At 41.5% G+C, this 72,089-nt stretch overlaps 1 non-coding gene across 1 annotated transcript; it reads left to right on the top strand.

The window, feature by feature from the left end:
• Positions 1-32,804: 32,804 nt before the first annotated feature.
• On the top strand, positions 32,805-32,923 carry LOC133386417 (5S ribosomal RNA). The gene has a single exon (XR_009763163.1). It is a non-coding gene; the product is annotated as a 5S ribosomal RNA (ribosomal RNA).
• Positions 32,924-72,089: the final 39,166 nt, after the last annotated feature.

Below are 72,089 nucleotides of genomic sequence, written 5' to 3'. Positions count from 1 at the left end.
TAATATACCCCCCCCATAGGTGGGAAAAATATTTTAAAGATCTTTACGAAGCCAATGGCGCCATCAACATTAACCCCATTTCTCTTAACTTTACCAATCTCCCTCAGTGGCCTCCCGTTTCGAGGAGAGAAATAACCGATTTAATTGCAAGGCTTAAATCATCTAAAGCCCCCGGCCCAGACAATATTCCCCCGGAACTTTTGAAAAACTTCCCTGAGTGGTGGGCACCGATTCTTTGCAGCATTTTTACCAAGATTAATAACACCGGTCATTTCCCCAAGGCTTGGAAAGAAGCAATAGTTGTGCCTATATACAAAAAGGGCGATAGGGAGGACCCGTCCAACTACAGACCGATCAGCTTACTTTCTGTAATAGGCAAGCTATACACATCCTATTTGAAAGCAAAACTCACCAGTTGGATGGAAGGAGAAAGCATTTTAGGCGAAGAGCAGGCTGGATTCAGGAAAGGTAGATCGGTACTAGACCACTGCCTTCTCCTAAACCACCTTGCAGAGAAGTATATGGCTCATAGTGGAAATGGTCTATATGTGGCTTTTGTGGACTTGAAGTCCGCATTTGACTCCATCCCAAGAGGAATTCTTTGGAACAAACTAGCTCGATCTACCATAGACAAAAGGTTATTTTTTTTAATATATAACCTTCATCAAAACACCACATTACGAGTCCGCTGTGGAAGGAAAGGAGGTTTAACGAAACAGATCCTTGTAAATAAGGGGGTAAGGCAAGGATGTACGTTAGCTCCTCTCTTGTTCAATTTATTTTTGAACGACCTTAAGCCCAATTGTATATCCCAAGATCACCACATGCCCAAAATAGCGAATCATGTTTGTCCTCTTCTCCTATATGCGGATGATGCTGCCCTCCTCTCACTTTCGAAGATTGGATTTAAAAGGTTAATTAGAGTCTTTATGGCTTACTGTACTCAGAACCATCTAGTTATAAACTACCAAAAAACCAAAATCCTAGTCTTTTCTAGACGCCAACATTCAGGCACTTGGACAGTCAATGGACAGCACATGACCTTAGTGTCACAATTCAAATATTTAGGTATCATTTTTCATTCATCTTTAAGCTGGGCTCCTCATATAAAAGCTGCTGTTACTCTAGCACGCATTACTGTTAAAAAAATTCTCCGTTTCTTCTACCATAAAGGAGGAAGATACTTACCAGCTATAATCCAGGTATTTCAGACCAAAATCATTCCCCAATTACTATTCGGAACACAACTCTGGATTCAAGCATTTAATTCCACAATAGAATCGTTTCTTTCTTCCTTTTTGCGTCAGATATTGGGTTTACCAAGATGTGCCCTGGCAGCTGCCCTCAGGCTTGAAGCCAGTCTCCCCTCTATTGAATGCCATGCATGGCAGCTTGCCTCAAATTACTGGGCCAGAGTGTCGTATGACCCTCCCCCGGGTTACTTAACTCATATCTGGGGAGACACGCATACCTCCAGCTGGAATAACAACATAAAGAACAAACTCTATATGATAGGTTTATCTCCCGAATATCTTTCAATCCAAACCTTACCCTCGGCCAAACTGGCCATTCGTACGCGGTTTAAGGATATTAACTTCCAGTCAGCCATTACAGAGGCTACAAAATTCTGTTCACCCATATATTTCCAACTGGAATTTGAACCTTTTAAGCATGCTTCTTATCTGGACTTCCTTGAAGTTCCAACTCTTCGCTCAGCGTTCACCAGGGCTAGATTTAATTCCCTACATTCAGCAATACTTTTGGGAAGATACAAGGGGATTCCCTATGACCAATGCTTGTGCCCATGTGGGAAAGATACTATCGAAACATTTGCTCATGTTATTTTAAACTGTCCTATGTATGATTTTATACGTTCTAAGTTTTTAGCGAACATATTGCAAAGTATTGCTCTGATGACCCCTGATAACAAGGTACGTTTTCTTGTCACAGGAAATAACAAAGGAATTACACTGAAAGTTGCTAATTTTATATATGCAGCACAACAAATCCACCTTCAGATCATTTAGGATAAGCATTTTTATATTTTTATTTTATGTATATATGCAAGATAATACTGCCGTTTTACTTTACCCCTTGTATTTTATGCTTCTGACAAGACGGGTCAATGACCGCAAAATAAACTGATTGTTATATGATATCGAGGTATTTAATAAGTATTGAGCCCCTCTGAGGCTGCTTCTGCATCACCACCCCCATGTATGTCAGAAATGCAGGCAACCAATTAGCCCAAGTGTGCTCTATGCGGCGTCGCTTGGGCTTGTCCGGTTCCGCCTCTTTGCCCTTATGCTTATCCCTCCTAACTGGTTCCTTGTATAGAAGTGAGAATAGGTCGACATACTCCCCTTTCCATATTTTTTCATTTGTGGCGGGCAGCAAGTGAAAACCCAGTGGGGCTGATGTCTCTCCGAAAGGTATAGCCCCATCCCTGACTTGAGCCCAGAGGGTCAGCGGCCTCTGCAGGGGGGTTGCAGACCAGGCAGGCTGAGCCCCCACCTCCATCAGTGTCCGAGCAGTGGACTGCCAGACCTGCTCACAGGCCACCCCTAGGGAAGGCTGTTGTTGTGGAGTGCCCTGCCCTACCCCAATGAGGTTCCCAGCTTGCCCGTACTGCTCGGTTTCGACTGGTGGAGAAAAGGGCCAGTAAGGAAACCCCCACGGGGGCCAGCTCCACTGGGGGTGCCCTGCTGGTGTGCTACCCTGGGAGACTCACCCATTATGCTGTCTGCTGAAGGCCCCTGCATGGGCTGCAGTCCCAAGGCTGCTTGCAAAGCAGACGCTGCTCCTGCTTCTGCTCCGGCCGTTCTCGCTTCAGCCCTGCTAGGCCCTGCCTCAAGCGCGTCCAGTCGCGCTAGGATGGAAGTAATAGCCGCACTGTTAACCACACTGACTAGACATTGTGCTTTCTCCCTGGCTGCTTAGGGGATGGTTCCTTTGCTCTCCCAGGAGCGGGTTGGGCCCGAGACTCCCCAGGCTGGCCTGAGCCCCGCTCTAGGGCTTCTAACCTAGCCAGTATAGCTGTCCATGGTGTGCCTTCCCCCTGTCCCCCATCCTCCGCAGCTGGGGGTGGGCATCTACCCTTCACCCTGGGGGCCCTGCCCTTCCCTTTTGGCCCACCTTGCCTTTTCTTGGGTGGCATCCCTAGATTGACCATGTAGCCGGGTCTATCACCTTCAACTAGAGCCCCCCCAGGCCTATGCCCCATTGCAGAAACAAGAGGGGGGGAGTGCCTCCTCCAGAAATGAGAGGTGGTCAGTGTGGGGAATCCCTAAAGGGGGCCCCAGCACCTCCACAGCCCAACCGGGCTATGCCCTCTTCTCACCCTGCACACCCCAGACAGCAACCAATTGGCATTCCAGATGCTGAGGGAACCCACTGACCTGGCTACGCTCGGCGGAAAATAAACATTAATAATAATAAGATGTCCTACTAGGTGCCCCCATAATCTCAGCCCCTGTACGTATTGATCACTGTTCAGGGTCAGGGGGGTGATCTCCACGTGGAGGTCCACAGAAATTAAAATGCTAAAGCCACCACTTGCACGACCTTTGGAGTTGATCTTCCGGGCTGGTATGAAGAATTCTCTGTTAACCATTAAGGGACAGTGAGTTGGCGTGCATCAACCACGTTTCTTGTAAGTACGTTTCTTGTTAGCTTCTGAGATCAGATGAGATCGGGCATGTTCAGGGTAGTATGGCCATTGTTCTGCGTATAGATTAAACAAACAGGGTGATAAAATACACCCCTGTCTCACACCCTTTCTGATGGGGAACTGATCAGTTTCTCCATATTGTGTCCTTACAGTAAGCTCTTGTCCAGAGTATAGGTTGCGCCTCAGGACAATCAGATGCTGGGGCACCCCCATTTCTTTTAAAGCATTCCATGGTTTTTCATGATCTACCCAATCAAAGGCTTTGCTGTAATCTATAAAGCACAGGGTGATTTTCTTCTGAAATTCTTTGGTCCGTTCCATTATCCAACATGCGTTTGCAATATGATCTCTGGTACCTTTTCCTTTTCTAAATTTAGCTTGGACGTCTGGCATTTCTCACTCAATATATGGTATGAACCTTTGTTGTAGAATCTTGAGCATTACTTTACTTGCATGGGATATTAAGGCAATAGTTTGATACTGCATTCCCTGGGATCCCTTTCTTTGGAATTGGGATGTATATTGAATGAATGAATTATTTATTTCAGTACATGACCAGAAAGGGATGTATATTGAACACTTCCAGTCTGTGGGCCATTGTTTAGTTTTCCATTTTTGTTGACAAATTTTTGTCAAACGTTGGACAGATTCAGTCTCATTAACTTATAGCAACTCTACTGGTATGCCATCTTTCCTGGTGATTTGTTTCTTCCAAGTATTTTAAGAGCAGCTTTCACCTCACATTCTAAAATTTCTGGTTCTTCATCATACAGTTCCTCCATGAATTACTCAACATCCCTACTCTTGGTTTAATTTTCCCTTTAATTTCTCTAATCTTTTGGAATAGGGTTCTTGTTCTACTTTTTTGTTGTCCTCTTCTATTTCTATACAATAACTATTGTAATGGATCTCTTTGTCCCTATGTACTAGTCACTGTATTGTTGCATTTAGGGTTCTGACTGTGTTTCTATCTCCTTTTGCTGTTGCTTTCCTTCTTTCTTTAACCATTTTAAGAGTTTCTTCAGTCATCCACTGAGGTCTTTTTCTCTTTTTAACTGGAGGTATTGTCTTTTTGCATTCCTCCATTCTGGATGATGGTTATGTTAATAGGTTTCCTGTTTAATCTCATTGATATAACTCGCTCAGACCTTGTAGCTCCTAATAGCTTTTGCTACATCACTTCTCACTATTAAAGCAACCCTGTTTCTTCTTAAGTTCTCATTTCCTGCATAAAATATTTTGTAGTTACCTGATTGAAAGTGTCCCATTCCAGTCCATTTTAATTCACTCATGTCAAGTATTGTAATGTTGATCTGTTCCATTTCTTGCTTGACAATATCAAACTTTCCCTGGTTCATGCTTCTCACATTCCATGTTCCTATTGTGTATGTCGTACAACTCCAGACTCTCCTTTCGCATCTTTGCACAGCAGCCTCTGGGCTCCTTTCAGCTTTGGCCCAGCTGCATCATTAGTCACAGCGCTACTCATGCTTGTCCTTTGTTCTTCCCCAGTAGCTCAATGAGCACCTTCTGACCTGGGGGTCTCATCTTCCAGCACTATCTTGTGTTGGATTTTGGATACTCTGTTCATAGGGTTTTCGTGGTAAGAGGTATTCAGAGGTGGTTTACCATCGCCTTCCTCTGAGTTTGGATGCATCTTAGTCTAGTGTCTAAGCTTTGACCATTCTGCCTTGGGTGATCCTGCTAGGAGTCTAGCCACTTAGTCTAGACTCCTGACGGCATTGCTCTCAGCTTCTTCTACACTCTCAAACCCCTGTTTTACCATGTAAAACCCCTGTTTTACCCCTGTAATCACCATGTTACGATGTGCATCCTAGATAATCTGTACAACTTGAAATTCACCAAGCTAAATGTACCTAACCAGCTGGATATGGTGGTCTACCTGGAGTTTGACAGACATTTTGTCTTTGCAGTCTGAAACTGTACAAAGGGAGGGTTGCCAAGGATCTGCCAAGCAATAATACATGGGTCACAAATTGTGGGTAACAAGTTGTGGAGAGCTCAGTTTTAGACAAATGTTGTTTTTCAAACAGCTGTAGTTAGCTGGTAGCTTACAAAGGCGCAACCAAGAGTCATATTTGTTGCATTTAGGGTGGCAGTGTCCTCATTCTCTGTGTTTTTTAAGAAACTACAGCCAGAAAGAAAAAGGGAGAAATATAACTTTGGTTCCAGAATTTTACACCTCATCATTCAAAAACTCTTTTTAAGTTCCAGCCTAATTTTATTAATGATGAGTTTGTAGCTATTGGCTCCCTCCAAATCATTATTTAACCCAAAATTCTTTCTTCTCCCCACCAGCATTGGTCAACCCCTCTCCTCAAAGTTTTCATTTGGATTACTATTTCGGTGGCCGCCCCTAGGTTGTGGAACTCCCTCCCGAGTGAGATACGATCAGCTCCCTCCTTGCCGTCTTTCTGGTGACAAGTAAAAACTGTTCTGTTTCAGTGGGCATTTGGGATGGAGAATGACGAGGATTAATTATGTCTTTTAAGCTTGGTGATCATATTATATGATTTTATTATTTTAAATTGTTCGTTGCTTTTAACCTATATTTATAGTTTTAATTTTTCTCATAGTTTAATTCTTTTTAATAATATATTTTGTATGTTTTAATGATGTTGTTTTTAACTGTAAGCCGCTCTGAATCCTATCGGAGAAGGGCGGGGTATAAATAAAGTTTATTATTATTATTATTATTATTATTATTATTATTATTGTTATTACTATTTTAGTTTTTGAACGATTGGTTTGATTTATGTCTTGCACTATCCAATGTATCTTTTATCAGTTTTCTAAATATAAATAGCTCTGTCCTACGCCTCACAGTCTACTACTGTAATACAAAAAAGCACATTTTTATGATCACTTTGTTTCCTACAAATTTGGCTTATTCTTAGTATTTCTTCTTTTTATTATTATTAAATTTATTACCTGCCCTTCACCAGTAGGTCCCAGAGCAGGTTACAACATTTTAAAGTTTAGTATTAACATACATCTCCACTGCCAAAGGGCAGGATAAAGAAGTGCATCTTCGGCATTCACCTAGAACTCTACAATGAAGGTGGCCAGATGCACCTCTGCGGGGAGGGAGTTCCACAATTTAGGCTGCATTCCTATGCATACTTACCTAAGAGTAAGCCCCATTTAATCCAATGGAATTTACTTCTGAGGAGAGATGTATTGGATTGCACTGACAGGGGCTGCCACCAGAGAATGGCCTCTCCTGGACCGCCACAACCACCCTGAACCTCTGAGGGTGGTGGAGCTACCAAGAGCCCCCCCCTTGCTGACCTTAACGCCCAAGAGAGTCTGTAGGGAAGGAAGCAACAGAAAGGAGAAAAGAGATGGGTAGTAGAAGCCAGGCCCAAATGGCAAAAAGAACAAACAGTTTATGGCATGTTTATAAGCTTAAACCCTTTAAAAAAGTGTTACATTGATTAGCTGAGGGGTTTTTTCTTTTGCAGGTCAAAACTAGTAACTTTTTTCATGTCTTACTCATGAGGTTCTCTTATCACCACCACCATCCCCTTCCAATATTCCATATATAAATAGTGATGGGGATTATTTAGATTATGGAGATGAGGGGCTGAACGTACATCAGTAAAATTCCCTGCCGAGATAGCTTTTCACTGTTTTCAGTTAAAAAAAAATATCAAAGGGAAAGTGGCTAATTAACATACCAAAGGAGACAGCCCCCCCAAGCTTTATCGTTGTTGCAATCCAATAATAAACAGCCAAGTACAAAAACAGATTATTTGATAATGACACACAGAATTGAAAGCCTTTGAAATATCAGCTTCTGGAAAAAAGTATTTTTGGAAGGGTAAAAAATATCCTTAATTATACAGAATAATGCCAAAGCATTGGGGAGCAGCTCTTGGTTCCTGGGAGAGCTTGCTTGTAAAACAACTTCACTCCTGAACAGCAGTGCGGATTGCCTTTATCTCAGTTTTTAAAAAGCGAACAACAAAAGACTTCAAATCCCTTCTTGAATAAACATTCAGCTTTTTTATATATGAAAAATTAAACTCAGGGTTCTTTCCTCTCCTTTTTATCTGGGGAAAAAAACCCACATTCTCCTTTCCCAGATCATATTCTGGTTGTAGGTTCTAAAAGAAAGCCTAAAGAATTTTGAAGTTCCAGACAACTATGGGGAAAACTAGGAAACATTTTCTTCTTCTTCTTCTTCTTCTTCTTCTTCTTCTGTAGCTGAGATTGAATGACAGCTTGACAGCACCAAGTGACACAAGTATCTTCTCTGGAATCAAGCGTTTGGTGATATGACAGGAAAACATTAATCTACTGCTTGGTTACCATGTGTCAGTTCCATTAGGAAGTTATTTCATGACCTGTGCACACTCTGTGATTCTGAGCAAGTCCAGAAATGCAGAGAAGGGGATGGTGGATTAAGCGTCCAGCTTCCTGAGGATCTCCACTTTTATTTTTCTAAAGAAAAAAAAACAGAAGGATGATCCATCCACAGTTAAGCACTTATAAGTCCCCTTGATTTCAATGAGGAAGTTAAGTGCATGCTCAACTCTCTTTCATGAAAAACAGCAGGACTTAAGAGTGGATAACTTGGCTGGTGTGCCTCATGTTTCCAGCCTTTAAAGTTACAAAGATAACCATAAGGCCATATCTGGAGTGTTGGAAGTGCTGGGCAGAGCTTGGAAAAGTTACTTTTTTGAACTACAACTCCCAGCAGTCCCAGCCAGCATGGCTACTGGATTGGGCTGATGGGAGTTGTAGTTCAAAAAAGTAACTTTTCCAAGCTCTGGTGCTGGGATGCAACTCAGCTTGTTGGGGTTTGTATAGGGTTAAAGCAGATAGAAGGGGAGACCACCATGCTTCCTAAACTGTCTCCTTTGACCTCTGTGGTGATCACCTTCCTTCAGGTGTGTAAACTCTTAGGGTTGCTGACTTCATTTCTTGACTTCTTCCCTCGTCATCATCCTGCTTTGGGAGAGGAGGCAGCTTTCCTCTCTCTCTCTCTCTCTCTCTCTCTCTGCTGAGATCAAGGGAACAAGCATGACTCCTTGCATCTCCACCTTAGTTAGCTAGAACTAGGAAGTCTTTTCTATCCAAGTATGTATTTCCTATAATAAACTAAGCTTTCTTATTTTCCATAGCAAAAGTCTATGTATGATTGAAACCAAAGGGAAGTCTACTCATTCAGTATACAGCTAGCTGTGTGTGGTAAAGCTGCTAAATTAATCCAGCACAGCGAATATCAAAAGGGGAGGGCAAAATGAGGAATCCATAGGTCAGAAGCCATGGTTTGGGAGGGGGGGTTGCCCTCCCAGGACTAGAATCAGAATACATTGTACAAAATTGCAAATATACACATTTGCTTAATTTATGTAAAATCGATTTTCATATGGAAATCGGGAATGACACTTAGTGTAGAACACACACATCCTGGTCATTACTCACATTGATTCTACAATTAGTACCAATTAATTGGCTTCCTCAATCTCACCCATCCCCAATCTGGTGCTAACCATATGTTGTGGACTACAGTTCCATCAGCAAGCACATACTGGCTGATGGAAGTTGTAGTCTAAAATATACAGAGGGCACCAGGTTGGAGAAAGCTGGTCAATCCTATTAATCACCATATCAAAAACCTTCAGAGCTACATTCATTTTATTTCTTTTCTTTTTTAGAGCAGCATTGAACATTATAAGCAATCACTGCCAACCATCTGCACAGTCTCTTTCACAGATTGCTGGCAATATTTCCCTTTTGGATCCACATCTACTGGCTGCACAACTTTCCCTTATAAGCCCTCCTGACTTTTCCATCAAAGCAACACCATCCAGATGCCTGGCTGTACTTCCCTGTAAGTTCTAAAGCTGCTTTTTTGTTTATTTGTTTTGCCTATCTGAAGCAGAGGTATGAGTAGCTGGCATTAAAATAAGAGGAGGCACCATAACACCTTACTACAGATAAATACGAAGTCCATCTGTTTATAATTGTCCTCAAAAAACTAGCTGAAACTGCCAGGACTTTACAGCACATCTAAAAAAGCTGACAAGCGCAGCATTTTGAAGGTGTCTACATTGTATAACCATCAGATAAAACAACACCCTTTTATCCTAACATGTTATGGTAAAAACTGTTCCCACACTATGCTACTTCAAAATGGAGGTAGGGGCCAAATGTTTCAGTGCTTCCCCATGGAGGGGGGGATCCTTATCTGTTATGCATGTGAACTCAGCCAAAGTCTGCCTCAATGTTCAGACCACATCATGGATGGTATTATGCAGTTGAGTGTTGATCTTAGCAATTGCAATAGAACATAAGGAAGAAGATGGTCTCCTGTTAAGTGTGAAACTGAGCTTGTTTCTAAGAATTAGTGCAAAAAGTAGCATATGAATGGAAAGGCATACATTCAGGGGGAGGGCCACATAGCTTACTGGTACAGCATCTGTTTTGTGTGCAGAAGGTCCCAGGTTCAGTTCCTAGTGCTTCCAGGTAGAACTGGGAGAGACTCCTGCCTAAAACTCTGGGGAGCCACTGCTAGTCAGTGTAGACAGTACTGAGTTAGATGGAGCCATGATCTGACTCAGTGTAAGGCAGCTTCCTATTTCCTATGTAGGAAGTGGGATTTTTCCTGCTCCAGAACTGAATAGAGGAAATGTAAAATCCAGCATTAAATTCTCCTGCCCCTGCCACATTGCCATGAATGGGAGCACAATAACAAAAGATCTGCCTGTCTGCCTCTGTCTTTCATTCTGTCTTTCATGTATTTGTTCTGTCTGACTTTCAGAGTGAAAAACAACAAACCCTTTGGTGGGTCAAATGCATCACACACCTCCCATTCCCCTCACTTCTTACAACAGAAAAAAAGTAGCCAGAAGAGAGATAAACAGCACCTGTAAGTCGTGGGTCCTCTACTCATAAAAAGTGGGTGTGAATGCACCTAAGGACTGGCAAAGCCTCAGATCTACCTTCAAGTCACTTCATTGAGACTCAAGGTCAACAAAGGACAACTATGCACTTTAGTGTGCTTCAGTTTAATTACTTGTGTAACTCTTCAAACCAGTTTAGAAGTAAGAAATTAAGACTGCAATCATGTAGCCCCTGGGAGGGCATCATAGGATAGATTGGATCCCCTTCTCTGGTGTCAGATATAGAGCTCCAGTGCAGGCAAGAGGGATCCTATGTCAGGAATCGCCGCTTCCCCAATTCCACCAGACCCTCTAACACCCTGACCCCACCAATACTGGAGGTCTGTCATTGGTAAGGCAAAAAAAAGTGTGCATGTTTGGGGCATGCCAGGAAAGGACTAGGAAGCAGTCGAGATCCAAAGTCATTCCACCACACTAGGAATGAACTGAGACATCCTCTTTTGCATGTCTGCATCTCTCCCTCCCCTTTCCCTCCCATTGGTTTTTTAAAGTTTTTAAAAATTTAGAGCATGGAAGCTGACATAATGAAATAGCATTCCTGTAGTGGTCAGAGTGCTGGACTAGGACCTGGGAGACCAGAGTTCAAATCTCACTCTGCCATGAAGCTTGCTGATGACCTTGGGCCAGTCACAGCCTCTTAGCTTGACCTCACTCACAGGGTTGTTGTGAGGATAAAATGGAGAGGGAGGAGAACTATATGCACCACCTTGAGCTCCTTGGGATATCATAATATAATAATAATAATAATAATAATAATATAAAAAGGTGGTTGAACCACCTTTAATATCCCACTCACCCCATATAGCCACCTACCCACCCGCACTGCAGCCTCAGTGCAACCCATTTATCTGGGAGTAAGTCCCATTGAACTCACTGTGACTTCTGAATCAATATGCACAGGATGGCACTGTAAGAATGTCATGAGAATTAATAGTTCCATGAAAGAGTCTTGTATTATTTGCACAAGTTTGGCAGCATTCTTTCCAGCAATTAACAGAGAAGATTACCTTGTATGAAGCACATCAACAATCCCTTACAAGAAAATATGCACTCCTCATATTAGATTCATAATGATTCTGGATTTGGTCTGAGATAAAAGAGATATTAAAACTGACTTGCAGAGCATGCAACAAAAAAATGCTTTCCATGTTGGCATCAATTTGTCTAGTGGCTTTTAATTTTGTTGGCTTCCCCGAGTATCTGTGCAGCTCAATAGCATATATATAGCTGCTTTTCAGGAATATTTAATATTTTGCACATACACAAAATTTCTAAAACATTATTTTCCAAGTCAGTGATTCTGATTGTGTTAAAATCTTTGCTTTTCACTTAGGCGTTTTGTGAGCCGATCATAATCATATCATAATGGTATCATCTTTTAATTCTAATGATTCTTCAGATTCTTCTCCTCTCATTCATAAATACACATAGCAGAATCACCCTGGAAAAGAAAGAATGGAAAATAACAAGAATGGACACAATCCAACCTTTAAGTCATGTTTATTTATTTATGGAAATACTTATATATTACAATTTCATTAAAAAATCAATGCAGTGTACAACAAATATACTTGCATAAAATATATATACAGTACATAAAAATTGCATTAAAAAAACCAAAATCACAGATTACCAGCTGTAACAGATTTTTTTCTATTGAATTGTCCATATAAGAATGGTGACATAGAAACATTTTCAACAAGCATTTAAAAATTAATATTGAAGACTCCTGCTGAATTTCTGTTGCAAGAGCATGCCACAAGACTGGGTCAATAACACTGAAGGCTTGGTTTCATGTTGACATCAGATGAGCCTCACCAACTTGGGGGGCAACAAAATATACCCCTACAGATCTTCATGACTGAGTTGGGATAGAAGGGTTCAGGTGGTCCCTAAGGTACCCTAGACCTAAGTTGTTCAGGGCTTTGTAAATTAACACAAGAGCTTTGAATCTGACTCTAGCAGAGGGGTGGCCAGTGCAGATGTTTTAACTATGGGGTCATGTGTTGTCATTTATCTGCCCTCACCAGCAGTCTAGCTACCATATTCAGCACTAGCTGGAGCTTCCAATCCATGTCCAAGGGGAGCTCCACACAGAGTGCTTTTCAGTGTGGAGTTAGTTAAGCACGTATTTACATTTATCTCAGCAAAACCTATGGTGCTTTAAAGTGATTAATGCAGTGAACCAGGGCTGGAAATGCATGGCCCAACTCCCATCACCCTCTGACTGTTGGATGTGCTGGCTGGGGCTAGTGGGAACTGGAATTCAACAGCATGTGGAGGGCCACAGGTTTCCCACCCTGCAATAAACAGCTGCGCTTGTCCCTACACAAACATGGAGAAGAATAGTGTTGCAGGATCATAGAATCATAGAGTTGGAAGGGGTCTATAAGGTCCACCCCCCTGCTCAATGCAGGAATCTAAATTAAAGCATACTCAACAGGTGGTTGTCCAGCTGGCTCTTGAAGGCCTCCAGTGTTAGAGAGCCCACCACCTCCCTAAATAATTGGTTCCATTGTTGTACCACTGTAACAGTTAGGAAGTTTTTTCTGATGTTCAGTTGAAATCTGGCTTCCTGCAACTTGAGCCCATTGTTCTGTGTCCTGCACTTTGGGATGATCGATCCCAGCCCTCCTCTGTGTGACAACCATTCAAATACTTGAAGAATACTATCATATCTCCCCTCACTCTTCTCTTCTCAAGACTAAACATGCCCAGTTCTTTCAGTCTCTCCTCATAGGGCTTTGTTTCCAGGCCCCTGATAATCCTTGTTGCCCTCCTCAGAACCTGTTCCAGTTTGTCTGCATCCTTCTTAAACTGTGGTGTCCGGAACCGGACGTAGTACTCAAGATGAGGCCTAAACAGTGCCAATAGAGGGGAACCAATACTTCACGCGATTTGGAAATGATACTTCTGTTAATTTAGCCTAAAATAGCATTTGCCTTTTTTGCAGCCACATCCAAATAAATAAACCATAAACCTTAATCACACGGTTGGCTCATGTTCAGCTTGTGATCAACAAAAATCCCGAGATCCTTCTTGCATGTCATATTGCTGAGCCAAGCATCCCCCATCTTATAACTGTGTATTTGATTTCTTTTTCCTAGGTGTAGAACTTTGCACTTATCCCAGTTAAATTTCATTCTGTTGTTTTCAGCCCAATGCTCCAGCCTATCAAGGTCCCTTTGAATTTTGTTTCTGTCTTCCAAGGTATTAGCTATCCCTCCCAATTTTGTATCACCTGCAAATTTGATAAGCAGTCCTTGCACTTCCTCATCCAAGCCATTAATAAAAATGTTGAAAAGCACTGGCCCCAGGACCAAGGCCTGCAGTACCCCGCTTGTTACTTCCACCCAGTTTGAGAAAGAACCCTTGACAAGCACTCTTTGAGTACGATTCTGTATCCATCTGATAGTTGTTCCATCCAGCCCACATTTAGCTAGCTTGCTAATCAGAATATCCTGGGGCACTTTGTCAAAAGCTTTGCTGAAGTCAGGATATATTATGTCTGCAGCATTCCCACAGTCTACAAGGGAGGTTACCCAATCAAAAAATTAGTTAAGATTAGTCTGGCAGGATTTGTTCTTCATGATGTTCTTCATGTTGGCTTCTAGTTATCATTGCATTGTTTTCTAGGTGCTTACAGACTGACTTCTTTATAATCTGCTCTATAATATTCCCAGGGATTGATGTCAGGCTGACTGGTAGTTCCCAGGTTCCTCCTTTTTGCCCTTTTTGAAGATTGGGACAAGATTAATCCACCAATCAGCTGACACTTCACCCATCCTCCATGATTTAGCAAAGATAACAGTGGTTCTGAGAGTTCTTCAGTCACTTCCTTCAATGCTCTAGGATGCAGTTCATCAGGCCCTGGAGATTTGAACTTGTTCAAAGTGATTAGGTATTCCTTGACTATTTGTCTATCGATCTCAAACTGCAACCCTGCCCCTTCAACTTCATATTTCTCAGGAGGGTCATAGACCCTCTTTTGGGAGAAGACTGAGCCAAAGTAGGAATTGAGCGCTTCTACCTTTTCTTTGTCATCTGTTATCATTTTGCCATCCTCACTGAGTAGCTGTACCACCATTTCTTTTCTCTGTCTTTTACTATGGATGTACCTGAAGAAAGCTTTTTTGTTGCTTTCTGATGCAATACATATAGAGTAATGCAAAACAATTCATAACATTAGGCAGTCTGCAAAAACAAATGGAAGAGAGGTCCAATCAGGCACCTTCATACCTGCCATCTGCAACAGTAAGCCATCCTGTGGTATGTGGTACAATATACAAACCCAAGCTGTTCACTCTCAGGACTGCACCCCATGATTCATCAGCAATTTGTGCACAACACAAATGCCTCAACATTCTCATAGGTCAGAAAACACAGAGTTCATCATTGCCATTTGCTTCTGCCAACAGTGGGATCCAAAAAGGTACTTTAGTATGCCAGGTCCCCAGAACCCTAAAACTGATGCCTGCCTTGGGCTGATGGCTGTGGGCTTATCTGGCCGTGGCAGCAGTTGACATTTCCCACAATGCTCCATCACCATCTGCCACACCATAACCTTATCGCTGGAATCACACTAACATAGGAAAGGGCCCACCAGAGATCACTTTGCCAAGTTCACCCTCAAACTTACCCTGACAGCAGCCCTCTCTGCCATAACATGATCTGCATCTCAAGTTGCCTTACATTACAAATTAGATTTGCTGTGTAGCTTGAGTGGAACCTGTTGTTTATGAAACAGGAGTTCAAATCTCCCTTTGACATGGAGTCTGGGCAAATTGTGCCATTCTTGGAATGGTTCGCAGTGTGTCATAGCATGTTAGTTCTCTACACAGCAGATTCTAGGGGGCAAGTCTCAGACTCCATTTTCCATCCCACCTACCCACACATATAGAATATTTAGTGTAAACAGAGGCGATCTTATGCATTTAGATAGAGCCCTTTCATGTGATCCATCCACTGCAGAAACATGCAGGATGGATTGTATGGATGGGGTTTATTCTGGTATTTACCTTTGTTCATACTAAATGTTCTACCTTTGAGAATATGCCGCAGAACTCAGCCACATGCAAAGCACAATAGTAATGCACATTGTTAACTGTACTAAGGTGAACACTAGATTGTGAGTTCATTTTGTGTGTATATGTGTGGACATTTGTGTGTTGCAGTTTCAGTCGCATTTCACAAGCCAAAACAACATGTGACTACTGTTCTAATATCTACTGCTATACTTTCCAGACTGTAACAGCATTGCCCTATAGGGGAAATCATTGTTTAACAATAACCATATATTTAGCTGGAGTTGCTGGTGAACCCTATGCCCTAACTAGCTTAGCTGTTGCATATCTTTTGGTGTGAGAAGAATGACTGTGTAAGTGTCATAGATAGCGTGATTAGATGGTGCTTGTGACATCAGTAGGAGGAGAACCTCATGTACCTTCCTACATCATTTTTTAAGTCTGATACTTAAAAAAAAACATTTCTCTGACGTTTTTCACATGTATGCTTATATACAACACAATCTCCAACTGCACCAAAGCTATTCTCAGGCAGTAAAGCTAAACTCTCCCCTTTTTGTTATATGAGACTGGAAATGGATGAGGAAACATTAGCAGAAAACATCCAGGATTTCAGCAGAAATAGCTCTCCATATGGAAGCACCCAGTATTGACCACCAACAGTAGTTTACATGGTGTGGTCCCTTATAGAGCCATTTGACACATTATTTTTTATTTATTTATTTATTTAATTACATTTCTAGACCGCCCTATAGCAGAAAGCTCTCAGGGCGGTGTACAACAAATAAAATCACAATTAAAATATGAGCAAGTGTGAAAAATATAACATGATAAAAATCCGAAATAGAATTGCCATTGAGTTTATAAATTAAAATCCATATTAGGTTTAAAATTAAATTTAAAATGTTTAAAAAGCCTGGGCGAAAAGGTAGGTTTTTACCTGGCGCCGAAAAGATAACAAAGAAGGCACAAGGCGTATCTCGTCGGGGAGGGCATTCCATAGTTCGGGGGCCACCACCGAGAAGGCCCTAGATCTAGTTGTTGATCTCCGGGCCTCTTTATGAGTTGGGACCCGGAGAAGGGCCTTTGACGTCGAGCGTAGTGAACGGGTAGGTACATAGCAAGAGAGGCGTTCCACCAGGTATTGCGGTTCGATGCCGTTTAGGGCTTTATAGGTAAGAACCAACACTTTGAATCTGGCCCGGAAACATATCGGTAGCCAGTGCAGCTGCGCCACGACAGGTGTTATATGGTCAAATTTCTTTGTCCCAGTGAGAACTCTGGCCGCAGCATTTTGCACTAGCTGAAGTTTCCGAACCGTCTTCACAGGTAGCCCCACGTAGAGTGCATTACAGTAGTCCAATTTAGAGGTTACCATAGCATGGATAACTGAGGCGAGATTCTCCCTGTCCAGATAGGGTCGTAGTTGGGCTACCAGCCGAAGCTGGTAGAATGCATTCCGTGCCACCGAGGCTACCTGAGCCTCAAGTGACAGGAGCGGGTCTAATAAGACCCCCAAACTACGTACCTGCTCCTTTAGGGGGAGTGTAACCCCATCTAGGGCAGGTCGAACATCAGCCATCTGGGCAGAGGGCCCTCCCACCAACAGCATCTCAGTCTTGTTAGGATTGAGTTTCAGTTTATTAGCTCTCATCCAGCCCATTATTGTGGCCAGGCAGCGGTCTAGTACATCAACAGCCTCACCTGACGAAGATGAAAAGTAGTAGTAGAGCTGCGTATCATCAGCATATTGCTGGAAACGCACTCCAAAACTCCTGATGACCTCACCCAGCGGCTTCATATAGATATTGAAAAGCATGGGGGACAGAACTGAACCCTGCGGGACTCCATATTGGAGTACCCAGGGACTCGAGTAATGTGCATCACCTTCTGGAGACGATTCCCGAGATAGGAGCAGAGCCACCGCCAAGCAGTGCCTCCCACTCCTAAATCCGTAAGTCGCTCCAGAAGGATACCATGGTCGATGGTATCAAACGCCGCTGAGAGATCAAGGAGAACCAACAGAGTTACACTCCCTCTGTCTTTCTCCCGACAGAGGTCATCATACAGGGCGACCAAGGCTGTTTCTGTACCAAACCCCGGCCAAAAGCCCGATTGACATGGATCCAGATAATCAGTTTCATTCAAGAGAGCCTGGAGTTGGCGAGCGACCACACGCTCTAGGACCTTGCCCAGGAATGGAATATTTGCTACCGGCCTATAGTTGTCCAAATTATCAGGGTCCAAGGAGGGTTTTTTTAGGAGCGGTCTCACCACCGCCTGTTTCAGGCAGGGTGGAACCACTCCCTCTCGTAAAGAGGCATTAATCACCTCCTTGGCCCAGCCGGCTGTTCCATTCCTGCTAGCTTTTATTAGCCATGAGGGGCAAGGATCCAGAGCAGAAGTGGTCGCCCGCACCTGTCCAAGCACCTTGTCCACATCCTCGAGCTGTACCAACTGAAACTCATCCAGTAAAACAGGACAAGACTGTGCTCTGGACACCTCATTAGGATCAACTGCTACAATAATGGAGTCAAGGTCCCGGCGGATGTTCATGATCTTATCACGAAAGTGTCGCGCAAACTCATTACAGCGGGCAATTGATGGTGTTATTGCGTCCTGGGGACCAGAGTGTAAAAGTCCCGGACAACTTTATAAAGTTCCGCTGGGCGGTTAAGAGATGACTGAATAGAGACAGCAAAGTATTGCTTCTTTGCTGCTCTCACTGCCTTCACATAGAGTTTGGTAGAGACCCTCACAAGTGCATGATTACAGCCGTCGGGAGTTCGCCTCCATTTGCACTCAAGCCGTCTCCTTTCTTGCTTCATCACTCTTAGCTCCGGGGTAAACCATTATGTAGCAACCAGATGTCTGGCAAGAGTCCCTAGACCCCAATCTTGCAAAATATCCAGTTCAACTGTCATTCTGCAGCAATCTACATGCACATGTCTTCAAACCATATGCAAAACCATCCTTTGAGTGTATCATGCACAGTCTTGCATAATCTGTTCAAGGGATTTGTGATCAGGAAATGACCCCTATCTTTAAGCAGCACGTTGGATCCAATAGCTCCAATCTCCAGATACAGTAGAGCCACAATATCTGTGCAACCCTAGGCAAGAGTCAGTGATACGATTTTCTAAGAAATGCAGACAGAAATGCATGTTCTTATCACACCTTGTTGTGCCACATTTAGGAATGCATTATGTACCCCACATTCAGATGCCATCTAGTCTGCAAACAGGGCTCCTGGTCCAGCAGAAGAATCCACTTCATTGCTAGATTGGCACAGATACAATTTTATTAACAGAGTACCTCTATGAAATTTGAACTAAACTTCTACCAATCATTTCAGGATTTTTAGCCATTGCTTTTTTAAAAAAAATGTACTTTGTTGCTTATTCCTTTCTTCTTGTCTCCCTTCCTGCCATATTTCATCTGTCAAGGGGTCATCTCACCAACCTTGAAGTCAGGAGGTGTTTAAAATGCACATCATTCCTCATTAGGCTGGTTATGGTTGACTGCAATTGCTAGTCATTCTGACTCTCTTTCACAGGCATTGAGAGGCTCTGATGTCAGTGTTCCTGCTCATGGGAGGTTACCTCTACTTTTTTTTAATTTGTTTCCTCTAATAAAAATAAAGAGACCCAGTGGGGTGTAGTGGTTAAGGTGCTGGACTACAACCTGGGAGACCAGGGTTCGAATCTCCACACAGCCATGAAGCTCAATGGGTGACCTTCGGCCAGTCACTGCCTCTCAGTCTCAGAGAAAGGCAATGGTAAACCCCTCTGAATACCGCTTACCATGGAAATCTTATTCATAGGGTCGCCATAAGTCGGAATTAACTTGGAGGCAGTCCATTTCCATTTCAATAAAAATAAATTATGTATTGAATGAAAACTTAATGCCTTGCTTCCTCTTTAAGATTTTTTGTCTTGTTTGCTCATTTCCTTTTAATTGGGTGTTTGAGTCTTTCATAATTTTTTATTGTGCTGTTGAACTTTATCAGAAATTGTAGGAGAGCTAGAGTGCTCCTATACATGAGTAACAAAACCAAGTTCCATCATTATAATCTGCACAATTCTATAGTTTATAAAAATGACAACTGACGGGTTAATAATCTGAAAATTAGCATACATGATCTACCTGATGAAGTCTATGAAAATGCCACATATCAAATTGATCCAATAAAAATCGCCAAAGATACAGCAAATTAAATAGTGCCAAAAATTGACCTTTTCCAGTTATTAAGATGAAGGATATCATATATTTCTTTCCAATTTTGATGAAAAATATTGATATATTTTATTGAAACTTGTTGCAGAGCCCACATGTTCATTGGTTTGGTGAAGTTTTGATTAGTGGTTCAAAAGTTATTAAAGTTTTATTTTCTTGTTTAAGTTTTGTTTCTTTGTTTATGTTCAAAAATGAGATGCCATGCAGTTAGCAATTTAAAGTTTCCCTGCCCCATTAACGTTTATAGAAAACAGTGTTAAATAGTGTTGTACATGATTGAAAAAATAGTCAGTCATGTGTTTTACCAATAGTGGTAAAATAGTGTTGTACATGAGTAAAAGCAAAAGCAAAGCCAAAGGTCTCATCAGGAGTGCAGTGTTTGCAGAGGGAGCCACCTGCTAGATGATATGTGCTACACCTCTTTGTTTAGTTAAGAAACAACACAGTGTGGTGCAGTGGATAGATGAGGGATCATCGACCTTTGTGGGCCCTGTGACGCCCTTCCCTGGCTCTCCCTGTCAGGTTCCTACCTGCTCGTGGTTACTGCCTGTCTCTAGGCACCACCAGGGACTCCACCAGTCCAGACTGTCCTTTTTTATGGTTTCTCTCCCCGCTCTAGCACAGATCTCAACAGATACCCCTGCTAGGCAGCACCACCAGTCATGTCCTATAACCAGTAGTCCCAGAGACTCTGCCTGAGTCTCTCTATCTGGTTACCTCTGGGACTGAGTGCTAAAGCTGTCCCCAATCCCTTTGTATCAATGCCGATAATCCTGGTTTGCTCTGAATACTTGTGGTGTTATTCTTCCCTTCCCCGCTGTCACTCTTCAGCCTTGGTATTTACCTTACCCTCCCTTCTGGTCTGTGGAACCCCAGCCAAGGATCAGGCCTTTGGTAAACCAAAAGTATTTATTTAATAACAGAGATAACAAGATTTCTTTATAAAGGCACTTAAGCATATGGTTTCATCTATTCCTGAGGTACTGGTCTTAGTATTAATCCAAACTCCACACTCTCCTCTCATAAACCCACCCAAACAACCCACTAACATCCACCTCACATCCACCCAGATTTACCTGTCATCCTTCCATTTATACTGTCAGCCATTTTAAACATTCAGCCAATCATCTAGCATTCTACTGCCCATTCACTCCCCCCTCCTCTTTCATTCCACTTACCATGTATCTCCTATACAAACAGCACTTACCATATATACACTAATAGAGGAACATCACAGGCCCATCGGTACATTTTGAAATATAAGGAACTGTCATAAGGGACCACACACACCATAAACAAACATTATGGTTACCAAACTTTGTTCAACTTCATCGTGTAACACTGAATTGCATTTCAGTCTGCTATATAAATCCATCATGACAGGTTGCCGTGCAATGAAGAGTTTGAAGTGTGAATGGAAATACATGTATAACTAAGAACTACCAATTATATTCAACAATTAACATTGATATTTAACAACAAAACCATCTGTCTGCAATGAGAAATTTGAGTGCCTGGTATGGCTGTTCTCCAACTCCCTCTCCTCCTTGATAAAGTACCATCTTAACTACATGATTTAACATTCCCAAAATATAGAAGAGCTTTCTCAAGTGCATGGCTGAATGTACTTCCTTCAGCAGTTCTCGAGAGTCGTTATAAGAGAATTCCATGGGGGCAGAGCAACAGCCCTGCAAGATTGCAGCGTGAGGCAAGAGCTCCCCTGGCCACTTTAAACACTAGCCCTCTAAATCATCTTTAAAGCTGAGTGCCAGGACCGTTTGCAGAGCCTTGAATAGGGCATGTGTCCAAAAAGGTAAAGACCTGAGCTTGACCGATATGTTAAACTCAGGGGGAGCGAGTGAACCAGCTTGCCAGCAAATACGGCAACAAGATTTAGATAAGATGGCACCACCTCCACTCGGGGCTAATTAAGGAGAGTAAGCAGAGGATGCATTAGCATCAATAGTACAGGAAGAAATAGCTCTACAACTGAAAGGATTTAAGTGTTGGCAGATACCCGGGCAGATATTTTGGAGAAGAAATTGGCAGACCTATGAACTAGATTACAGACAGTAGAAACTACTACTCCGGAAGCTTTAGACCTCACAATGGTCGAGGGTGAAAAGATTAAATGGCTGAGGATCTCTAATACAAACCTAAAAATAAAAATAAAGAGTTAATATTCAAATGGGAGGAATAGCTGAAGACATTGAAAGGGAAAGATTAAAAGCTTTATCGCACAGTGGCTCTCCTCCCTGACTTCCCGTTAGAAGTTGGTGATTTAGAGAGAGCTCACCAGACTCTGGGTCAAAGACAAAGAGCTCATCTACACAGTGATTCAGTGTGTGTGTTTGGTGCTACTCACATCCCCTTTTAAGTTTCATGGTTCACATGATGTTGCTGGTAAACAGAAGCTATCATGCAGTTTCCCCCCTGTAAATCCATACTAACCCAACCCACTGATAATTTAGAGCAATATGGCTCCACTCTGCTCCACACATCTTTGCAGACAGTTTGCTTCAATGGTTTTTAGTGGGTGGGTGAATCAACACTTCCAGCTGCTCCCCCTTCTCCGTCCCCTAACTGCCGCATGAATTCCATTTTGTTTCTGGTGGTTTATCTAGCAACTTCCGGCTGCTCTGTCCTCCCCCCTTCACAGTTTGCTGCAGCCCTCCCTTCTTTCCTCCCTTCCTTCCCAAGTAAACTTCCTTCGCTCCTTGTAACTAGAGATGGGAATTGCCATTGGATTTTATCATTCTTTCTCACATTCTCTATCTTTGCGGATAGAATTTTGAAATAACTTCTCTCCATACCTGGTTTCTGGGGTTTTTTTAGAGTCACCTCAAAAATATCTATATTAATATCAATATTTTACAGAGAATATCAATATTGATACTGATATTTTCTCAAAATATTTATATTGATATTGATTTTATTTAAAATATTGATATATTTGTTTTTCCAGCAGGGAAAGCAAGGGGCAGCAAAGAAAGAAGGCCAGATAACCCTACTTCTTTTTAACCACCAAATTTCAGGAAGCAATGGGGGCAGAAGAGAGTAGAAATACTGCACAGGTCAAAAATATTTGCACATGCCCAGTAACTGAGCAACTGAAGGAAGTAAAAATGTAAAATTTGAGGGCAGGGCCACAAGGAAACAGCGGCACTAATCCTTCCCAGAGGAACGCCTACTTGTGTGAATAGAAAACAATGGATTTGAAGCTACCATTGGGCATGAAGTGTGGACCTTGCAAATCTATTACAATGATAAAAGCAGTGTATTTGCTACGAAGAAATGTTTCCATGTGGATAAGCTCAAAGTGAAAACAAACTATTCAGGGACATAATTATCTGCTTTGTAAAGGAGGAACCTTTAAAACAATTGAGAAACCTTAAAGAAATTAAATATGCAAATAATGACGTACTCATTTTACAAGACCTCTTTCCAGAGGCTCTAACTAGGTGGAGAGATCTATGTCCCTGTACTTTGAAGCTACAAAAGCAAGGCATAAAGTATGTATGGGGTTTCCCCTGTCACCTCATTGTCTCACATAATGGCTCAACCTTTACTGCAGCTTCCCTTTGGGAGGCATTGAGAATTTTAAAAACCTTGCAGCTAGAGCTACCTGAGGGAATTACTGAGGCTATGCTGGATAAAGAAGAGAGAGATGAAGATACACATGAAGAAGGTTGCTGGGAAGTGGTCTGTGGGAAATGTGCTTCCAGAAAGAAATCTCCAGGCACCTTTGGGGGGGGCACCCACAATCAGATCCCTTTGATCTGATCCCTTTGATCATTGCTGAATAGAAGAAAATAGACTTGGGGAGGGGGCCTCCCAATATGTGTATCTCAGTGTTTATTTGTCCTGGTGGGCTCAGTATTGATTGTTTGTATGTATAAGTATGGGAGCAATAATGCTCTTGGAGACTTTTTTTGGGGGGAGGGTAAGATTTAACGCAGCTATGCTGGGGCTAAATGTTCTCCAGTTTAGCTGGCGCATCCCACAGAGTATAGATTATGGGCTTTGTGGTTGCTGATTCCCAGGCTACAGCAACTGGGGAGGAGTACCACTTAAAAAAAGATTTTTTTTGTGGACTCCAATGTTTGCAACACCATGTAGGTAGATACAGTATTAGCTGTTTTGGCATCACATTGTTTATTATATTGATAGCCATGTTGGCCCTATAAGGGTTTAAGTTATTTGGGGGGGTTCTTTTGTGGGTGGGAATTGTGGAGAGTACAGTGTTGGAACCCTTCTTAGTTTCTGCACTAAATACATGTTTGGCAAGTGTATTTTGCTTTTGTACAATGTCAGATAAATTAAAAGTACTCACTTTAAACATAAAGGATATGGGAAATTCTCTTAAAAAGGTCAGGGTGAATAGGAATCTGATGGAATCTGAATCCATCAATTTTGATGCTGCAAGAAATGCATAATGCCCCAGGTAACATTGGACTCTTGGCACAGAAAAAGTGGGGTCATTGTTACGTGGCCCCTGGAACCAATAAGGCCAGGGGAGTTGCAATTTTGATTCATGAGGGTATTGATTTTAGGGTAAAAAAATATTGAGAGACCCAATGGGGTACTATCTCTTCATTGTAGAGACTGCTAGATGCAATCCATAGAGTGACCTTAGCCACTATATATGTCCCCACTTCTGGGCAAATCAGGTTTCTACACAAAGTTTTTAAAAAGCTCAGCTGCTTTGCTAATTGTAGTGGGATTATGGGTGGTGATTTCAACTGGAATCTACGGGGCATGATCCCAGACACTCTGGTGGGCAAGGTCAAAATCAAAGGTAAGTGAAATACGGTGCATTGGGAGAGTTATGTCCACTCAAAACAAAATCCTACAAATTTTGCTCAAATCTTATTTTAAGGATGTTTGGGCAGAAATTTATCCTCAAGATTAGATCCACACCTTTTATTCATGCCCCCATGATACTCATTCCAGACTTGACTCCATAATAATCTCCAGTGATTTGCTGTACAAAGTGCATTCAGTGAATATTGGGCCCATCAAGGTCACAGATCATGCCCCCCTGCCAGAGGAGCTGGGGTTGTCCCTCCCCACTGCTGCTGCGCCGGCCTGGAGTCTCAACCCCATTTTGTTGGCATCACAAGTGTGCAGAGATGAGATTATGAAAAATTTAGAAAATTATTTTCAGGATAATGACTCTGAAGAAATTGCTTAGGTGGGAGGCAATGAAAGCCGTGGTAAGAGGGATATGTATAAAAGAGCTTAGTGTTCTCAATAAGCAAAGGACAGCACAGATGTTAGAACTGGAAAAGGAGGTTACAGAGTTGATGAGACAACATCAGTCTGTTTTTATGATGTCTTAAAGTGTTTTTAGTGCTTTTGTTTGCTGCCCTGGGCTCCTGCTGGGAGGAAGGGCGTGATATAAATCAAATAATAATAAATAAATAAATAAAATACCATGATACGGGGGATTTAAAGACGAGACAAAGGCTAGAAAAGAAAAGGACAGAACTCAATTTATTAGATATAGATGAAACCATGATTGGGATGCTCTATACGAAGCAAAAATTCTATAAGGATGATTGCAAGGAGTCCCATCTTTTGGCTAACCAAATCTGGAAAAAGAAGGTAAAAAACAAAATCAAAGCAATTTATAAGGCAAGTGGAGTAAAACCTTTTGCTCCCTCTGAAATAAATGAGGAATTTGCTGAATATTTTGAAAACATGCATAAAGCAAAGGATACAGATTTGGCTGAAATTAGGGAATATCAAAACAGAGCTAATGCCACCCCCCCTGATGGATGTAGACCAGCCTTTCCCAACCAGTGTGCCTCCAGATGTTGTTGGACCACAACTCCCATCAGCCTCAGCCAGCATTGCCAATGGAAGGCTGATGGGAGTTGTGGTCCAACAACATTTGGAGGCACACTGGTTGGGAAAGGCTGGTGTAGACAGTATGATATTAGAAGAACGAATCTCTATGGAAGAGATTGATAAACCTATAAAAAACCTCAAAACAAATAAATCCCCAGGCCCAGACAGGTACACAGGATAATTTTATAAGCATTTTGGGGAACTCATTATACCTAACTTACAAGCAGTATTTAATAAAATTTTGAACAGATGCCCTTTGCCTCCCACCTGAACTCAATCAAAAATTATTCTGCTTCTAAAGCCTTGTAAAAATCCTCTTCTGATGGCGTCATATAGACCTATTGCACTCCTGCACCAATACTATAAGTTCTTCACCATTTGTTGGCAAATCGCCTTAAATTAGTGATTGGTAAAATAGTGCAAGCAGACCAATTTGGTTTTATACCAAAGAGGTTTATAGCAGACTTAGCCAGGCGAGTATATGGTATTATTAAATTTAGTAGGAATACAAATATCCCTCTGGCTCTGGTAGCACTTGATTTATTTAAAGCTTTTGATTGTGTCAATTGGAAATTTTTATTAAATTATCTTTTCATTTATGGATTCAGCCCTAAATTTATTAATGTGATGAAAGCAGTATATGCACCCTCTACAGCTAAGCTCAAGATTAATAATTGTAATTCGAGACCCTTTTCATTATTTAGTGGAACGAAACAGGGATGCCCTATTTCTTCTCTTTTATTATTTATTTATTTTATTTATTAATTAAGCTTATAAACCGCCTGACTAGCAATAGCTCTCTGAGCGGTGAACAAAGTACAGTAAAATCATAATACAATACCACAGGACATAAAAACAATCAAAAATCAATTACAACAATTTGTATAAATTTAAGTTAAACTAAATTAAAATGCTTCGGTGAAAAGAAAGGTTTTCACTTGGCGCCGAAAAGAAAACAGCGTTGGCGCCAAGCGCACCTCCACAGGGAGACTGTTCCACAATTCAGGGGCCACCACCGAGAAGGCCCTAGATCTTGTCACCACCCTCCGGGCCTCCCTATGAGTCGGGGCCCGGAGGAGGGCCTTCGTTGTGGAACGTAGTGTACGGGCCGGTTCATGTTGGGAGAGGCGTTCCAACAGGTATTGTGGCCCTGCGCCGTATAAGGCTTTATGGGTTAATACCAACACTTTGAATCTAGCCCGGAAGCTTATTGGCAGCCAGTGCAAGCGAGCCAGAACAGGTGTTATGTGCTCGGACCGCTTGGTCCTTGTTAGCAGTCTGGCTGCTGCATTTTGCACTAGCTGTAGCTTCCGAACAGTCTTCAAAGGTAGCCTTACGTAGAGCGCATTGCAGTAGTCTAAGCGTGAGGTTACTAGAGCATGTACCACTGATGTAAGGTCCTCTTTACTCAAATATGGGCGTAGCTGGGCTACCAACCGATGTTGGTAGAACGCATTCCTTGCCACCGAGGCTACTTGAGCCTCAAGTGAGAGGGAAGAGTCAAAAAGGACTCCCAGACTACGAACCCGCTCCTTTGGGGGGAGTGTAACCCCATCCAGGACAGGGTATATATCCACCATTGTTTATTTTTGTAATAGAGTTTCTGGCCAATAAACTTAGAAACAATCTAGATATTGCAGGTATCATGGTTGAAGGGCAGGAACATTTAATTAGTCTTTATGCAGATGCATTATTTTAATGTTGAACGATCTGACAAAGGCAATTCCTGCATTGACAAAGGAATTGGAATGATTTGAAGCAACAGCTGGTTTTAAAGTTAATTTTAGTAAATCTGATTTAATGTGCTTTAATGTTGCTCCACAGGCTCAGTTATTAATTTCCAAAGGATTGAATATCCCGCTTGCAAATAAATCCTTCAGATACCATAACAAATTTTGTAACCATAACAAAAAATGAGAAAAACTCTTCTCAAGTCAATTATGGGTCTTTCTGGGAAATCAATTTGCTCAGATTTCAGAAGGTGGGGTAAACTTAATTTATCACTTTCTAGTAGAGTTGCAACCACCAAAATGATGGTCCTGCCTTGACTCACATATTTATTTTATGTATTACCAGCAGAGGTCTTGGTTAAATATTTAAAATTATGGCAAAAGAGGTTGGAGGTTTATATTTTTAAGAGTAAAAGTCCAAGGACACCCAGGTCTTTGAGATATAAACCATCAGTAGCAGGGAGTTGAGCTATTTCATTTCTTAAGAATTCTTAAGAAGCATATCAATTATGACATCTGCTTACCTTTATGAATTCAGATTTGAATTCTTATTGGGCCCAAACTGAACACCACTTACTGAAGGACATTTACCCATTAGGTCTTCCATTTGTTAAGAAATACATAAAGCTTGATCAGATAGAGCAAAATTCATCCTCTTTGGAAAACACATAGAGACATTAATGTGAGGGATATCACCTCTCATCCCTTGGGTGAGCATCCTGATTTTGTCATTGGATATAAGTATTTTAGTTTGGAAGCCTGCAAGAAAGCCTACCTATTCTAACTTAAAGACTTTCATGCAGATGCCACTCCACTGTCCAAGGAAATGTGGCATACACGATTATGAGATAAAACTATAACCTGGCTCTCTTGGGGCTCATCTAAACTGCGGTTTAGTGTGTATTTGGTGATACATCCCCTTTTGATTCACATGGTTCCCATGGCATTACTAGCAAACAGAAGCTATCACAGTTTTCCTCCTGTAAATCTGTACTAACCATATCCTCTGATAATACGAAAAGGGAAGGAAAAAACATCTTCACTCCATATCTCTAGTGCTTGTAGATGCTGTGCTCCAATGCCTTTAGGTGGGTGTGTCAATCAATCCCCTCTCCACCCCCACCCCCTCCTCTGCCCTTCATTCATTTCATTTCCTCAGGGGTGAGAAGCAACTTCCGGCTGGTTCCCCCATCCTGCTAGCAGTTTTATGTTGCTGCAGACAGTGCCTTTATTTTATTTCCCCCCTAACTTGTGAGCAAAAGCATCACTGCTCAAAGAAAGATTTGTATTTCAGGTGTATTGTACCAGTGAAAATACAAGTATTCGCACTTCCGGGTTTTAATGAAACTAACTGGTAGAACAAATTGAGCATGCTCGATTGCCAGGTAACCAGAGGGAGTGGAGATGTAAAATTAGAGGGTGTGGTCATTAGGTAACTGCGTGACTGATCCTTCCTTCAGTATGAATAGAAAACATCGTGTTTGCAGCTGGCATTGAGCCCTTACTGTGGACGGTGCAAATAGAAAACGGAGGTAAAAACAGTGTTTTTAGTATGAAGGAATGTTCTCATGTAGATAAGCCTTCTGTATCAACCTGGTAATTTTATTAGGCAAAAGACAAGCTCTGAGAGATCTCATTCCATTTGAAGTATTGTTATTGAACAATATATGCCCTTCTTTTACAGAGGGACATGGATTCTGTGGATAGCTTAAGGTGAATGTGAAAATGTAGTGGGAAGTTCAAATCAAGGAGGCAGAGTGGAGATCTATGTGGACTAAATTTCCATATAAAATTATTTCTGCAGCCACAAAGGAATCGTTAAAGGTGGTTCAAATTGTTATTTAACCCATGTAAAATTATCCTGTATCTTTAAGAGTGCTTCCCCTCTTTCCTGGAGGGGTTGCACAGAGAAAGACTGTTTCACCCATAAGTGGGGGATCTGCAGTACAGTTATGAAGTTCCGGGAGGTAGTGTTTTCAGAAATGGAAAAGATTACAAATAAAAATATATATAGAATCCCCAAAACCGGCTCTACTAAATTTGTTGCTAAATGGAAATTTAGGATTGGCGGCGGGACATAAATGTTGTTGCTCACATCCTCTTTGGATAGAGACAATCTTTTCTTTAGGCTTTTGTGTAGCTAAAAGATAAAGAAGCTTCTTTGATATTTATTTGTTTAAACGATCCTATGATGGCTTTTGGCTATTAGCTACTGAATAAACTTCACCTCCTTGGGCGGATGCTGGAGAAGGATACAATGTGGAACCGGGAATGTAGTCAGAAAAGGAGAAACAACTGGCTGGCAAGAAGGAATCCCCAAGGGCTCTTTGCTTTGAGGTAATATTGTCTGGGGTTTTGCTGTGTGCCCATTCTCGACTTGTACATTTGTAAATAAATTTACATTACAAATACCATGCAAGTCTATAGTACTTTTTTCTTGTAAGACTTATATAAGAAGAGCTTCCCGATACCTCAAAGTAAGATTAGGCTTCTCAGTTGTGATCTATCATACCACAGTAAATTGGAGTTGATAAAAAATACTGATGGAGCAATTTGGATTCAAGATCCCACATGAGCGTTCGCTGTAATATTAAAGGAAATCAAATATGTAAAGAGTAACTTTCTGTTTGTACACTGCAGACATGAATTGTACAGAGGTGATGTTGGGCAAACTCTGTATGGTGAAAAAGAACAAATATGAATACAGAACAAGATTGTGCTATAGACGTTACTGTATAAGAAGCTTCTAAGTGATTACTTCCCCCTCTAGGATGCACACCTTAACGTGGTGAGGGGGTTTGAGAGTGTAGAAGAAGCTGAGAACAATGCCGTCAGAAGTCTGGACCAAGAGGCTAGACTCCTAGCAGGGGCACCAAAAGTGGAATGGTCAAAGCTGAGACACCAGACTAAGATGCATCCAAACTCAGAGGAAGGCAATGGTAAACCACCTCTGAATACCTCTTACCATGAAAACCCTATGAACAGAGTATCCAAAATGCAACACGAGACAGTACTGGAAGATGAGACCCCCAGGTCAGAAGGCACTCATCGAGCTACTGGGGAAGAACAAAGGACAAGTACGAGAAGCGCTGTGACCAGAGCTTGGAAAAGTTACTTTTTTGAACTACAACTCCCATCAGCCCAATCCAGTGGCCATGCTGGCTGAGGCTGATGGGAGTTGTAGTTCAAAAAAAGTAACTTTTCCAAGCTCTGGCTGTGACTAATGATGCAGCTGGGTCAAAGCTGAAAGGAAGTACAGAGGCTGATATGCACAGATGCAAAAGGAGAGTCCGGAGTTGTACAACGCACACAATAGGAACATGGAATGTGAGAAGCATGAACCAGGGAAAGTTAGAAACTGTCAAGCAAGAAATGGTCGACATTTCAAGCAAGAAAGATTAACATTAAGTATTGTAATACTTGGCGTGAGTGAATTAAAATGGATGGGAATGGGACACTTGCAATCAGGAAACTACAAAATATTTTGTGCAGGAAATGAGACATTAAGAAGAAATGGGGTTGCTTTAATAGTGAGAAATGATGTAGCAAAAGCTATTAGGAGCTACAACGCAAGGTCTGAGCAAGTTATATCAATGAGATTAAATGGGAAACCTATTAACATAACCATCATCCAAGTCTACGCTTCAATGGTAAACACAGAAGAAGAGGAAGAAAGATTGGAGAGATTTTACACAGAAGTACAGGAAGAAATTGATTACACACCAAAACATGCGCTGATAATCATGGAGGACTGGAATGCAAAAGTAAGGAACAGACGAGAACTAGGAACTGTGAGAAAATAGGGCTTAGAAGATAGAAATGAAGAAGGAGAAAGACTTATTGAAGTCTGTGAAGCCAATCATTTGTTTCTTGCAAACACATTTTTTGAGCAACTGAAAAGACGACTATACACGTGGACATCACCAAATGGTCAATATCGGAATCAAATTGATTATGTAATTGGTAGCAGAAGATGGAGAAGTTCCATACTCTCTGCAAAAGCAAGACCAGGAGCAGACTGCAGTACAGATCATGAACTGGTAATATCAAAAATCAGAGTAAAGCTAAAGAAGAACAAAGCAATCATAATGCAAAATTCAATTTGAATAACATCCCAGAAGAATATAAAGATCAAATAAGGAACAGATTTGAGGCTTTAAACTTAATTGACAGAGAACCAAAAAGAACTATATAGTGAAGTCAGAGACATTTATCAGGGAAGAATGCAAAAAGACAATACCTCCAGTTAAAAAGAGAGAAAGACCTCAGTGAAGAAATTCTTAAAATGGTTAAAGAAAGAAGGAAAGCAAAAGCAAAAGGAGATAGAAACATGGTAAAAACCCTGCTTCATTTCTATCTCCTAAGCCCCATTTTCCCACAGTTCCTAGTTCTTCACTGTTCCCTACTTTTGCATTCCAGTGATTATGAATAATACAGTGACTAGTATGTAGGGACAAAGAGAACTATTACAATAGTTATTGTATAGAAATAGAGGAGAACAAAAAAATTAGAACAAGAGCCTTATTCCAAAAGATTAGAGAAATTAAAGGGAAATTTAAACCACGAGTAGGGATGTTGAACAATCAACAGGGAAACACACTGACTGGCCAAGATGAAATAAAAGGAAGATGGAAGCAATACACTGAAGAACTCTATAAAAGAGAGGCCAGGATGACAGATTCATTCATGGAAGAACCATATATGTTAAGAACCAGTAATTTTAGAATGTGAGGTGAAAGCTGCTCTTAAAATACTTGGAAAAAACAAATCACCAGGAACAGATGGCACAGCAACAAATTTGCTACAAGATACTGAGACTGAATCTGTCCAAATTTTGACAAAAATTTGTCAAGAAAAATGGAAAACTAAACAATGGCCCACAGACTGGAAGCATTCAATATACATCCCAATTCCAAAGAAAGGGGATCCCAGAGAATGCAGTAATTATCAAACTATTGCCGTAATATCCCATGCAAGTAAAGTAATGCTCAAGGCTCATACCATATATCAAGTGAGAAATGCCAGATGTCTAAGCTAGATTTAGAAAGGGAAGAGGTACCAGAGATCATGTCACAAACATCCATTGGATAATGGAACGGACCAAGGAATTTCAGAAGAAAGTCACCCTGTGCTTTATAGACTACAGCAAAGCCTTTGACTGTGTAGATCATGAAAAACTATGGAATGCTTTAAAAGAAATGGGGGTGCCACAGCATGATTGTCCTGATGCGCAACCAATAGTCTGGACAAGAGCTTACTGTAAGGACACAATATGGAAAAACTGATTGGTTCCCCATCGGAAAGGGTATGAGACAGGGGTGTATTTTATCACCCTGTTTGTTTAATCTATATGCAGAACAATGGCCATACTACCCTGAACACGCCCGATCTCGTCTGATCTCAGAAGCTAAGCAGGGTCAGGCCTGGTTAGTAGTTGGATGGGAGACCGCCTGGGAATACCGGGTGCCATAGGCTTAGAGGAAGGCAATGGTAAGCCACCTCTGAATACCTCTACCATGAAAACCCTATGAATATATCCAAAAAGATTCATAGGGCCACCATAAGTCATAATCAACTTGAAGGCATATAACAACAACAATACGCAGAACATATCATACGGAAAGTGGGATTGGACCAAAATGAAGGAGGTGTGAAAATTGGAGGGAGAAATAGCAATGATTTAACATATGCAGACAATACCATACTACTAGCAGAAACCAGTAATGATTTGAAATGAATGCTGATGAAAGTTAAAGAGGAAAGCACAAAAGCAGGACTAAAGCTCAACATCAAAAAGACTAATGACACCAAACATTTGTGTAACTTTAAAGTTGACAACGAGGACATTGAACTTGTCAAGGATTATTAATACCTTGACATAGTCAGTAATCAAAATAGAGACAACAGTCAAGAAATCAGAAGATGGCTAGGACTGGGGAGGGCAGCTATGAGAGAACTAGAAAAGGTCCTCAAATGCAAAAATGTGTCACTGAACACTAAAGTCAGGATCATTTAGACCATGGTATTCCCGATCTCTATGTATGGATGTGAAAGTTGGACAGTGAAAAAAGTGGATAAGAGAAAAATCAAATCATTTGAAATGTGGTATTAGAGAGCTTTGTGCATACCATGGACTGCAAAAGAGACAAATAATTGGGTGTTAGAACAAATTAAACCAGAACTGTCACTAGAAGCTAAAATGATGAAACTGAGGTTATCATACTTTGGACACATAAGGAGAAGACATGATTCCCTAGAAAAGACCATAATGCTAGGAAAAACAGAAGGGAGTAGAAAAAGAGGAAGGCCAAACAAGAGATGGATTGGTTCCATAAAGGAAGCCACAGACCTGAACTTACAAGATCTGAGCAGGGTGGTTCATGACAGATGCTCTTGGAGGTCACTGATTCATAGGGCCACCATAAGTCATAATCGACTTGAAAGCACAAAACAACAACAAAGTGATTACTTGTACCTCTCTGTTCTGCTTTTTATTTGTTGATATCCATTTCTATGTAGTGTAAACACTATTTTTTTAAAAAAAAAATCCTATATCTGATCAACATTAAGGCTGCAGTCCTGTGACATGGGAGAGTGTCCCATGGGCTGTAAAATAAATTCACTACTATGCAAAAAACGTTGCAGTTTAAGAATGTAACTATAGCCCATAGATATTTCTATCCAACTTTAACAAGCAGGGAAATTGGGCAGCTATAGTGAATGCACCAAGGGAGCAGGAGACCTGACCTCCTCTCTAGATATTGTACTGCCCTACAAATTGGTTAAAATGCAAACACAAATTGGGTTGGTCTTTCACAGTCTGATCCACTTGCTAGAAGAATTTGGTAACATGTGCCTCTGAGCATATGGGGAGTGGTGGCAACACCTGCCATCTCCAAAGATGGAGAATTACATTTTTGTATGTTTGTTGGTGTTCTTCTTACTTTGCTTCTTTCCTGTGTTGCTAATGTTTCTACAGAGAATCTAAACTAGAAAATTGTATTTCCCTCATTGTTCATCCTAGAAATCTATGTCAAATTTATTTTTATTAATTTCAAAGCCTTTTTATTGGTCAATGTCATATGATGGTAAAGACAGTCTTTTGTGTTTCAAATTGGAGGTTATGTTTTATTTTTATTTTGGGTGCATTAACAGTTGAATCTGAAACTGCAGTTTAATTTGTAATCAGACTAATTACAAAATGTTGCTACTTCAGCAATGACTCTAGCTGTTGGAAAAAAGAGGATGCATGTTTTCAGCCTGCTATGTTTAAACCACTTCATTTAAGTCAATTGAAAACATAGAGCACACCTAGAATTTTGCTAGAATATATTTCACCTCCCATGGTTTTATCTTATGCATACTGAGACACTCCTCATGTCAATTGGACACTATTCTGCAGAACAATCAGTGCCATTATTCCACAATAATAACACAGGCTGTGCCCACTGGCCTGTGTGTGTTGTTTAATGCCAGATCTGGACACAATAAGACCACTCTCATCCATGATTTGATTGTGGATGAAGGTGCCGATTTGGTGTGCATTTGGTGTGAGCTTGGAGGAGTTGATCTGACCCAACTTTGCCCACCTGGATACTCGGTGCAACACCAGTGCAAGCTGCAGGGATGGGGGGAGGAGTTGCTGTGGTCTACAGAACTTCCATCACTGTCACCAGGAAACCACTCTGTCTTGGAGCTGACTGTGAGGGCCTGCACCTAGTGTTGGGCCAAGGAGACAGTAAACTAGGGTTGCTGCTAGTGTATTGTCCACCCTGCTGCCCGGCAGCTTCTCTGACCAAGTTGGCAGAGGCCTTCTAGGCTGTGGTGTTGGAGGAGCCCAGAACGATAGCGCTGGGTGATTTCAATGTCCATGCTGAGGCTACCTCTAATGTTCCGGCTCGGGACTTCATGGCCTCCATGACGACCATGGGACTGTATCAAGTTGTTACTGGCCCAACACATAGGGCAGGGCACACTCTGGACTTGGTTTTTGGTCCAGATGGAGAAAGGGGTGGTCTGGAGATAGGGGAGGGTGGATGTCACAACATTGTCATGGTCAGACCACTTCCTGATGAAGTTTAGACTTATGGCTCCAATCCTTCCCTGCAGGGGTGGTGGACAGATTAAGATAGTCCGCCCCGGAGCGTAATGGAATCCAATGGGTTTCTGAACACCCTGGAGGAGTTCCCAGTAGATAGAGCAGATGGACCTGTTGAAGCCCTTGTCATGCTGTGGAACAGCAAGGTGCATCAGGCTCTTGACACAGTTGCCCCCGAGCACCCTCTCTGACATTGTGGAGCCCAGCGTGCACCTTGGTACACCAGTGAGCTAAGGGCAATGAAACAGGCTGGACGATGGCTAGAGCGCAAGTGGCAAAAGTCGTGCTGTGAGGCTGATTGGGCATGAGTAAAACATCATAACCATGCCTACTGTGTGGCTGTGAGGGCGGCGAAGAAGGCCCACTTCTCTGCCTCCATCGCATCCTCAAGTAGCCGTCTGGTGGAGCTTTACCATATTGTCAGGGGTCTGTTGACATCAACTCCAGGAAATGGAGTTTTAGACCCTTCGGAGGCCCACTGTGAATTGTTTGCAAGTCACTTTGAGGGTAAAGTTGCTTGCCTCCGTAGCAGTCTTGATGCCCCATCCACATCTACTGTAGTGTCCAATGAGGTATCCAGTGCAATGTCTGCTGCAACTTCTTGGGAATGGTTTCAGTTCATCCAGCCCGAAGACATGGACAAGTTGCTTGCACTGATGCGGCCAGCAATGTGTCCTCTCGACCCTTGCCCTTCTTGGCTTATTAAAGCTTGCCGAGGGGGTTTGACTGAGTGGAACCAAGGTGTGGTCAACACATCATTGCGGGAGGAAGTGGTTCCAGCCGCCTTGAAAGAGATGGTGATCCGACCACTCCTGAAAAAGCCCACCCTGGACCCATTGGTTTCTGACAACTACCAACCGGTTGCAAATAACCTCTTCTTAGGGAAGGTGATTGAGAGGGTCATGGGGCAGCAACTGCAAGTACTCTTGGATGAAACAGATTATCTTGACCCATCCCAGTCTGGGTTCAGTCCTGGTTATGGGACTGAATTGGCCTTGGTCGCCCTGATGGATGACCTTTATCAGGAGAAGGACAGGGGGAGTGTGACCCTGTTACTCTTACTTGATCTCTCAGCGGCTTTTGATACAATTGACCATGGTATCCTTCTGAGCTGACTTGGTGAGATGGGAATGGGAGGCACTGTTTTACAGTGGTTCCAATCCTCTCTCCAGGGTTGTTCTCAGAGAATAGCATTGGGTGACTGTCTTTCGGCCCCCTGGCAGTTGTGTTGTGGGGTGCCACAGAGTACCATCTTGTCCCCCATGCTGTTTAACATCTATATGAAACCCTTGGGAGCGGTCATCAGCAGCTTTGGGGCAAGGTGTCAGCAGTATGCTGATGATACCCAGCTCTATTTCTCTGTAACATCTGAATTGGGAGAGGCTGTGCAAGCCCTGGACCGCTGCCTGGACTTGGTGGTGGGCAGGATGAGGGCCAATAAACTGAGTCTGAATCCTAGCAAGACGGAGGTGCTGTGGGTTGGTGGTTCCCTAGTTCAGATAATTGGTCAGTTGCCTGCTTTGGATGGGGTTGTACTCTGCTCTGATATCAGAGACAGCATTTCAATGCTAGAGAGGGAGATCTGAGATGGTATCTTTTCCCTCCCTGCTGCTGGCCCAAAAGCATCCGATTTCCTGGGCCTACCATCCCTGACACTCTTAAGTTGGTACAGCTGAAAAGAGGATGTGTCAGGGGTAGTTTGGGGGTACTTCAGGGAAGAGCTGGGAATTGGCTTTGGTCTGAAGAATCCAAAGTCACCCCAGTCCCCTAAGATGCCTCCAAACTAGGAAGAGTTTGACCAACTTGGGAATTTGGCCTAACTCTCCCTTTTCTGACCTAGAAAATAATTGGTTTTGGTGTGGATGTGTGCACAAGGCCGCCCGCACATTGAGCTTTTAAAAAAACAGACAGAGTAGTGAGAGGACCTGGCATCTCTGTGGATTTGTTTAATACCCCTTTAAAGACTTTCTAAACCAGTGGCCATCACCACCTCTTGTAGCAGAAAATTAGTTAATTATGTATTGCAGAATTTCTACCATAAAGAGAAAAAGCATTAGATAATGTTTGTTCTGCAATGGATGTAGATGATTCCATCATCACTTTTCAAGAACATGACTAAGCAATAAATTTATAAGTCATCTCCCTTGCTCAAGTGCAGAAGGAAAGAAAAATTAAATTTCCTCCTATGAATTTATCTAATGTTTCTCCTCAAGACCAAAATCAGTGAAGAAGCCTTATTTTCTGCTGATGATTTCCTACTCATAAAAGATTTACATGATTGTTTTCTTATACTTTGTCAGGCTATTTTGGTCCATCTATTTTTATATGGTTGCAAAGTGTCCAGTTTTCACCCGGAGACTCTGGACTTTTGGGGTGCTCTGTGGGTCTCCGTGTAAGTCACCTTACTGTCCGGACTCCCAGCTTTCATTTTTTAAAAAATTAAGTTTCTAGGTGGTCTGGTTCTCAAGATATACACCAAAACATCAGGCCCCTCCTGCAATGTCTGTTAAACCAGCTCGTAGCTGGCTGCTCTAACCCACCCCCCTTTCAGGTTTGTAGCCAATTAGTGTTGACCTACAGGCAGTACCAAGACCACATTGCAAGGCTTGAAAACTGTTGTTTCATAAATTGAGTAAGTATATAGTTTTCAGTCATTTTCTCTATTGTGTGCAGAAGTCAAACAAGTTTAAATTTTCCTGGGCTGTTGAAGAGGGCAATGTTTTGAAAACCTTCCCAATATGAAGCTTTAATCCAGTACTTGCTTTTCTGGAAGTAAAGCTGCAATGTTAATTCCACCTACCCAGAGTAAACCCCATTGAATTCAATAGGACTTACTTTTGAGTAGACATGGATAGGATGGTGCTGTAAATTAATGGGACTTTTGAATGAACATAGTAAAAGAATTGTGTTTGTGTTGTAAATCTGTCTCTCCCCCTCCAGTCCTATTTTTAACACAATTAGGCAGGGCTTACATAGGTATCACTGCTTTTATTATGTAGGAAACTAATACTGATTTTATTTTTTTAAGAAAATGTTCTGCAATGACCAACTGGTTTTGACAATAAACTATTATTTGGGATTTGTGTATTTTTACATCTCTACTGTGTGTGTGTATATGGAGTCTTCCCGACAACCCTGTGAAGTAAGGTTGGTGATTGGAGACCAAGACAGCTCACAACAGGAAAATCCCTTTAACCATAAAAACAAGTAAAAACAAGTAAAAACAGTTGCAAAACAGATAAAGTGGCATGATTCTGAATTTTGGGATGGGTGAGTGAAATCTCTTATCCCTTGAGATTGCAGTTTTGTGCACGCTTCCCTGTTTGAGTAAGTCCCATTGAATTCATTGGGACTTGCTTGTGAGTAAACAAACATAGGATTGTACTACAAATATCTTTACAGGTTGTGTAAATAATAAGCATCTTTGACAGTCATGCTTATATAAATATTTCTTCATCTCCAGCACATGACTTCCCCTAAAGAATCCTGGGAAATGTAGCTTCCTCCTCACAGTTCCCACCACCCTTATACCAAACTACACTTCCCATGATTTGCTTCAAATCATTTGCTTCAAATGTGTGTTGAATGTGCTTTAAATGAATGGTGTGAATCTGCCCTAGGTATGATGTTCATTCATTAGTGAATTCAAAAGAACAATTTTAAAAGATACTTTTTTAAAACAAGGGAAGGGCTGTAGCTCAGTGGTAGGTCATATGCTTTGCATGCAAAGGTCCAAAATTCGACTTCTGGAAAAGACTATTGCCGGGAACCATGGACAGCCAATGCTAGTCCATGTCATCAGTACTGAACTAGATGGTACCAAATGGCAGATTCCTTTGTTCCTAAAAGTGGAAAGAGACCCAAGGGCCACAGTGACTCCAACATTTATTTATGTGTTCTATTTACAACATTTATATACTGCTTTATTGTAAAAAATCTCAAAGCAGTTGACAGAAGGAATTAAAACAATAAAATTATTGGCAAAAACAGTTAAAGACAGGTATTTAAAAACATTCAAAATAATAACACTAACAATGAATTAAAAACAGATAAAAACACAATAACTTCTATGTGCCTAGGTAGACTTGCCTAAACAAAAATGCGATGGAGAATTTTTTATTTTCTCCTGTGGGATCTTTTGCTAGGGGTCCTTTAGTAATTAAAAGACACAGACTTAAAGCAAAAACATAGGCCTTTATTTCTTACAAGCACATGCAGGGTCAGTCCCCCCAGAAAGTCTGGAGAGGACTGCAATGAGGTACAGTATGCACAGATCCTTTATACCTTATTGAATACACATGTGACATTAGTTTACCAATCGCATAAGATTTCTTCCCTCTTGAAATATTTCCAACCAACCAGATAGCTTTATTTTAATGAATACATGCATATTCATAATTTTACAGATACCTTCCATCTCATTGTGTTGTTCTGTTTGTAGAATGATGTCAATCTGTCCCCTTGACTGATATTACCCCTATTCTGCTGTCATAGTTACTGATGATTTTGTACTATACATTCCATTTTGTCATGGCTCCTGATCAGTCAAGCTGGTCAGGAACATCTCTAGGAAGTTATAACATGTTCCTTTGAGTGATACCATGAGGCAAGGCCAAGTTTTGGTTCTCTTTAGAGTGATTGGAAATTCTATATGAAATTCCACTTATAATTCACTAATATAGAGAAAGATTAATTTTAAATCACCATATTATAGCTGAAAATCACACAACATAAAAGAATGATTAGGAAACACAGTAAAGGAAAAGGGATAACTCTGAGCCAGCCACTCCTCATCAAACACAGAGGGATGAAGGAGGCAGCCCACCTCAGAATACCTCTCACCTCGAGAACACACATTATATTTATGAAATAAGATTATACACATCATGCCATTGTAAAAAAAATCAGTATCAAGCTCTCTTTGATTCCACTATGAAGACTTCCCTTAGCTGAGGCCATTGCTCTGTAGTATATGAGATCAGAAGACCTCTTTCCCAAGATCAAATAGTAAAAAGTATATTAATCAAGAGATTGTAAAACAATACCGAATTAATGATCTGCGGTCATGCATTAGCCAATTTTGGCACAGAAAAGAGCTCAGGAATTTGCAGCAAGGTGAGATTGACCTTTTCCTCTTTCCCTACACACAGGCCTGCTTTAATGCCTGTTGTGTGTGAATGAGGGAAAAGAAATTCATTTTTCCTTCATCATTTTTCAAGGGCCCAAATTGCGTGGGGCCAGAGTGCTTAAGGGGTCCTTCATCAAATGCTTTTAGCAAGTGCTTAAAAGTGTACAATGAATGTGTCAGCCTAACGTCAATAGGCAGGGAGTTCCAAGGAGTAGGTGCTGCCACACTAAAGGACTGATTTCTTACAAGAGCAGAACAAGTACTGTGTGGCACCTGTAACACGGAAAGCACACCTTGAACTTGGTCTGGCAGGAAATCGGCAACCAATGAAGATTTCAGAGCAGAGGTATTATGTGCTGACAGGGTCTCACTCATGTCAGCCATTGTGCCACAGCATTCTGCACTAACTGCAGCCCCCGTGGTCAGATTGTGTTGCATGGGGATTTCTGTGACCTTGGGTGACTGGCTGCTAGGATTTTTTTAGTTTTGGTTTTTGGTTAGGAATCCTGACTGGTTGTGGGATGCTGAGTTTTCTGCCTTACTCATAGGAATTTTGTTGTGGTTGGTATGGTATTGCATTTAGGAAATCATCACTCTCTTTTCTTTTTCTTTTTCTGTTTGTATTTCATTTACCTTTAACCTCACTCCCTTACAGCCATAGAAGCAACAACAGTGGTTCCATGCGCTCAGCTCAACCCCGTTAAACCCACTGATAATGCACCTTGTTGGTTGCATGGCTGTTTGTTTCTTGCCCAATAGTAGTAAAAGAGAATTCACATACTGGGAAGAGTGGCTGCAATTGTTGTTTCCAAGCTGCTGTCTGTGAAGGTAGATCAAACTATGTGTGTTTTCTCTCTGTGAATTATTACTCACTGGAATTAGGTTGGCTGTCAAAGTGAGTTTATAGCAGCCCACAGGGCAGACAGAAAAGGGTAGAGAATCTTCTTACTCATTTATCAAACCGTACAGAAGTTTGGAGCAGCCATGTTGAAAGGTAGGAGCAAGGCATTCCAAGCAGGGGGTTGCCAACCCTACTTGAATATGGATATCTTTACAGAGGATCCCTAGTCAAGCTTTACCAACAGCACAATCTAAACCATATCTATTCAGAAGTAAGTCATATTGAGTTCTATGGGGCTTAGTCAGTGTGTTTAGAATTACAGCCTTCAGGGGCACCCATCTTTACTCTTAGTGTGCTCCCATCTTACACCTCCATAACAGTAAGCTCCTGTCTTCTTACAATGACCTTCTGGTGACTGTCCTGGCCTGAGGGCACTGAAACCCTTCTTGCCAGAAGCAAGTAGGCTAGATGAAATGTTCCCTACCCAGGCTCCATCTTTGAGCTAAGATTTCTATCTTAATTTCCAATCAGAGAAATGTTTTTGTTTGAATTGTATGCTCCAAGCAACTGTGGTTGATGCTTAATGTATCATACTTAATGACATCACTTGGGCCCGCCCCTGAAATCTCAGAGTTTGGGATGCTCCTGACCTGGCAACCCTAATTTTTTATGTAATCTGTTATATTAGGAAAAAATATCACCTTTTATTGAAATTTATTCTGGGGATATTTTCTAACCCATTTTTCTCACCACTGTTCACAACTAGCTGCAGCTTTCTTGGATCTTTTCCCAGCACTACTGCCTCATAGTCTCTTAACTAGGGAATAGCTTATGCCAGAGAATGCTCTTTCACAAAGCTATGGACCTTCCTTTCCACCAAAACAGTTCTCCAATAATCTAAGGAACTGCAAGAATGGGGTTTTGTACTGAGTGGTCTACCTGTGGACCATTGCTACTGGCCAGGTTCTCATAGATCACCAAAAGTCAGCTGATCCCTGGGATTCTTACATGTGGACCCTAAATAGGAAGGTACTACTTTTGTTCTGAAGCAAGAGCACAAATTCAGGATCACTCAACACAGATTAGTTATGCCTAATTTATTATTTTATTTATTTATTTATTTATCTATCTATCTTGTATACCACTTTATATTTCAAAAAATCTCAGTGGTTTATATTTCAGCAAAAATCAATATAAATTCTTTATTCAATACAGTTGCTAATAATAAGAACAAACTCCTAATGGTTAGGAGTTATTGAGAATAGATTTTTGGTTTGTAAATTTTAAGAAATGGTGGAAAGTAGACCATGCAAGACTGTTTTTATGATTAATTTGAATTGATTTTATCCACCATATTTTTTTGTAATCTTATTGTACCCACTTAGAAACTTTGGTATTAAGCGCTATGTACTGCTTTTGGCACCAGTGACGTCAATGCAGTTTACATACAAATAAGTCACATCATTACAAAATGGTAACTTACAATATAATCACATCATTACAAAATACAAATCAAACCATATATAACATAATTAAATATAAACAAACATCAATAAAATATAAAACCATAATATATCTATATCAGTAATAAGACTACAGAACCAATACTCCAAAAGGATCTAATCAAAACCATAAAGAGCTAAAGTGGTACAATTCCATCAAACAGTTAACTCCCAACAACTACATGCCCGTCCATGCCTCTAGAAGGCTGGTGTACCAAAAACTCAGCCACCACCAACATACTAGAGCTGCTTAAGTCTTCTCCTGTGTCTCCATACGCTTCCTGCTTGGATTGACACACCATTCTTATCCTCTCTGTCTTCTGCTCCAGCTGCTTACTTTCCGCTGAGAGCCACTGGATGAGAGCCCTTTTGCTCCCACCCTTCAGCTCGTGCGATTCTCAGGCACGTTTAAGTAGTATACCTGGGCAAGTGGGAAAAAACAACCACCAAGGAGCGCTCCTGCTATTCCTTCCACCCAAGCACACACACCAGCCCTACCCTCCCAGCATCCTGTTCTCACAGTTGTCAAGCAGATGCCTATGAGAACCGGAAAAGCAGAACCTGAGCACAACAGCAGTCTCCCCACTGTGATTTCAAGCCACTGGTATTCAGAGACATACTGCCTCCCACAATGGAGGCAAAGCATAGCACATTCCCTAGTTTAAGTATGCACTGTGTAAAGAAGTTCTTTCGTCTGTCCCAAAATTTCCAACATTCAGCTTCATTTGATGTCCCTGAATTCTAATATTGACCAGAGGGACGGCAACCCTGGACTTAATCCTCAGTGGGGACTGGGACCTGGAGCAAGATGTAAGTGTTGTTGAACCGATTGGGAGCAGTGAACACAGTGCTATTAAATTAAACATACATGTAACTGGCCAATTGCCAAGAAAATCCAACACGGTCACATTTGACTTCAAAAGAGGAAACTTCACAAAAATGAGGGGATTGGTAAAAAGCAAGCTGAAAAACAAAGTCCAGAGGGTCACATCACTCGAAAATGCTTGGAAGTTGTTTAAAAACACTATATTAGAAGCTCAACTGGAGTGCATACCGCAGATCAGAAAAGGTACTGCCAGGGCCAAGAAGATGCCAGCATGGTTAACGAGCAAAGTCAAGGAAGCTCTTAGAGGCAAAAAGTCTTCCTTCAGAAAATGGAAGTCTTGTCCGAATGAAGAAAATAAAAAAGAACACAAACTCTGGCAAAAGAAATGCAAGAAGACAATAAGGGATGCTAAAAAAGAATTTGAGGAGCACATTGCTAAGAACATAAAAACCAACAACAAAAAATTCTATAAATACATTCAAAGCAGGAGACCATCTAGGTAGGCGATTGGACCCTTGGATGATAAGGGAGTCAAAGGTGTACTAAAGAACGATAAGGAGATTGCAGAGAAGCTAAATGATCCCTGAACCTGAACTAACATTTGCAGGAAGGGATTCTGAGGAACTGAGACAAATAGTGGTAACGAGAGAGGAAGTTCTAGGCTTAATGGACAATATAAAAACTGACAAATCACCGGGCCCGGATGGCATCCACCCGAGAGTTCTCAAAGAACTCAAATGTGAAATTGCTGATCGGCTAACTAAAATATGTAACTTGTCCCTCGGGTCCTCCTCCGTGCCTGAGGACTGGAAAGTGGCAAATGTAACGCCAATCTTCAAAAAGGGATCCAGAGGGGATCCCGGAAATTACAGGCCAGTTAGCTTAACTTCTCTCCCTGGAAAACTGGTAGAAAGTATTATTAAAGCTAGATGAACTAAGCACATAGAAGAACAAGCCTTGCTGAAGCAGAGCCAGCATGGCTTCTGCAAGGGAAAGTCCTGTCTCAGTAACCTATTAGAATTCTTTGAGAGTGTCAACAAGCATATAGATAGAGGTGATCCAGTGGACATAGTGTACTTAGACTTTCAAAAAGCGTTTGACAAGGTACCTCACCAAAGACTTCTGAGGAAGCTTAGCAGTCATGGAATAAGAGGAGAGGTCCTCTTGTGGATAAGGAATTGGTTAAGAAGCACAAAGTAGAGAGTAGGAATAAACGGACAGTTCTCCCAATGGAGGGCTGTAGAAAGTGGAGTCCCTCAAGGATCGGTATTGGGACCTGTACTTTTCAACTTGTTCATTAATGACCTAGAATTAGGACTGAGCAGTGAAGTGGCCAAGTTTGCTGACGACACTAAATTGTTCAGGGTTGTTAAAACAAAAAGGGATTGCAAAGAGCTCCAAAAAGATCTCTCCAAACTGAGTGAATGGGTGGAAAAATGGCAAATGCAATTCAATATAAACAAGTGTAAAATTATGCATATTGGAGCAAAAAATCTGAATTTCACAGATACGCTCATGGGGTCTGAACTGGCGGTGACCGACCAGGAGAGAGACCTCGGGGTTGTAGTGGACAGCACGATGAAAATGTCGACCCAGTGTGCAGCAGCTGTGAAAAAGGCAAATTCCATGCTAGCGATAATTAGGAAACGTATTGAAAATAAAAAAGCCGATATCATAATGCCGTTGTATAAATCTATGGTGCGGCCGCATTTGGAATACTGTGTACAGTTCTGGTCGCCTCATCTCAAAAAGGATATGATAGAGTTGGAAAAGGTTCAGAAGAGGGCAACCAGAATGATCAAGGGGATGGAGCGACTCCCTTACGAGGAAAGGTTGCAGCATTTGGGGCTTTTTAGTTTAGAGAAAAGGCGGATCAGAGGAGACATGATAGAAGTGTATAAAATTATGCATGGCATTGAGAAAGTGGATAGAGAAAAGTTCTTCTCCCTCTCTCATAATACTAGAACTCATCGACATTCAAAGAAGCTGAATGTTGGAAGATTCAGGACAGACAAAAGGAAGTACTTCTTTACTCAGCGCATAGTTAAACTATGGAATTTGCTCCCACAAGATGCAGTAATGGCCACCAGCTTGGACGGCTTTAAAAGAAGATTAGACAAATTCATGGAGGACAGGGCTATCAATGGCTACTAGCCATGATGGCTGTGCTCTGCCACCCTAGTCAGAGGCAGCATGCTTCTGAAAACCAGTTGCCAGAAGCCTCAGGAGGGGAGAGTGTTCTTGCACTCGGGTCCTGCTTGCGGGCTTCCCCCAGACACCTGGTTGGCCACTGTGAGAACAGGATGCTGGACTAGATGGGCCACTGGCCTGATCCAGCAGGCTCTTCTTATGTTCTTATGTTCTTATGTTATGAGAAAATTGTGTATGATGTGTGCACTTTCTCTACACCATGCATAATTTTATAGAACTATCGTGCTCCACCCTTACTCAGCTTTTTTACAAAATAAAAAGGCCCAAACATTATAACCTTTTCTCATAGGTTTTTCCTGTCCATTGATCATTTTGGTTGCCCTTTTCTGAACCTTTTCCAGCTTAGTGTTATAAGAAACTAAACTGAGCACTTCAACTCGAGAATTATGCAAGCAAGTCAAAATAAAACAGGGGCCTTCAGGTCCTTGAACTACCAACGCATCTCACTGCTGTTGTGAAATCCAAATGATAATAGTTGCTAATGACTTCAGACAAGAGCCAGATTTGAACAAGAATCCTTTAAATGCTGTGCTAATGCTTTCTCCTTCCTTACTAATCCCATCAGCCATCAAATCTGTTCTAGTTTAGTTCTGATTTAGATCCTTTTAAATTAATTGTTTCTTGTATAAGCTTAGTCTTGATTTAAGGGAACTGTCATTGAATGTTAATTAAGAATCATTGGAGCCTGAAAACATGCACTGAATATGTAAATTAGTGGGCCTTGTTACCTGTCTACCTGCTTTTTGTTATCAAGTGCTGAGTTCATTGAATGTGTGTTTCACTTTGGTTTCCAGTGATTTGATAAAAAGTCTGTGCAATGAAAATTGATTAGGGATGTTTTAAAAGGGTTATCATGCAATATTTGCAATTATCTGGTAGGTGAAAAAATATATTGGAAAACTGGAGAATGTAATCCAGTTTCAGAATCTAACTTCAAAGTTAACCTCCAAATCTGATTAAATGGCGGATTTTTAGATTTGCCAATGGTTACGTGTTTGATAAATTATATGTGATCTGACTAAAACAAATCACATTTGTTTGATCCTGTGAAACTGCATGAGTAGGATGGGGTGGGAATTTAGGGACTGAGTGCCTCCCTCTAATTCTCTTTCCCCAAACCACTTCCTTTGCTTTGGCTCAGGCCCAATGTCAGCATCAAGCTCCTTCTGGCAGCACCTGAGGCCACAGAAAATTGGCAGGACCCACTGGACCCACTGGTATTGATGCCTGATCTCCGAGCCCCCACTTTATATTTCCCACAATGCTTCCAATGTGGTGTGGCATGGTGAGACATGTAATGACAGCTCACAGATGTCCCTACAGCCAGTTAAGCTGAAAGCCCACCAACCAATTTTGCCAAGGACCCTCTCCCGCCTGCACCTGGTGCCATTTCCTTACTCTGTTCAGCACTGTAACTTCCCTAGGACTCATACCCTTCCTAGCTTCTTACCCACCCTCATATTGACTCTGTGACACTGCCAGGATGCAAAAGGGATGATAGGAGGATAGGTTCCTAATCCACTGAGGTTGTGTCTTAATAGCATGCTTGCTTCTTGGATTATTTCAGGCATCCAGTCCTCCTCATAGAACCAGTGCACACCCCAGCCCACATTGGAGTGAGCCACGAGCTTGCACACTGCCATGCTGAATACACTACATACATGAGCTGACCCTGCTTTCCCTAATATGCTTTAGCTGTGTTGATATGTGGGATCATTGAAATGTTTGATATGGCACTGGCACTCTGCAATGGTACACCCAGCAACAGGTATCTAACATTAGACTGTGTGTCACGTCAAGTCTTTATGTTGGTGTGGATTTTTTAAAAACCTTCCAAAATGTTATCAACAAGGGTCAGCAATTCTGAAAAGCCCAAACAGCCCTGTGAAAGGGGGGGTGATATTTGGCCCCACTTTTAACAAATATTATGGAATACTGTTCCACAAAATATTAGGCAGGCCACATCCCTGAACATTTTCAAATGGACCTGAAAACATCTTTTTACCTTGGCTTACAGAAACTAGTAGCGGCTAGGGATCTCATTGGTCCAATTGTGGCAGTAGTATTATAAGGGTATATATTGGTTGTTTGTACCCTAAAATACAAGGCAAATCACTATAATTTGGGGGAGGTTCTCACATTTCTGGGTTGGATTGTGCCATTAACAAGGTGACTAAAAGTGGACAAGCCCTCCTTAAGCTTCTAAGTGGTTCTGTGGCTTCAGCTTTAAAACAAAAATAAAAGAAGCACAGCTGTTTCACCGCCACCACCAAGAAATGAAACCAAGTTTACCGGGGAAATGTCCAGAGTCCAAGGGTTTGGGAGGGGTAAGAAAGGGGGTAGAGAGGTAGGTGGATCTTTCATTTTGATGGACATCTTTTAATCATTATGAATTATTTTCTGTGGCTACTTCAATTACAGGGATTTGGGGGAGGTAAATAGACTTGTTCTTTGAGTGGGTCATGATTCTCCTCTAAAATTTGGGGGATTCATTAGGGTTGCCATATTCCAGTTCCACAAATCCAGACAGGCTAATTTGCATATTATGCAAAGTATTTGCATATTATTTGCATATTATGCAAATTGTTTGCATATTAATATTTGGATTGTCCAGTTGTTTTGTTTTTGTGCCTAGGAATTACCACCAAAAACTGGGGAAAGATGTGAGAAATCTTTTTTTAAAAAGCAACATTTTCAGCCTTAGATGCCTAGACTCTAGTTTCCAACACTATGGAATATTTATTGATTAAGAGGATTTATATCCTGCCCTTCTGCTGTTAAAAACAGAGCTCAGCACAGCTTACAAATATAATCAAAACAATAAAAATACACAATCAATATAAAAACATAATAAAAACACAAAATAGCAACAAACATAAAGTAATTCAGGGCAGTAGTATGGTTAACCTTTGCTGGTCATTGACCGAAATAAACTTATTTACATTTTTTAGTATGGTTAACCATTACATATACGATATATTTCAGAGATGTGGTGGGTGGAGAAAAACAAGAAGCCAAAATGTTAGGAAAAGGAGTCTTTCACGCCACATGCTCAGTTCTAAATACTGTTGCAGCAAGCTTTACAAGTTCCTCCAGTATTCCACTGGTGCAGGCACTCAGACATTCAAAGTATCTGTTTTATAAAAGCAGAGCTTTGCTTAACTTAAAATTTCTTCTCCCTTTGATCAACCACATCTACACAGTTTCCACCTCCATCCTCAGAATGAAACTGGGCCTGGAAGTGTGCAACAACCCCACACATACCTTGCTAATTAGATTACCAATGCCAGGATGTCTGTCTTATTGACTACTCTCCTGCTCCCCCCCCCTCACCGGGCATCATGAAAGACCCAGGTCTGGGCTCAGAAAGAAAATAAATATCTGGTCCTCTTCAAAGTACTCATAAGCCTCTTGTTTTAATTAAAATAATAATTATAAATTCTTGCTCTTATCACTAATGGGAGTTAATTACCTTGCATATGCTGCTGTTGCTTCTATGGCTGTAACGGAGTGAGGTTAAAGATAAGTGAAATGCAAATAGGAAAAAAACAACACAAAAGGCAGTAACACTTTCCCAAATGTAATACCATACCAACCACAACAAGATTCCTATGAGCAAGGCAGAAAACTCAGCATCCCACAACCAGTCAGAATTCATAACCAAAAACCCAAACTAAAAAAATCCTAGCAGCCAGTCAGCCAAGGTCACAGAAATCCCCATGCAGCACAGCCTGACCTGTGGACTGCAGTTAATGCAGAATGCTGCAGCACAATTGCTGACATAGTGAGATCCTATCAGCACATAATACCTCTGCTCTGAAATCTTCATTGGTTGCTGATTTGCTACCAGGCCAAGTTCAAGCTGTGCTTTCCATGTTATGGGTGCCACATAGTACTTGTTCTGCTCTTGTAAGAAATCAGTCCTGTAAAGTGGCAGCACCTATGCTTTGGAACTCCTTGCCTATTGACATTAGGCAGACGCCTCTTTTCAGCACCTGCTAAAATCAGTTTTCTTGAGGCAAGCCTTTCCAGGCATGTGGAAGTTATTGTGTTTTTAAATCTGTTTTTAACTCATTGTTGGTTTTATTATTTTGAATGATTTTAAGTATCTGTCCTTAACGCTTTTGCCAATAATTTTATTGTTTTAATTCTTTCTATAAACCGCTTTGAGATTTTTTACAATAAAGCGGTATATAAATGTTGTAAATAAAAATACATGTTGGAGTCACTGTGGCCCTTGAGTCTCTTCCCACTTTTAGGAACCAAGGAATCTGCCTTATACCGATTCAGGCCATTTCGTACCATGATTTCTTAAATGCAATACTATACCAACCACAACAAGATTCCTATGAGTAAGGCAGAAAACTAAGCATCTCACAACCAGTCAGGATTCCTAACCAAAAACCAAAAATATGATAAATGAAGAAATATTTATATAAGCATGACTATCAAATATATTTATTATTTACACAAACTGTAAAGATATTTATAGTGCAATCCTAGGTTTATTTATTCAGAAGCAAGTCCCAGTGTATTCAGTGGGGCTTACTCAAACAGGGACAGAAATGCAACCTCAAGTGATATGCAACTTCATTCACACAACCCAAAATTCCGAATCATGCCACTTTATGCTGTTTTGCAACTGTTTATACTTGTTTTTATGGTTATTGGATTTTAAATGGCTTTATTTCTTGTTGTGAGCTGCCTTGGTTTCCAACCCTACCTCACAGGGTTGTTGGAAACACTCCATCCATACACGCACGCACGCACACACACACACACACACACTGCAGATATATAAATACATACAGCCCATATAATAGTTTATTGTCAAACCAGTTGGTCATTGCAGAAAAATCAGTATTAGTTTTTAAAAAATCAGTATTAGTTTCCAACAGCATAAAAACTGTAATACCTAAGTAAACCCTGCCTACTTGCTTTAAAATAGGACTGGAGGTGGGAAAGAAAGAGTTAGAACACAAACACAATTCTTTTTTACATTCACTCCAAAGTCCCATTGATTTTCAGCACATTCATAACCATGTCTACTCAAAAGTAAGTCCTATTGAATTCAATGGGATTTACTCTGGGCATATGGGATTAGCATTGCTTTTACAAAAGCAAGTATTGGGATGGTTTTCAAAACACTGCCCAGGATCTCACTCCTGCACACAAGAGGAAAACAACCTGAAATGTATATACTTACCTAATTTATGAGATTTTCAGATAAACGGGGGGGGGGGACCACCATTTTCTGGCATTGCAATGAGGTTTTCTAGACACTGCCTCAGGTCAACCAAATGCAACCCTGGCTTCACTGATTGGCTGCAATCCTGAATGGGCGGGGTTAAAGCTATGAAGTGCTATACAGTACTGTTTAAAGAAATATTTAATGTCAGGGGGCGGCTGACATTTTTATGTATATCTCGAGAACCAGACCACCTAGAAACTTTTCTTTTTTAATTAAAGCTGAGAATCCAGGCCACCTAAGGGGCTAAACGGGCGCCGGGTGACATGCAAAGAATCCGGGTAAAACCCGGCTAACCGGGCAATATGGCAACCCTAGGATTCATCCCCTCAGAAGGGGCAGCCATGCCTGTAATTTGCATCTAATTCTGGCAAAAAATAAAAAATCCAACATCTAATTTGTTTCTGAAGTGTTGCCTGCTATAAAATGAAGCTCTGTGGTTCCCATTCACTATAATGGGAAATCTAAAAATGGCCTTTTTTTTCCTTTTGGCAAATGTGGATGAAATTCACAGGCATGGCAGGAGCCCCTTCAGAGTGGATTAAGTTTATCAAATTCCAAACAAATAGGTCCAGGAGCTTTTTGTTGGGAAAGAGATTCACTTTCCTTTATAATTGGGGGGGGGATTGTGTCCTGCTCTTCATTACCTTAAAATAACGGTAGCCAAGTGGTGTGTATTCTTGTTTGTACTTTTTTTTTTTTAAATGCAGTTTTATACCAGGCTATCCTTTCTGATACTTGTGTCCTCTGATAAACCTTACTGGCCTCCAATAGGCCTTACAACATGAAGCTGTCCAAACTGGATATTTCTATTATTCTCTCAGCCCATGGGCTTTGTAAGAACTGAACCTAACCAAAATGTTGCCTGTGGAGTTCTGAAGAGTTCTGAGTGTGTGACTGCATGTGCAAGCAGAGCTATGTAAGATTTGTTAAAAAAATTAAATGTTTTAACTTTTAAAAACATTCTCCGCTGATGTGCTTTAACAAAAACAATCCAGGATATTTCAGTGCTCCATGGGCAACATTGTCAATAGCTTCACTTCTTGCAAAGCCCATGGACCTAGAGAAACAGAGAGATGTAGGGAAAAGCTTGATGAGGGACCTGATCTGATGTGGGGGTGGGGTATTGCCATACTTTAATTCAGGAAGATCCCCCAATCACCCTGATTTGCTTCGTTATTTGGCCTCCACACAAAAATGACCTCTACTTGATTATAACATCCTTGCCAGGGGGAGGGGGTCTGCTTTTGAAGATCCAGCTATCAAGTAATCTCCCTAACAAAGGATGTACCGGACAACTTTGCCATGAATTGGTAAATAATCTGGCCCATGACTGTGCACAAACCCTGATCTTATAATGCTATTTTTAAAAAAAACAGAAGACATGTTTGAAAGTAGTTTGTGATATGGCATGAAGGTATGCTGTTTAAAGGGGGGAAGTCATGCATCCCATTGGATGAGCCCTGAGGGACACATAAAATAACTCTTTTGATCCTAACCCATGTTGAGAAATGCCACTAAATTTATTTTCTGTGCTTTCAGAACGTTTTACCCCACAAATATATAGATGTTTTAAAGACCAGAGGTAGAGACACCTTATTGTTATGCCAGTTCCAGTGCATCTCTACCTCTGTTTTGTGAAAACGGGAGCATACTACACTAGTCAAACTCCACACCTTTTTACTCTAAAACATGTTTGGATCAGCTTGAGTGTGTTTTTTTAAATTCAGCTTCAGACAGATTTTGCAACTGGTTGGTAGATCAATCCACTGCCCCTGCAGGTGTGGCCAATGGAAACACTTTGCTGTAGGCTGAAGCCAAGACAGTGATTGGCCCAACACTTTGCTGTGGGCCATCCTAAAAGTTCTGAAGTCAGCAGTGGGGAAGGGAGGAGTGTCTAGCTGAGGAGAGAGTCACTTCAAAACACAGGGCTCATCCACATGGCGATTTAGTGTGTGTCTGATGCTACTTGCATTCCTTTGTAATTCACATGGTTCACATGATGTTGCAGGCAAGGAGAAGCTATAACACAGTTTTCCCCTTTAAATCAGTATTAACCCAATCCAATTATAAGGTGAAAAGGAAAGGAAAAACTATCTCAGCTGCGCAGCACTCTTCCTTGTAGGCACTTTGCTTCAATGTTTTTTTAGTGGGCAGGCTCTTTTAATGCCCCATGGCCTGCTCCATATCTCTCTACCACCCACAAAAGCTGCTGCAGCCACTGCCTGCTTTGCCTTTTCACTCACTGCCCTCTCCGTCTGTCTAAGCTGGGACAATGGAGGAGGGGGCTTGTCAGTTTCATTTTTTCTTGTCAGTTTCACACCGAGGGGCTCTCCCAGCTTCAGCCTTGAACTGGAGGGAGTAAACATGTAAAATTAGAGGGTGGAGCTACAAGGAAACAGCGACACTGATCCTTCACAGAGAAATGCCTACTAGTGTGAATGGAAAACAGCGGATTTGAAGCTACTAAGTGTGGACCTTGCAAATCTATCACGGCGGTAAAAGCAGCATCTTTAGTGCAAAGGTATTCTCCTGTGTGGATAAGCCCACAGACAGAAAAACCATTATCACTGCTTTTGTAGCAACTAGTGTGTCCACAGCCTAAGTGCTGAATACTCACACTCTCTCTCATTCATAAAGCCCAGCCTCAAGCACTGCCAATACTCATACATAGGGGGAAAGGTAAAAACGCCATAATTAATTTCTGGATGGAAGGGTGGGATATAATTTAATAATAATAATAAATACAGAATAAAATCAAAGAACTCACAACTAACACACATTCTACAGGTACATAGTTAGCAGGAAAAGTGCTTGTAGGCTATGTCTGTCCACACAGAGATGTTCTCTTGCAAATGGGTTATTCAGATCCAGTTTTTGTGGGCATATAATTGGCTCTCAAGTATCCACACACTCCTGGTTTTTTAGAGAGTTCATTCGTTGCTGTTCAATTGCTTGCCGTCCATACCAGTGGGTAAAGCCTGACAGGATTATTCTAGGCAGGGGAGAGGTTGTTCCTCCCCTCAATCACTCCTCCCCCACTCTGTCCACTACCTTTTTATGTTCTGGCATGTGCCCAGGTATTTCTGTACCCATGTAGCTGTAACTTACAAAAGAATTCCCAGGAAGTATGCAACAGCAAACATTACTGGCATATTTCACAGTTAACAAAATAGAGGGTTATTTATTGAGGCGTAGGAGAGAAGGAGAACTATTAATTGTAATAGTAGTAGAACTTTGCACTCCAGTTTGTGCATCGCCTCTCTTCTGCCCACACACATGCTCACAGCAGAAAGGAATGTAGGCGAGGGGAATCCTGCCCCTCTCCTCCCCGGCTTGCTACAGCTGTTATCCAGACTCCTCATCCAGGATATACAGTAGTGTTATGGGTTTGAGGTTGAGAGACGATTTCTAGGAGTCCCCTTCCAGCCTCTGATTTGGAACCCTGCACCTGGAGGTGAGAAATCTGCTCTGCTGGCCAGATCTCCCTTTTATAGTCTAATAGAGTGGTCAGGTGAGTTAATGGTGAATGAGCCGGGGAGATCCAATTGTTATTGAAACTTTTCAGGAGATCCTATTGTTATTGAAACTCTTCAGAAGAGCCCCCCCTCCCATCCCTGGAGCCTAGGAGAGGCTTGAGTTTGGAGTTGAGTCTGAGGAAAGGCTGGGAACTGGAGACAGGCAGAGAGGTTGGTTCTCTGCACCATGGATTTAGGATGCCTCTGTAAGCCTGATGGAAAAGCAAGATATTGGACAGCTGACGCCTTGAACTCCTCCATCTTAAGCTCAGGTTGGAATGTGTGTAAATAAACAATATTTCAAAAAGACACTACAGCCTCTGCTGACCTTCTTTCCAAGGAAACCAAACCCTGGGTAAGCGCAGGGACCCCTGGAGATCTCTCACCTATCGGAGATTGGGGTGGCAAGCAGCAGTATTATTTTTAATGCAGATATTTTGTGCAACAGCAGTTTTGAACAAAAATGCTTTATTAACAATAAAAATGTATATTTACTGTGAAAGCACTGTCTTTGGCATTTAAAAGTAATTCAGTTCTCAACTCCTTCCTCCTTTTGCCTGGCTGGTGGGGTCTGAGAGCTAGCGTTTAGCCCCTGCATCCCCCTTTCCCTCTCATAATCAATAACTCTCCTTTAATGCCCTTCATTTGGTTGCCCTTTTCACTCCCACTCCCCAAATCCTCAGTGACTTGCCTTTCCAAATCCCCCCTCAACATTTACTGAGACACATTCTTTTTAAATTTTTTTTTAAATGTCCAAATCCAAGTTTATTGAGGCAACTGAATACAGTAGCCAAATAAACATTAGTTATACAATCTTCCAGGCTATGGCCTGAAGGCACGTAAGTCCAGCTTTCTGCTGAAGCTAAGCAGGGTCAGGTCTGGTCAGTGCCTGGATGGGAGACCGCCTGGGAACCATATGTAAGCTGCCCTGGGTTTCTATCATGGAAAGAAAGGCGGGGCATAAATGTAATAAATGAATGAATAAGCATAAAGACAAATACAACAACTAAAACATACAGAAAAAACAAGATCTTAAATCTTGAGACTGGTCACATATACTTGTCTAAGTTGAGCAGCCTTCCCTGTGACTTGAGCTGTATTAAGCATTACAAACGTGTCCATACTGAAAGCAAATACTTGATCTTATCCATATCACTGAGGGTGGGAACCATCGCTAAAGTTTCTCTAAGTATTTTTGCCTAGGTATCTCTTACAGTTTACAATATAACGTATAATAGTGTCTTCTACCCAATGGCTGCTGCAGATGCAGAAGCTCTGAACTCTACGGATTTTCTTAAACCTCCCTTCCAAGAAATTGGATTTCATTGTCTGGAAACGCAGGGCTGTAAATGCTCTGCGAAAAGAAAAGAAAAGGCAGATTTAGCTCGAGCAAATATTTCTCTTCCCCATGGTGCAATTTTAAAATGGAGAAAGTATTAGAAAAGCTGGATAACCTAATTGCATCCATATCCTGTTCTACAAACAAATTTTGGAGCCACGTTTTAATATTGCATTGGCTAGACTGAATTTCGGCAGCAAAAAGGCCTTTGATTCAAAACCATTTTTCTTTAGTAGAAGTCAGGTTGGATCTGCCTCTCCTTTGGTCTGGCTGCTGCCTCTCCTCCTTTCACAAACGAAGTCAAGCTCCAAAACCCAACCCTGTCTCCCACTCAGCCTGAGATTGTTCCCTCTCCCCGCCAGTGGGGTAGTAGTCCAGGGTTTCTGGGGGTCTTAGACACCTTACTTTTTTGGGAGTAGGGTCCCTGTATCTCCAGCATCCTATGAGCCAATCAACATGAAAGGATACTGCGTTAGCCACTGAGAAGAGTCTCCTAACCTGCTTCCTTGTCCTTTCGTGCTGATTGGAGCCAATGAGAGTGAAAGGAGATGAGTCAGCCACTGAGAAGATTCTTTTCTGTAGCTAACACTCTCCTCTTTTGTGCTTATTGGCTCCTAGGGATGTCTGTTGTTGTGGGATAAGGCATTATCTCATTCTCAACCCAGCAGCAAAAAAAGAGGGTGGAGGGCGGCTGTGACAATCATGAAGGGACCCTGCACTTCTGAATTTGGCACTACGCTACTGCCCCCCCCAATCCCATGTTTCCCTCACAAAGCCATTCTTCTTAAGATTCAGTCAATGACCAGGCTCCTTCTGAGCAGAGACCGTTACACTTCCTGGCCCTCTGTTCCTTCTGCTGCTTCTGGGAAACAGCAGCCCCCATCCCACCTCAGCAAAGGAGAAATCACCAATATTTTGACCAGTTGTAACCAGTGGCAGCTGGTAGACTTTGAACTCGGTGAGGCTGCTTGGGCAGAGCCAAAGGGATCACATGGGCAAGGCCAAAGAGCAGAAGCACGTACAAAGAGCCCTGCTGGAGCAGACCAAAGGCCCATCCTCTTCCCTACCAGATGCCTTCGTGAAGCCTAACAGCAGAATAAGGGCTCTCTCCTGCTCATGTTCCCCAAAACGGAGCAGCGTTCCCCAGCAAGGGAACAGTCGTGCAACATAATCCTATGGATGTTTACTCAGAAGTAAATCCCACTGTGTTAGATGGAGTTTACTCCTATGTAAGTGTGCATAGAAATCAGATTTTGCCAACATGCTTTTTATATCTTGCTCCAAGGATTCCTTAGGTTTTCCATAGATCACATACAAGATACGCCAGAACTGTCAAATAAGTTATCTAGAAATAACATCAAATACGCAGCATTATCATAATAGATCTGAAATGTCTGAAGTCTCAGATTAGTTTAACATGGTATTCATGTGTCTTCCAAGCAAGATCCAGAGGGGCTGCAACATTCACACTACATTTGCATAAATACATTTATTATTAGAGAAGTGTAATTCCTCCATTGTGATGACTATGACCTTGTGAAGTAGTTCAGAGTTTCCCTTCAGAGAATCTGAAGGTTATTCCTGAGGGCATGATTTATAGAACAACTCTCCACATTGTAACAAAAAACTGCAGTCCTCAACACAGTAGCTAGCAAGCAGGTCTCACATACATTTTTAATTACAAACTGTTAATGTTCACACCACAACCCAGGAAGGGAATGCCTTTATAATTACACCAGGTTTTAATACACAAGGTTGGTCTCAAGAGGTAAGAGATTTTCCCTGTAAACCAGCTTTCTTCACTCACCCCACCAGAACTAGACAGACCACACTCTCCTTTTGGCCTATAGCCTGGTGGATCCTGGACTCAGCAGCCATGGGACAGGGAGAGAGTGTGAAGCCCTGGCCTGCGCAGACAGACTCTCCTTTTAGGCCAAATAGACCTGTCTTGAGGTCCCAAACTCACCACATAAATCAGCGATGGGGGGGGTGCCACAACATTCACAATCTGGAGACTATATTAACCTCCTCCTAGCACAAGGCAGGCAGCAACACAAACTGTTGTAAGTTGTAACACTTTTTCATTGGCGATCACTCGTGGCCGAGTAAGATTGTCTTCCAAGATGAGGTCTTTAACAGTGGGTCCGTAAGTGACTGTGGAGGCCAATTCTGGATCCACACAGCATCCCACAGTGAGGACATAGGTTGCCAGATGGAAGATGGTCGCAATGAGGATTTGTTTGACATGCCTTCCGCTTAGCTCGTTTGTCCCGTTCACCCTGTATTCATGCTTCTTCAAAGTCCACAGCACCTTTGATAATAGCCAACCTCCATTTGGGACATTCATGGGCCAAGACTTCCCAGTTGTCAATGTTCATGTTAGATTTTTTTAGATTCGCTTTAAGAACATCTTTAAACCTCTTTTGCTGTCCACCGATGTTCCGTTTTCCATCCTTAAGTTGGAAATAAAGTAGCTGCTTTGGAAGACGGTGATTAGGCATTCAAACAACATGGCCGGTCCTGCGAAGTTGATGTTGGAGGATCATTGTTTCAACACTGGTAATCTTTGCTTCTTCTAATACGCTAACATTAGTTTGCCTATCTTCCCAAGTAATTTGCAAAATTTTCCGGAGGCAGCATTGGTGGAATCTTTTAAGAAGTTGGGAGTGGTGTTTATAAATGGTCCATGTTTCACAGGCATACAGTAAGGTCGGAAGTACAATGGGTTTGTACATAAGCATTTTGGTCTCCCTGCAAATATCCCGATCCTCGAACACTCTACGCTTCATTCGGGAGAATGCGGCACTCGCAGAGCTCAGACCATGTTAAATTTCAGCATCAATGTCAGCTTTTACAGAGAGATGGCTGCCAAGATAGGGGAAGTGATCAACGTTCTCCAACGTCACACTATTAAGCTGGATCGATGGTGCTACAGAGGGACTAGTTCACACCTGTTGATGAAGCACTTTGGTTTTTTTAATATTAAGTGAGAGCCCAAGCTTTCCATATGCTTCTGTGAAGACATTTAGGATAGTTTGAAGATCTTTCTCTGAATGTGCAGAGACTACATTATCATCGGCATATTGAAGTTCTACGACAGAGGTTGACATTACCTTACTTTTTGCTTTCAGCTTACTGAGATTAAAAAGCTTTCCATCTGTTCGATATATGATTTCCACACCAGAAGGAAGTTTCCCCTCAATAAGGTGTAGAATCATAGCAATGAAGATAGCAAATAAGGTACGAGCAATGACGCAGCCCTGTTTTACGCCTGATCCGACTCTGAATGGATCGCTCTGAAAGCCATTGTTGTCCAAAATTGTTGCCGTCATGTTGTCATGAAGGAGTCGCAAAATATTCACAAATTTATCAGGGCATCCAGTTTTCAGAAGGATGGTCCAGAGAGCGATTCGATTCATAGTGTCAAAGGCCTTAGTCAGATCAATAAACTCCATATATAAAAGTCGATTCTGCTCCCGGCATTTTTTGAGATTCAGGGAGGACATCCTCTGAGATCGGCAGGAGGTGATTTGTGAGCATCTTTGCAAGGATTTTACCTGTGGTAGCAAGAAGAGAGATACCTCAATAGTTCCCACAATCTGTTCTATCACCCTTCTTAAAAAGGATGATAATTATGGAGTCCCTAAAGTTTTCCGGGATCTCCTCCCTCAACCAGATTTTTTCAATGAGCTTATGAAATTGTTGTGTAAATTCAGGCCCACCTTCTTTAAAGACTTCAGCAGGAATCCCATCAGGTCCACTAGCTTTGTTGTTCTTCATTTGATTGATGGCTTTACTGACTTCATTAAAAGTAGGGGATACTGCAAGCTCGTCTCTAGATTGTTGTTGTGGAATTAGCAAGAAGACCTCATCAGCCACGATAGAGTTACGATTGAGGAGGTCATGGTAATGCTCTTTCCAGTGCAGTGCAAATAGACTCTTTATCCTTAAGAAGTTTGCTACCATCCATGGAACGTAAAGGATTTGTACTGTAATTTGTTGGTCCATAGATGGCCTTTGTGGCATTAAAAAAGCCCCGTGCATCGTGAGCATCTGCAAAGTGCTGGATTTCTTGAACTTTCTTTATCCACCAAGCATTCTTATGTTCTGTAGTTCTTCTTTGGACCTCAGCCTTTGCAATGGTGTAGACGTTTTTCTTAGCAGCACAGTTAATGTCATTCTGCCATATTTGGAAGGCTTTCCTTTTCTTGTCGATGATATGTTCAATCTCACTATCATTCTCATCAAACCAATCCTGATGCTTCTTAGTTTAGTATCCAATAGTTTGTTCACATGCTGTAATAATGGATGTCTTCAGTTTAATCCAGTGTTCTTCGGCATTTTCAGGGAGTTCCACTGGTAGATGTTTCTTGAAAGTTGTTTGAAAGCAGGCTCGCTTAATAGGATCTTGAAGGGCATGGATGTTCATTTTATGCCTTGGTTTTCTTCCTTGGAGCCTACATTGAGGAACATTGAGGAACCTCAGAGGGCCTTCTCTGGATCCCACCAGTCAAGACAGCTAGGCTGTCCCTAGTGACCTACGCCATGCCCCGTCTATAATGAGCTTCTGCAGGACCCTGAAGACTTGGCTTTTTAGGCGGGCATTTGAGATGGGCTAGTTTTCTACTGTTTTTAAATTTTAACTGTTTGATATACTGTTTTATCTTGTACATCGCCCAGAGTGGCTGGACAACCAGCCAGATGGGCGACTAACAAATTTAATAATAAATAATAAATAAATAAATAAAACAATATTAATGGCCATAGCGGATCAAATTAATAGGTGATCTGTCCAGCAGTCATCAGCACTCGTCATGGCCCTAGTGAGGAATACATCACGACGATCTCTGGCACGAACAATTACGTAATCCGGGAGATGCCAGTGTTTTGACCAAGGCTGCTTCCATGTTGTTTTAAATTTATTTTTTCTGATGAAAGAGTGTGTTTGTAATAACATTATGCTCTGCACATTTAGTCAGAAGTAGAATGCCATTCAGGTTGCTATTGCCAACTCCTTCTTTCCCAATGGTTTCTGGCCACAAATCAAAATCACACCCAACTCTTGCATTGAAATCACCCAAGAGGATAATTTTATCCTCCTTAGGTATCTCTGATAAGATGGTGTCCAGCTGGGTATAAAAATTTTCCTTGATATCTTCATCAGCATCTAATGTTGGTGCATAAGCACTTACAATAGTTGCCTGCTGGTTTGGTGCAAGTTTTAACAAGAGAGTAGAGAGTCGTTCATTAATGCCAATAAGAACTTCTGACAAGAGCTTCACAATAGGACTGCTCAGTCGTGGATATAGCTCCCAAACTACTCAACTGCCTTGGTCCTTGAGCCAGGATGACTGAGTCTGTATCCACTGTCCATGTGCCAGTCCATGACTAGGGGCTTCTGGATTTCACAGTCCTGCCCCCGTCGCCATTCGCCAATCACCATGGGACTTTTGGTTTGGTTTGGTTTGCTTGGAAGATGCCTGTGCATGAATTTGTTTTATGTGTAGAGATCAGCGCATGATGATCAATGCACAATCTTGACAGAAAAAGGCTTTGATCCAATGGCATGGATACCATGACAATTGGAAGTCTTTTATCTGCTGCAGCCTTCATCTGCCTTCACAGCCGTTGTAACATACACATTGTTATCCTCCACCTGTTCTGACGTTGAGGACTCTCTGGGATCGTTCTTTGTCTGGTTCCTCTCCCTTGACCTTACCACCATGGATGACTCTGCTAGGAGTACATGACTCCCAACGGCATCGCTCACAGGGTTCATTGGAACACGCAAGCCCACTCACCATTACAAGGTGACGATCCAGCAAGGGGTGTAACACACACACACAAGCGGTCCATAGACCACCATTTTTCCTCCCATCCCTCATCTACATAAATGAAATAGTACAAAAAAGTAAAAGCTACATAAACATTTATCATGGAGGGAGAGTTGCACTGTGTCTACTGTACCTGCCATTCCACTCTCCCTCTCTCACACCAAATTCTAATTTTCAAAAAAGCTGCTCAACTAACAGCCACACCCTTCTTCTGCCTACCTAACAAAGAGCATGCTTGAAAGTGTTTGGAGATGCGGCCTAGAAGACAACAGCTCTGGAGTCTGCAGCATGCTCAGAACTGCTCCCTGGGCTACCCAAAAAAGTAGCCCAATTAAGGTTACATACATTAAAAAGGAGTGAGATAATGACAACAGGAGGGAGGGGTAAACTGCACAGCTAAGGCAAATAGCTGTTTGCCCCAATGAGCTTTAAAAAGTGGGTTTTTCAGCCTAGAGACAAATGGGTGAGACCTCCTGGCCATAACAATATTTATGGATTTTGAGTAGCGCAGAGAGCTGATTAGCCAGAACATGGGAGATTGACAGAAAAGTATCACAGTGTGGAAACAGATGATGGAAGGATATACGGGACAGGAAAGTGTGGCTTGGAGATTTTTGGGGGAAACTTTTTTTAAAAATACTGGGAAGGGCTAGCCCCAATAGCCCTAATAGACCAGCTGAATCTATCAAATTTGCACTTCTCAAAACTATATAAGAACCAAAATACAGCCATCATTTGTAATTTGCACTTTTCCAAATTCTCCTGCTAAGTAATGTGTACAAAAAGGCATGTGATAAGATGGTGTGTGCATAAAAATAAAAATATTAATGAAAATAACATACAAAATTGTATTAGAAGAAATTGCAAAAAAGTGTATATTTTACAAAACTGCATAAAAACTGTCTGTGTTGGAACTGCTTTTTAATTTTTTTAAAAAAAACATTTTTTAACAATATGGTTTTTAACCCTTTTTTAAAGATGCCTTTAAAGCTTTTTTTAAAAAAAGAATGCTTTTAAAGTTGTTTTGTTTTAATGTATTTTAAGGTCTGTTTTTATGATGCTTTAAAGTGTTTTTAGTGCTTTTGTTTGCCGCTCTGGGGTCCTGCTGGGAGGAAGGGCGGGATATAAATCAAATAATAAAGAAATAAATAACATTTGTTAGAAATTTGCACTAAAATGCTGAAGAAGATTCATGAGGCTTTTTTTAAAAAAATTCCTGCAGGAATGTGGAGAACTGGAAGAAAAGAGAAACTGTAAGAAACAAAATTGATAGAAACTTCCATCTCTGCATAGGGTGCAAAACAAAAATTTAACTGCTGTGTGGATATACCCTTACTGCTAGATAGCAATCCTAAGAGTTCAGAGTAATGAGGAGGAACAACAAGGCTGCGGCATCAGATGTATCCTGGTCCAGGTGAATTGCAGAGTTCTTACTTCCCATCTTGCCCAAAAGATGCTCTCTTCTGCCCAGGCTCGTATACCCTTTCCCAGCTATCAGCTGTATTGTGGAAATGTAGAGGACTGAACTTAAGCTGCAATCCAATACACTTGACAGTAAGTCCCATTGAACCCAATAGAGCTTACTTCTGAGTAGACACATACTGGATTGCAGCCTTAAGGCTGTAAAAAATAGAAATGGAAACTGAAATTGCCCATCCCTGGGTATTATGAAAGGGCAGAAAATGGTTAATTGTTTAATGTATTTTCATTAAAACTGCCAGGGAGAGGTGTTTGTGGGATTTTCTGACTGAGGTACCAAAATAAAGTGCACAGTCTTTATGGAACAAAGCTAGACAATGTCATAAGCTAACAGCAAGCAGTTTATTGTGATTTAGTACAGAGAACCTCAACCTTGAAACACCTTCAAGGTTGTTCTCTCCCTTTCTGCAGCTAGCAACACCCCTTCACTCCTTGGTCCTTCCAGTCCATCTCTTAAAGGAACCTTACCCTCAAATCTCATCCTTTCTTATAACCAAATGTTGGGTTAAAATTTAAGAATTGCCTTAAACATTATAGTTTGCTTTATACCCTGTCCGTATAAATGTGAACAGTGCCCAGATTAGATTCAAAGTGACCCCTGACTGACTTTTGATATCAAGAAAGGTTTATTTCCTGGTGACCTGACCCTTACCTACATTCCAGTGGCTCGAATAATAAAAGCCGGTTTGAGCTGGAAACTTCACTATTATGTGTTTCTTATATCACATCCATGCCTATGACCTTGTTTATTGTTATAAATGTGCCTTGCATAGAAGTGTTATAAGTTGTTCCGCTGCCCCACAGACCTTCACTTGTGAAACCCTTTGATATGCAAGCGTAGTAATTTTCATGTCTGTCTCCTACTCATGGGGCGCCCGGTTGCAGCCGGCCACCCCTTTACTCTTCTCTTTGTCGGTTCATGCAAAGCGCTTATCTCAAGAACTTGCGAAGTATGTAGACACAGAGTCTGAGAGATGGTCTTGATGTTTCCACTTTTGTCCTTCCCCCTGTACCCCTTCACCTCCTTGCATATACCCCAAAGCTATAATGTTTAGCATTTGCTTCTTTTGTATTTTATGACGTCAGCCCGATATTGTAAACTTCGGGGTAAGCCTATATAAACCCTAGAACACCAATAAACGAGGTTCCCATGCTGACCTGCTTCGGCTTGTAAGTATTGGGTCCCCTTTGCAAAGGTTTTTGTCTCGTGTTACTTGATCTCTGATAGTGGGTTCATTTGCACTCAACTCCGCACTCTTCCCGGGTGTAATAAGCGAGTTGGGGTTGACAGGGCGACTTGTGTGTTGGGTTTGGACCTAACAATTGGGGGCTCATCCCGGGATCCCTTGTGCAGACCCCCTTTTTGCCATTGTACCCCTTAATTTGATAACAGGCGCCATGAGAGAATTTTCTCAGTTATTAATAAAAGCGGGCGGCTTTGACACTTTGGGGATAAAGCACAGTTGAGGAAAACCCGCTATCAGACGTCATGGGAAATAAAGGGAGTGTGCCGGTAAAGGACAGCCCTTTGGGAATAATGTGTATGCTGTGGCAAGAGGAGGACTTGCCTGTGCGTAAGAGAGGCCTGAAAAAGAGAAAGATGATTGAGCTCTGTGCGGTAGCGAGACCGCGGGTAACTGCAGTATTGGCACCGGGTGAACGGTAGCCAAAGAGTGGCTCCTTTAAACCCGTTCCTTTAAGAGGAGTAGGGAAGCAGATTGAGGTAAAACATTCAGATTAATTGCATTTCTGGCTCCTATGGCAGATGGGAGTGCAGAGATTAAAGGGTTTTTACAATGCTGAAAGACAGATCTTTGACCGGTGAGGCCCCCCCTCCAAGTTATTTTTCTGAGGATGACTCAGATAGAATGATTTTAAGTCGTTCTATTATGCTTTCCGCGCCAGCGTCGCCTTCCAGTCCCGAAGGCGGGGCTCCTCGGCCGGCGCGGAAACAAGTCTCTTCCGATTCAAGTGCTGAGACGGAAGAGAAGGATCCAGGAGAGGGGCCCTCAGGGGGGAACGGTCACGCGCTTGCGAAAAAGGAGAAAAAGAGAAAAAGAGAAACGGTTATTGACTAAGGAAACGCCATTGATTGTGCGAGACCAGCCGTACCTGGACGCCCAGGGATGGGTCAAACTCCTAGGTGTGTAAGGCTTGTGTTTTCCCGGGAAGTAAGAACGTAAGAATGGTAATAGGAAGGATTTGCATAAAAGAAATGTGTATGAGTTGGATACCCAAGTGAGAGGTTGTATGCGTATAGCTTTTTTTGAGTGTATGTATGAAAGTTTTTCTGTGGGTTTGCTTTCAAGGGAACTTTCCTTCCATTACTGTCGTTCATAAATCATGCTGATTTTACCTTTTCCTCTTTTAATTGCTTGGATCAGCTGCGCTGCCCACCTGTTCTCTTAGTAGTTCTTAGCATTTTTTTAAAAAAGAAAGTATAGGATTTGAACTAAGCGATTCCTTTTAGAATGTCGGGGTTTCTTTTTCTTTTGTTCCTGTACTGGGTTAACTCCTTCTTCCCTTCCTCCTTATTTGATATGAATTTAGATTATTAAGGGGTTTTTTTGTGTTTGTCTGTCTTGCTTGCTACAAATTACTTGTGTGCATCTTCCTTCCTGATGTAATGTTTTATATCCTCCTTATCTCAGTCCTTGCCATTGAGGAATGTTTTATTTCTTTGGAGCTCCCTTCCTTTTCAAGCTTCTTAAAATTGTTTTCTCCAGTCTGTTTAAACAGTGGGATGATTGTTTTCTCTGCAGCAGTTTTATGCTTTAAGTCTAACGTGATCCCTATGGTTTACTATGTTTTATATAAAGACGGATTGGCTGTGTTTTCCTAATTATTGTGCTGTCTGTTATGTGATTGTAACTTATTAAATATAATTTCTTATTTCAGCCCTTGCCGTTTGACATTAATCCCAATAGCAGATGTTCACAGAGGGGGGGATATTTGTCTAGAATAAGTTTTGCTTTTCATTATTTGTCAGTTATTTCTTATCTTGTAAATGTTACATTTCTTTTGACGTGGTTCTGTTTTTTGTTTGTTTGTTTGTTTTGTTACTGCATGTTGAGCCAGAATTACAGAAAAGGGAAAGAGATTGGTTCCCCCCCCCTTGTTCTCTAGATCTAGCACAAACGTATTAAGCATACATCTTGAAATCAGGAGAAGATACTAGAGTTCCTTTTGTTTAGATTAGACCTGAACCTTTGGCTGTTGCTTGTAGATAAAAGCCTGGCACAGTTAGTTTTTCTGTCAGTGGCCAAAGGGGCAAAAATAACAAAATTACTTTTGAAACTACTCTACCCATTTACCTGTATATAAAGGGAGGCAATTGTAAGTGCCAACTAAATTTGTATGTAGTGCCTTGTGGGTAGAAATGTTTTCCTCCCCCCATACACTTTGACAGGGAAAAGATACCCATGAATTAGAAAGGTTGTAAGTAAAATGAAGGATTCTAGGAAATAAGTTATTTTGATGGTAGAGGAAGGATAGTTTGAGAAATATTTATTGATGGTAATAAGAAAAGGGAAAAATGACAGGAAAAGGGAAAAATGACAGGAAATAACAAAATGTTGTATGTGGGTTTTTTTCTCTCTTCTTCATCATTGTTGCTAGATTGTGGATTAGAACCTATACCTGTTTAAACTTTTGAACTTGGGTAAAATATATATATATATATATATATATATATATATATTTGGAAGTCAACAACAAAACTTCTTGAAGGTTCTTTCTTCCATAAGGAAAATAAAACCTCTTCTTGAGGTACTCGATCCCAGGTAATTGTTTTAAATTTGTCTGTGAAATGTATGATTTGCCCATTTCCTAGATAGGCAAAACTGAGGCCACCTTGCTGTTTAAACCTAATGTGATGCCCTCTTGTGACTAGGTAAATTCATTATCAAAAGGGGACCAAAATCACAGTAATTGTCTACCTCATATTAGAATTCACATTGGGAATCAATATTACTTTGCTTCCAAAACAGAAACTCATCCCCAGTTGCTCTTTGACTGAAGATGGACCAGGACTTTCAACAGGAAAATGCTTTCCTCATTGTCATACCTTGTGCATATAAATCACACTATTACTAATGAACTTTTTTCTTTTAAAATGATGTTCACAATTCTAACGCATGTTAGTGCATTTATTCCTTGACAGGCACTTAGAGCAACTGCTCTACATACAGGATGAGCACCATTGGAACTCCCTGCTGATTTGGAACAGAACTTAATCTATTTGTGCCACTAACATCTCTTTGTTTTGCATTCATAGCAAGAGGTATAAATCCTTTTTCTCTGCTTTCCATGGCTACTTTTCATGAGCAAGGCTCTACATAGCCAGAGGATGGGGAAACTCAGAAGTTTAGAATATGTTGTACTGTTGTGTGTTTTGTCTGTCTGTTGCAAAAACAATATTTTGGTTTTGTCCACTTTGATCAGAAGTCTCATCTGTGGCCATGGATGTTTTATTTTTATATTTTCTTTCCTGGACTGAAGTGTTTTCTCCCCAAGGAACATTTTCCTTTTGCGTGTGTATCACAGAAGATTTTTATTTTGAGACATTTTGGACTCGATCTTTGAATTGCTCCAGGACCAGAACACGATACTCGGGGGGGAGGGGGGGGAATGAAGATTCTTTCATTATTCCAGTTTCTCTGCCTAGCATCAGCAAAAGACACACATGTTCAGTGGAAGCTGTAACTGAACAGGAACAGGAACAGGATGAACTTTGTGCAAGCCATCCCACAGTGTGTTTATTTGTTTTATTTACTTGTTTTCTTTGTAATATTTCCATTGTAATATTGAATGTAACTGTTTATGCATTGTCCTTTAAGAATGTGTTGTTGTTATTGTTTTCCCTTCATAATTTATATGTTATGGCTGTTTTGTTCTTTAGATGTTTTTACTTTTCAAATCCTTCTGAGTGATTCTGTAATAGGGGTTTACTGAATTTGGCTACTTCAGATGTGAGGTTCATCAATGTGAAGTTTTGACCCATTTGTTTATTTTCTCACTCTGTCATTACAATGGCTAGGAATAGGTAACAATTAATGTGAATGGATGTCAACACCATAAGAATCTAGGAAGATGATAGTTTGGAATTCCATCAAGATTGCTTTTCTCTCAAAATGATTAATGTATCTTATGGCTTTTTCATGCTAAGAAATGAATTAAGTTCAACTATTGTATATTCTGGACATGGGTGCATGTGCCTTAGAACATTTTGTGATTATGATGTTATTGATAAGTACTATACACAACCTATGCTAACATTTCAATAGATGCCTTTGTGGTATTAAGGAAATGGTAGGATGTGATTTTCCATTTAAAGTCCCTGTATGGATCATCCAGAGAATATTAGTCAATCCAGATTTGTTTCAACACCTCAAACCCATCACATTAGGTTATGACCTAGCTGATCTTCAGACACTACTTTCTCATCCTATGTACAGAAACAATTAGAAGCAGTTAAACAAATGGGGGAGCAAGTACACTCTAGATAGCACATGATTGCCATACAGTCATTTACATTATAGATAAGCACTCACAGATATAGGAACATGGATGTATTTGGAATTCCCTGTTTGGCTGGGGTAAGGATGCCAAAGAAGGTTTAACCCTTATAATGCACCCCATTGTGGTGATTTTGAATTCTGATCTTTGTCTAATTAGCCCTTGTAATGTGTATCCATCTCATATGGCACAGTCACACCCTGGAAGTCAGTATTGGAGCCAGGGGGCAGAACGGTGCTTGCTAATATGTGAAAGGTCATCTGTGTACATCTGCCTTTCACATAAAAGGAGGGAGTGGTACGGCTTGGCTAACCCCGTTTTGGTTCAAGTGGAATCTAGGAGGTGCAAAAGCCAAGAGCTATAACTTCCACCCCAACTCACACATACCCCCACGGCTGGTAATGCGTTCCAGAGGTTTTGTGCATAGAAAAACAAGGGCAGAGTTAAACGCTGTCGCATAAATGTTATCTTAATCCTTGGCGGATACACCCCCATCCACAGGGAATCCCATTGCTCGTTAGAAATAGCATTAGTTTTCCTTTTTTTCTTGACTAGAAGCACACATATCGGAAAATATATACAGACATAGGGGGTCTTCTTATATTGAGATCCCCCCACTGGCCTGGACTTTACAGGAGACAGGGACAACCAAAACAAGGAACACACACTTCACCACATGGATAAGTGGGAGTCCCCTTTGTTATTTAAGGAGTACAGTATCCTTTGCTTCCTGCTACAGCTAAAAGGAGGTAGAGGAGGGCTGGGTGATAAGCGGTTTAGTAAGAGGAGAGGTCTGTGTGACCAATACATGTGATATACCCACTTGAAAATGGCAATTGGACTTTGAAGAATGGGACATAAAACAGTGGGTAAGGTAATATTACTGTTGAGATGGTAGCATTTGTTGCATTTGATTTTCCTTTGGTCACTGACTTGTTCTTTTCCTATTGGGCTTAACGGGTCGCCAAATGCCTGCTGGCCCTTGGTGGCTCTGTGAATTTTGGTCTAGCTGGCAGAAGATATTGTTTTATGTGATTATAGTAATAGTTTTTATTATTATTACTGGATGTTGTTACTTGCAATGTATTTCTAATGTTATTCAGTTAATGTCTATAGGTCTCTGAGTTTAGTTTTAGGGACCAAAACCAAGCAAACGGGCCATTCTAGTAGTATCAAAAGGTCCAGTCATACTTGACAGTTCCTTGGTCGATGTACTGAAAAGGGAGTTGAGCAGACGGACGCAAGATTGTGTTTTATGTTGTAATAGTTATAGTATTATTAATAGCTGTTTGTTGCTATATACAATGCATCCCAAATTTAATCCAGCTTGCTTCCGCCTGCCTGCATAGGCTGATTTCTTCACTTTCCCGAAAGCCTCAATCTAATCTAATGGAAATGGCACTGAGACCACTGTGGGAAGCAAAACACGGAAAATGCAGCTACCTGAGTGAATAGTTATTCTCTCAGGGCTGAAAGGGGGGACTGTTGGGTTAAAATTTAAGAATTGCCTTAAACATTATAGTTTGCTTTATACCCTGTCCATATAAATGTGAACAGTGCCCAGATTAGATTCAAAGTGACCCCTGACTGACTTTTGATATCAAGAAAGGTTTATTTCCTGGTGACCTGACCCTTACCTACATTCCAGTGGCTCGAATAATAAAAGCCGGTTTGAGCTGGAAACTTCACTATTATGTGTTTCTTATATCACATCCATGCCTATGACCTTGTTTATTGTTATAAATGTGCCTTGCATAGAAGTGTTATAAGTTGTTCCGCTGCCCCACAGACCTTCACTTGTGAAACCCTTTGATATGCAAGCGTAGTAATTTTCATGTCTGTCTCCTACTCATGGGGCGCCCGGTTGCAGCCGGCCACCCCTTTACTCTTCTCTTTGTCGGTTCATGCAAAGCGCTTATCTCAAGAACTTGCGAAGTATGTAGACACAGAGTCTGAGAGATAGTCTTGATGTTTCCACTTTTGTCCTTCCCCCTGTACCCCTTCACCTCCTTGCATATACCCCAAAGCTATAATGTTTAGCATTTGCTTCTTTTGTATTTTATGACGTGAGCCCGATATTGTAAACTTCGGGGTAAGCCTATATAAACCCTAGAACACCAATAAATGAGGTTCCCATGCTGACCTGCTTCGGCTTGTAAGTATTGGGTCCCCTTTGCAAAGGTTTTTGTCTCGTGTTACTTGATCTCTGATAGTGGGTTCATTTGCACTCAACTCCGCACTCTTCCCGGGTGTAATAAGCGAGTTGGGGTTGACAGGGCGACTTGCGTGTTGGGTTTGGACCTAACACAAATAATAGCATAGTAGGAGTAGACTAGTATTTATATTTGTTAGTCACTTTTTCCCAAAAAAACTAAAAGCAACTTACAACAGCACACCCCACCATATACAACAGTAAGTGGCAAGAAGGAGGAAATAAATAATATTTATCTGCAAGAAAACAAACAAGCTCTTCCCCCTTAACCAACAGGGAGAATCTCCAGCCTGCACACCTAATTAGGCCTGCCAGGGCTCCCCATTTGGCCCACGTGGTTGTTTTGGCCAAGCCACACCCACCTGTCATAGACCTGACATCATATATGACATCACGCATGGGGCAGCTAAAAATGTGGCTGGGCCAGAAGGGGGTTTGCTGCTGGTTGGTGGCCCCTGCAAAGCCCTGTGCAACCGTTGTGCACAATGCTTTGCAAGCACCGCATTGTCTGCACTGACAATCATATGATTTTCATGGCTTCAAAGTGTTGTGTGTAGCTCTATGAAAGCCCTGGAGATCAGCTGATTATTGGACTTCGCACAGAGCCATGTGCAGCACTTTGAAGCCATGACAACCAGCTGATCATTGGGACTTAAGCCCTCACAGAGCTACACTTCTCAGAGTTCCCTAGGAAGAGGGATTGATTGTTAAACTATATTTAGGCTGCAATCCTATCCATACATACCTGGGGGTAAGTCCCATTGAAGTCAACAGGACATTCTTCTGAGAAGATAAGCACAAGGTTGCTCTGTTGGTTTACCAATGCCCTCAAATATATCAGTTACTGTCACCTGTTTGCTCCTCCAAGGAGAACATTCATTTGGTTAA

The sequence above is a fragment of the Rhineura floridana genome, chromosome 5, assembly GCF_030035675.1.
Source record: "Rhineura floridana isolate rRhiFlo1 chromosome 5, rRhiFlo1.hap2, whole genome shotgun sequence".
Classification (NCBI taxonomy): Eukaryota; Metazoa; Chordata; class Lepidosauria; order Squamata; family Rhineuridae; genus Rhineura; species Rhineura floridana.
The sequence above is the reverse complement of the archived record's forward strand: the minus strand, read 5'-3'. Positions and strand labels throughout refer to the sequence as shown.